Source organism: Malania oleifera, chromosome 11 (genome assembly GCF_029873635.1).
Source record: "Malania oleifera isolate guangnan ecotype guangnan chromosome 11, ASM2987363v1, whole genome shotgun sequence".
Taxonomy (NCBI): Eukaryota; Viridiplantae; Streptophyta; class Magnoliopsida; order Santalales; family Ximeniaceae; genus Malania; species Malania oleifera.
Window position 1 is genome coordinate 65707836 of NC_080427.1, and position 72089 is coordinate 65779924.

Genomic DNA, 72089 nt, shown 5'->3' on the forward strand with positions numbered 1-72089 from the left:
TGTTACCTAATTTCAAAATTAGTTTTTCTTCCATTTTTCAATTAAGTCCTATTTTGCAATTATTGTTTTGGTTCATTTCAAAATCGTCTTTCTATTTTAAACCCACTTTAATCTTCATTTTAAAACCAAGTTTCTTCTATTGATCCCCCCGGTAATTACTTTATATTAAGTCCTAAAATCCCAAAAAAAAGAAATTTAATTTGAGTCCTTAATGTTAGTCTTGAAAAATAATTTATTTGATTCTATAGTTTTCAAAATTTAGTCCATTCACTAGAATTAGGTTTCTCAATTTTTGAGTCCATAAATTATTAAGTTGAATCCTTCAAAATCTTAAGTCAAAATTTTAGTTTGTTAAAAGTTTTGAGTTTAGCCCTTTAAATGCCAGAATGAGTGTTAATTTTAAAACCAAAGAGGTCTTAAGGTCACATTTTGTTAACCGGATGCTTCATGGGGTCAAGTTGGTCAACCCAAATTTTATTTCAAGTCAAAATTGAGGATACATTTTATTAAAATAGGGGAGTGGGAAATGTGCAGAAGCTTACAGTAGAAAATCAAAACTAGCGTGCAAAGAAATAAAAATGCAAAGTAAAGTTATTACAAGAAAAGTGTACAAACTACTATTGCAGAAAAGAAAGCCGGGGGTAATACATCACCATACAAAAAATAATACAAAAAACCAAAAAAATTACAGGAACACAAAAAGAAAATTCCAAGCCCTTCATTCTCCAACCGCTACCTGGACCTTCCACTTTCACCTGCGCACAGAAGGGAGAGTTGGCACGGTTAGTTAGCAGCTAAAATCCAAAAAATAAAAGAAAATGAAAAATGAAATCATGTGGAGAGAATAAGATTATTTCCTGGCAATTTGTTGGTGGAGAATTCTGTTGAGAGAATGCCACGTTGAAAATTTGGCGCCAAAAAACACCCACTTACTCCCTATAAATGGGAAGTCTCACTATAGCAAATGGAGGGAGAGAATCAAAAAGCAGTAGCACCCTGCCTAAATTGAGAGAGAAGAGAGTTAGAGGGGGAAGGTCCTTTCGAAATAGAGAGTTAGGGGGGGGTTCTGCTAAATTGAGAGGAGAGAAAAGCTCCACACTATATAGTGTGGAGGGAAGAGAAAAACTCTGAATCATTGAGGGTCAGTGGCGTGAGAGCAGAGTTGCTGAATTATAGACTTCAGAAGGAGAATTAGAGAGCCAAGCGCACATAGAGTCCAGAAAAAAAGAAAGAAGAAGTAAAAAGAGGAAGGTAAACTCTTGTGTAATTCAATTCATATAATTATATGTGAGTTTTAGTGCAGGTATGTGTAGGTATAACCCCTTTTAGGATTTAGGTTCACACTCGAACCTGAATTCCAACTGAGCATGAGATAAACCCGAACCAAAACTTAGGTTCGGATCACTACATCCGAGCTAAACCCAGACCCATTTAAGCCGTACTCGAATTCCCTTTCGGATTCCCTCCAACATTCCCAAACCCGTAAACCCTTTTTAACTTAACCCAAAGGCCACTAGTTTCTTTTAAAAACTCCAAGCCCATTTACTTCTAAAAGAGAACTGGCCCATTTTACAGAACCAAGCATGCCCCAACTCCTTTCTTAAAATGTCAAAGCCCAACGCTCTTTCAAAAATGACCCAACCTACTCTGTTTTAAAAAATGAACGCAAACCTCTTTCAAAATTAACCCAGCCTACTCTATTTAAGAAAAAAAAAAATGAACCTCGGCCCATTTTAAAGTCCAACCCAGCACACTCTGTTTTAAAAAAATGAGCCCACTGACTCGTTTTAAAATCTGACCCAGCCTACTCTGTTTTAAAAAAATGAACCTAGGCCCGTTTTAAAATCTAACCAAGCCCAGTTTGCTATTTTTTTTTTTTAATGACCAGCCTATTCTGTTTTTTAAAAAAAAAAAACCAGCCCATTTTAAATTTTTAGAAACAACCCATTTTTCAATTCCAAGTCGTTTAAAGAAAAAAAAATGCTACTCTGAGCCCATTCTAAAAATGACCCAAGGCCGACACATGCCCAAAACCTGACTCGGACCCACCTGAGTCAACACACACTCCACGGGTTGACTCGAGTGAGTTCATCGAGCACCCACACTCTGAGTTGAGATTAATCCACTTGTCTTCAACCTCTCCCTTGCATGGAAATCCCAACTCCGAAACAACTACGAAACAATACAAGAAACCAGAACCACAACATTCCAATCACACAGACGACACAAATCATATAGCGGCCAAATTTCCAAAAAAAAAAAAGGTACAGAAAACAAATGGGGGAAAGTGTGCACTTAGCTTCAGGAAGTCTTAAAGGGACCTTCATCGGGCTTCGCACAAATCTACATTACTTCGAACATTCTCGAATGTTCAGTTGATTTTTCATCTTGAAGGCAAACCAGAGATGGTACCGATACGAAAAAAGAATTGAAAGGAGTCGGAGTGTTGTGAAATTTCTAAGAGCTTGGGAGACAGGTGAGGCTAAGCTTTCCTGTTCAAAGGAAAGTTATAGGGAGTCCTCGGATAAGGGAAAAGGAGAGCTGAGGTTTCTATTGCTCATTCAATTCCAAAGGAAAACGGAGAGAAAGAGAGCTATGTAGGAGGGAAAAAAAAAAGAAAAAAAAAAGTGAAAAAGATGAGTTGGGATAGGGGTTAGGGTTTCAAGATCTAACTTTTGTTTACAGAAAGAGGAGCTCCCATCGGTAAAGATCTCCGACGACATGTCATGGCTCTCGTACAAAAATTGGCAAAGACATCGAGCGGTAATTCAGATCTCACAGATTGTGTCAGAGACGCTACGAACGGGGTTTAATCAGGACGTGTGGTGGATCATGATGGTGGAAACGACACTATAGGGTGTGCAAGCTTCAACGCCAATATCGCACCATCAATTACCACTTGGGAAAAGTTAATATGGCGGTTGATGCTTTGAGGTGAAAATCAGTAGGTTCATCAGTATTTGTAGTGGTGATGCAGCATCCAATCTAGATGGATTTAGAAAGGCTCAGTGTGGAACTTGTAAAGAGCAATCATCCGAAATTTATTACCAATATGGTATTACAACTGACCCTACAAGAAAGAATTAAAGCGCCTTAGAGGAATGATGCAGAGTTAGTTGAGCTTATAGATAAAGTGCAAGATAATTTGGAGGCTGATTCAGTATTTCAGATGATGGAGCTTGAGGATCCGTACCAAGCTGTGTGTACCTGTCGTCCCTAAGATTAAGAAAGTCATTTTTGAGGAAGCGCATTGATCCCTATATACTGTACACCTTGGTAGCACTAAAATGTATAGGGATCTTCGAGAGTCTTTTTGGTGGAGCAGTATGAAAAGAGAGATCGCTGAGTTTGTAGCGCAGTGTTTGACATGCCAACAAGTGAAAGCTGAGAATTAGAGACCATTGGGAACATTGCAGCCACTTCACATCCCTTAGTGGAAGTGGGAACATATAGCGATGGATTTTATCATCGGATTACCGCCGACGTTGCATAGACAAGACAGTATTTAGGTGGTTGTAGATCGACTAACGAAGAGTACCCATTTCCTTCCTATCAGAGTTAATTACTCCTTGAGGCATACTGGCAGAGTTGTACATTCAGGAAATAGTTAGACCCCATGGCATGCCAGTGTCCATTGAATCAGACCAAGACCCACGGTTTCCATCTCAGTTTTGGAGGAGTTTGCAGAAGGCCATGGGTTCTTAGTTGACGTTCAGCACAGCATTTCATCCTTAGACAGATGGCCAGATAGAGAGGACGATACAGATACTGGAGGATATGCTACGAGCTTGTGTGCTAGATTTTGAAGGCAGTTGGATACAGTTCATGTCACTAGTCGAGTTTGCTTATACTAACAATTATCAGACCAGCATTGGGATGACACCATATGAGGCATTATATGGCAGGAGGTGCCTATCCTTGTTATTTTAGGAAGAGATTGGGGAAAGATAGATTTTGGGGCCAGAACTAGTACAACAAACTCAACATAAAGTCGGACTCATCAGAGATAGGATCAGAACAGCACAGAGTCGGCAAAAGAGTTATGTAGATACTCACCGATAAGAGTTAGAGTTTGATGCAGGGAATCATGTGTTTGTGAAGGTGGCACCACTGAAAGGAGTTATGAGAATTGGAAGAAAGGGTAAACTAAGCCCTAGGTATATTGCACCATTTGAGATTCTTGAAAGAGTGGGTCCAATTGCCTATAGGTGGCGTTACCACCAGTCTTATCTAGAATTCAAGATGTATTTCATGTTTCTTTATTGAGGAAATACATCCAAGATCCCTCCCATGTGATCAATTATGAGGCACTGGAGCTTGATGATGCCTTATCTTATGAAGTGATGCCAATGCAGATTTTAGACTGGAAGGAACAAGAACTACGTACAAAAAGGATTCCATTGGTAAAAGTGTTATGGCATAATCATGCAATTGAGGAAGTTTTGTGGGAATTAGAGGAGCAGATGCGCCAGAAATATCCACATCTCTTTAGTGAAGTTTAGAGCTGAGCCAATCAGGGTAAAAGTGAATATCAAAGTATTATGTTGGTTTGTATAGTGTGATGTAGGATAGATAGTATTTTTTGTTTTAAGATAAGAATGGTTTTGGGAGAGTTTTATTTGGATAGTATTTTTGGTTTTAAGATAAGAATGGCTTTGGGAGAGTTATATTTGGGTTATTGTAACCTCCTAGGACCGTTAATGTAACCACGGTATTCTTCCGTTATAAGTGAGGATAATTAATAAAATTGGAATGTTTTTTGTAAGGATGAAAAGATGATGAATAGCAATTTCGAGGATGAAATTTTATAAGGAGGGTAGAATGTAGAGACCCAAAAAATTTAATTAATGAAAGTAATAAAAGAAAAGAAATGAAAGAGAAGGAAAAAAGGAAAAGGGGGATCAGCAGGGGTTCGTCGACGAATGTCCCTATAGGTCTCGTCGATGAAGTACACATGTCTCGTCGACAAGAAGATACCCAAAGTGAGGGAATTTTAGAGAATTTCTGGTTCATCGATGAACCAACCTCCTCGTCGATAAAGTGCCTTCGTGCATCGTCGACGAATCACTTTAACTCGTCGACGGACCCTGGCCGATAAAAAGGAAAGCCCTTATTTTTTTAGTGTGATTTCTCTCTCTTTCACTCTCTCTCTCTCTCTAACCTATGGTTTTCAGACTCTCTCTCTCTTTGATTTTCACTCCGTCTAAACTCTTTTTGACGATCAAAAGTCACCACGGGGTTCATGAGAAGATTCTCTACAACTTAGCTGGAGCGGATTATTGGTTTGGAATTCTTAGTCACCACTCCAAAATCAGGGTAAGTAAGTTATTTTAGGGTTTAATAGGCTATTTGAAGTATTCGGAACCTAGAAAGTGCTAAATGAGAATTGTTTTGGGAATTGAGTTGATTAATTTGGGGAAATGTGAATTTCAGGCTTTTGAGCTGTGAACGCTGTGGAGCGTAGGATCTAGGGTATTAGTGGACCTCTCAGTAAGTCAGGTAAGGGGAATAAATTATAGTAGTATTTTAGAAATTTATGGTTTGAATAAATATGTGAAAATGGTGATATGATATTTTAACTGTATATATTATGATATAAATAATAGACGAAACTATGTGGCATATGAGTTATATTGAGAACATGTTTGAAACTGGGTTGTGTGAACTGCATGGTGAATTATGAGAATATGAGACAAACATATATTGAAATTTTTTTGTGCAGAAAAGAATATAAGAGAAACCCATTGATGTTTATACACTAAAATGTAATGATAAGAGAATTGTTTCATTGAGAAACAATGGAAAAGTGATATATTGAAGAGTATTTTCTGAGAAATGATGAAATATGTAACATGGATATGTTTACTAGAAAAATGATGGAACATGATATATATGTATAGAAATTATTTTTATGATAAATGTGGCAATATGAAATAACGATATGTTTTATATTGAGAACTGTTGAAATATGTGAAATAAGAACCTATTGCAAATACTGAATTGGGAATATTGAAATGTGAATATGCAAATGTGAATATTACAATGTGAATACTGCAATGTGAATATTGAAATGAGAATACGAAAATTTGAATGTTGGAATGTGAATACTAAAATGTGAACATTGCAATGCGAATACTGTAATGTGAATACTGAAATGTGAGTGTTGAAATGGGAATACTAGAATGTGAATGTGTAAATGTGAAAATAAGAACCTGATGGATGGATTGTGATAGAAAGCATAGTACCGATGCTAGCGCAGATGATAAGTGCAACCACATGGTCTTGTGGAGAGTGTGGCATGGTAGTCAAATGAGCTAGTAAGAAGGGTAGTTTTGCCCCTGAAGTCCGGTTCAGGGTTAGGCAGGTCATTCGTACTACAGACGGGTATATGGATTGTTTATTTTGATCTAACTGAGTAGGCCAACAGCGGTTTAGATCCAGCCTTCAGACCGCACAACCTCGACCATGGTGTGGAGAATATCCTCAGGGTAGCCATGAGTTACAGACGTGCATGTATTGGTTATCGAGGACACTCATGAGCTACATAATGAAATGGTAATGAGAAAATAAAGAGCATGAGTTTAATAACATAAATAATTAGGGTGAAGTAAAACTCTCCGCTTGAGGGCTTACTGAGTAAAGTGAGTGCCCTGATAAGTATCAATTGTAGCTGCACCCGAACTATTCGAGCAAGGTTACAAACGATACCAGAGCAAAGGGGAGATACATGTATTGGCGTGTAATCTCCCTATGCTTGGGAACTTTCGCTAGTAAATATGGGTTGCATGTGAATGAGTTTGAAAAATTAAATTAGAGCTTATAAAAGCTTGTGTTTTTTATCTATATAATATTTAGTATAAATGGTATATTTTTCTTATATGGTATTATCACTGAAATGAGAACATTATGATATAACAAAACTCTTACTGCCACACACTTTAATAATTTAATCCGTCTTACTAAGAGTTGTCTCACCCAAATATCTAATATTTCAAGAAATCATGATAGACCAAGAGATAGAGCTCTGAGATAGAGGGGAGCCTCGCCCTAATAGATAGGGTGAGTGTTTTGAGCTAGGGATGTATGTTACCCCTAGGGTGTTTTGTTCTTTTAGAAATGGGTCAGACCTGTATATATATATATATATATATATATATATATATATATATATATATATATATATATATATGTATATTACTCTAGGTATTTGTATTCTGGATGATTTGTAATTATTTACTTCCGCTGTTAGGGTTTTTTATATAAGTTTGACTGATTACTTGGTACCCGTTTCGGGTCGAGTTATGCTAATACGGTATCAGAGATTCTGACGTGGCCGATGTTTGAGTATTATTGATTTAATATATATTTAAATAAATGGTATAAAAATTGGGGCATCACACCCGGTGCCTTCACATCAAAGTAGAATTCTAAAACATGGCTAGGAGTAGTTACAGATGCTTGTAACTGGGGCAAATTCCATGATGAGCTTCACTATAGCCAGTTCCAAAGCCTTCACATCAGAGTAGAGGTGGAAAGCTTGGCCGAGATCAATGACAAATATAACTAGGGCAAATGACAGGTTGAATTTCTAGCAAACAAATTCAGGGACCCTCAAATGGGACTGCAATTTAAAAAGTGACCTAGCTTAGGTCAGAGTTGGATTGTTGATTACGGGCACGTTGGAAGGAGAAAGTTCATGCATCAACATGTATTTCATGCATCACATGAAAAAGGAAAAAATACAAACTACATACACATCATCTCATGCAACATGCATATATACCTACATTTTTGCATCACAAGTAGCAACATGCATACATATAGTAATAAAGCACCATTCATTCATACTCGTCCTATTGAATAATTTTTTTGAATAATCCTTTTGCATCCTCGATTGAGTCATTCTTGTCTTAATAATATTTAAAACTGGGGCAGCTAACCCCGGGCACCAAATGACCACCAAGAAACTAGGGTAGCTAACCCTAGGAACACAATAATTGACTTTGGGGTAGCTGACCCCAGGCACAGAATGACATGCTTTGAAACTGGGGCAACTGACCCTAGGCATAAAAATACCATACTTTGAAACTAGGGCAACAGACCCTAAGCACAAAATGACATGTTTTGAAACTGGGGTAGCTAACCCCAAACACAGAATGACCACTTTGAGACGGGGGCACAGGTCTTTGAACCTCAAAATATGTCTCCAATATTCAGATAATTTTTTCAAAGAATTTTCCTCATTTTCTATGGTATCAAAGTCTATGTATCCAGTACGAGTCATGCAAAGATACTATGGTACTCGGGTCAACGAACCCAGTACGAGTCATGCACGGATACTATGGTACTCGAGTCATCGAACCCAATACGAGTCATGCACATACCCAGTAGAAACTGGGGCATAGGTCTTTGAACCCCAAAATATGTCTCCAACCTTGAGATGATTTTTTCTAGAATTTTCCTCATTTACTATGGTACTCAAGTCCCCATGCCTAGTATGAGTTCCCTATTTGCTATGGTACTCTAGTCCCCACGCCCGATACGAGTTTCCAAATTTGCTATGGTATTCGGGTCCCCTTACCCAATATGAGTTTCCCAATTTACTATGGTACAAGGGTCACCATGCCCGGTACGAGTTCTCGTCATTTACTATGGTACTCGGGTCCCAATGCCAAGTACAAGTTCCCTATTTGCTATGGTACTCGAGTCACCATGCTTATTACGAGTTCCCTATTTGCTATGGTATTTGGGTCCCCGTGCTCGATACAAGTTTCCCAATTTACTATGGTAATAGGGTCACCATACCCAATACGAGTTCCCTATTTGCTATGGTACTCGGGTTACCATGCCTAGTACGAGTTCCCTATTTTTTATGGTACTTGGGTCCCCATGCCCAGTATGAGTTCCCTATTTACTATGGTACTTGGGTCCCCATGCCCAGTATAAGTTCCCAATTTTCTATGGTACTTAGGTCCCCATGCCCAGTACGCGTTCCCTATTTTCTATGGTACTCAAGTCCCCATGCCCGGTATGCGTTCCCCAATTTTCTATGGTACTCAAATCACCATGCTGAGTACGAGTTCCATATTTTCCATGGTACTTAGGTCCCCACGCCCAGTATGAGTTCCCTATTTGCTATGGTACTCAGGTCCCCATGCCCAGTAGAAGTTCCCTATTTGCTATGGTACTCGGGTCCCCATACCCAATACGAGTTCCCAATTTGCTATTGTACTCGGGTCCCCATGTCCAGGACGAGTTCCTTATTTGCTATGGTACTCAGGTCCCCATGCCCAGTACTAGTTCCCTATTTGCTATGGTACTCGGGTCCCCATGCCCAGTACAAGTTCCCTATTTTCTATGGTACTCAGGTCCCTATGCCCAATACGAGTTCCCTATTTGGTATGTGAAAAACTAAGTTGTAGTCCCAAGAGGAGGGGTGAATTGGGTTATTAAAATTTTCTTTTAATTCTTTTTAAGAATCTTAACCTCTTATTAATTTAGCAATCACACAACAAAAACTTAATTAAATAATCAATCCACAAACCAATATTCAATCAATCAAATAACCAATCAACCACAAAATACCAAATCAAGATATGATATGCAACTCTTTGGCGTATTTCAACTTTTGCAAGAACTCAAGATATTTGCTTGTAGCCCTGTGTATTTGAATGAATTTTACTTGCCCTTTCAACTAAGATTTTCACAAACGATTAAACAACGTACTCGCTTTTGGGTTTCCGCAAAATTTTAATCAAACGTACTTTCTTAAGTTAAAAGTCTTCTTAATCTTGGTTATTGATTTTTCAGCAACCTACACTTAGCATACACACCACACAATATATATATATATATATATATATATATATATATATATATATATATATATATATATATATTTATATATATGCTAAAAATAAAGAGAAGTGTAAGAGTGAGACCAAAATTTTAATGAGCTTCGGCTTATCCCCAGCCTACGTCCTTGTCTTAGGCCAATACCACCTAAAGATTCCACTATAGCACCCCTTTTCGGGAAAAGTAAACCTTTACAAGTCCCTCTTTAAGGGTAGAGATCCTTATCCAAGTAATACTCCACGCTTGGTTACAACGTCCCAATAACCCTGAACCGTCAAGAAACAAGAAACAGGAAGAAGAGATTTGTGTACAAGAATCACTCTCAGATAAAGTAGGTTAGTACAAGTATAAGCATAAAGTATACTTCAATGTAAAACTCAATATAATGAAATTGAAGCTCAATGTAAATCTATCAGCGGTTTGATCTTTGAAAGATTTAGACTTAAAGCTCAATTTTGGTGTGAGAGGTTCAGCAAAAACTCAGTTGAAAGATTAGCAAGATGTGAGCAAGATGGCCTTTGAGAATTGAGAAAACTTGAGAGTGTGTTGATTGCTGAAAATATTTCTTGGTAATGAAAATATCTGCCTTGGGGGCTATATATATAGTTTAATAAGTTAATTCTTTGTTCCCCAAGTTTACTTGGAGTGTTTCTACAGTTTGCACAAAGTTTGGAGCCCAAGAAACCAATTTTTGAAACTTTCCCGTTTGTAATTTTTAAAAGACTTTCGAATGGCAGTTGCCTATCTCATAGGGTCAGGCGTCTGTCTCAGTTTAATTTTGAAAGTCAGTGTACTAGATGGCCCCTATCAAAACATAGGTAGTCACCTCAGTTGACAAGGCAAGCGCCTGTCTAGCTTTGTTGAGGCACCAGTTACCATTCTGTCTTCCTATCTTGAAAAATATAAAAGGGTCAGTTGCCTATGGGTTTTATATCAAGCGCCTCAGCATTTTAAAAAATTTGTTTTTCAAGATTTTTATTTTAAAAACTCTTTTCTCTTAGGACCTTTATAATATATAACTTTAGAAATTATATTTCAAGGTCTTTTAAAAAATGGTTTCAAGGTCTTTGATTATCCCTAAAGAGTTTCGATGCATTTATATTGATTTTTTCTTGAAGTAATTAGAAAAGACTCTCATAAGACTCTAAATCTTTCAATTCTTGAAGTCTTCATGTATGTCCTTCATTTAAGTCCATCTTGTCTTGAGCTTCAACAATCTTTGAGCTTCCATGTTATTTGTCAAACTTTGAGCTTTGTAACACTTTGATCTGAGCTTTTCTTGAATCACTTGTTTGTATGTTTTCATTGTACACTTGTGATTACTTGATCTTAAGCTTTACTTAAACTTAAACTTGAGCTCTAAATACTTGTTACCTGAAGATTAATACTCACAACTCAAACATGTTAAATAACATTTTATTTGTCATCATCAAAACAATATTAGTAAGCCATGTTAGGCCAACAATATCCCTCTTTTTGATGATGACGAATAAGGAGCAAAAAATGAGTAAACCTTAAAAATACTCCCCTTTACAATTAAGCATCAACTTAACAATATTTGCATTATTAAGATCAATTTCAATATTAATTTCAATATCATGCTCAATTTTTGCCCAAAACTTCTCACCCTTTTAACATTAATAAAAAAAAGTAATATATCAAGAAAAATATATAAATACCAAGGCAATGAGCAACCATAAGCAAAAGTATAGATCTAGTGAAGGCTCGAAACAGAAGCTTCGCATTTATCATGCATATAAAAGATTAATAATAAGTCCCAAAATAGCATGATAAAATATAAAAGATTGTATATCAGAATTTTCAAAAATCTCCATAAATCATGATTTCATAGCTTAAAATATCTAACTCCCCTTGAATGAAGTATATTTCATATTCACTAAATTCAGACTTTCATTCGTGAATTATAAACTATGTATTCATGAAGGTGTCAAGATTACCAATCATGCTTTTAAATTTGTCATGTCATGCTCAAATATCAATTAATTTCATGTAAGTGCTCATGGATACCAATATCAAGAATAATATCAATATCATATTAATATCATCACTGTCATAACATGCTCATGTTTAGCAAGTTATTTCAATTTTGTGACTCAATCTCTCTCTTTTGATTTATCATCTTATCAATCTTCAAATGACTTTCTAAATTGGCTTTTTGAAGCAAATAAACTCGAAAATTTATCCTTAAGTATTTATAACAATTCAACTAAGGTTATGCTTTTTCATCCCTTATGATATGCATAATTAATATAGACTTTCAGTTTATGAATTAGATCTTCAAGGTCTCTAATATAGTAGACATATCTATTAATATTTTATGAGTTAAGCATGTCTATTGTCAGTGCATAATTATAATTATCACTTTATCCCTTTTAGGATTAGCTAACTTAAACTCTATAGGTTGTTGAGTCATCACAAACCCATTTCATTTTAATACAACTTTAGCTTTCTCAATTCCTAATAAGAGAATCCCTATACTTAAGATCTTATGGGGTCCTTGGTTTATGAAGTAGACTTTCATCTTGGTACCCATACTTTCTTGGGTCCAGATGATTTAACAAGAGAGGTTTCTTTTATTCTCCAAACTTGTTTAGTTTTCACCCCCTTTCTCTTTAATGGACATTCAAACTTTATATGTCCCTTCTTCTTATATAGGAAGCATGTGGTGTGAGTGTAAGCATTTGACGAGGTGCTAGAATTATCTTTGGAGGCTTTTGCAAAGTACACCATACATATCACGTACATAACTCACACATACTCACATGCATAGACATGCTTGCGTGCATATAACTCACACACACACTGACATGCATGGACATGCATACATTTTCATGTGAGACGTTATCACATGCATGGTCATGTATATTGCCATGTTCGAACATATCTATTCACATGTATATCATATATGTATTCACTCAAATTCATGCACATTAATATCCATCATGTACATTCATACATATAATACCCACTATCATTACCTACTCGCATGCATCTATTTCCATACATTATAATGCATACCTCCCCCTTGCACCCTCAATCATGTCCACATGCTATTGAGCTCACACACACTACCCCATAGTTAACATAGGGGAGAGAGAGAGAGAGAGAGAGAGAGAGAGAGAGAGAGATGGTTTTAAAAATATAGAGATTGAGGGGAAGGAGACCAAGAAAGCTACAAAGTTGGCTGAGCCCCTCTCGAGCTTCCCTTTTTTTTTGGGGGGGCATTACAGGTCTTTTCAAGGAAAGAATAAATAAATAAAACTATATATATATATATATATATATAATAAAAAAAAAAAAAAGGAGACAGGGGGAGGTGGCCGGCTAACCGATGGTGGTAAAGGAAACAAGGGTGGTTGGGGTGATGTGAATGGTGTAAGCCCAAGAGGGGGTGAATTGGATATTTAAAAATTTTAAGTGACTTTTTCCCTAATTTCAAAACCTTTAATCAGTATATCGCAACTTAAGGTCTATCTAAGCAATTACTAATTCCACAGATATTGAGATAAGCGAATATTTAAATCATACACATCATTTTAAAAATATACATGCAAATGCTAGAAAGTAAAGAGTATAGGTAGGAGAATAAAACATTTATTTTTATCGAGGTACAGCTTAAAATCAGCCTACATCCCCACCTCAAACTAACCAGTAAGAGGATTCCACTATTTGCTCACTTAACCGGGTGGAGCAATGTCGTTTACAATACTCCTTACAAGGCGGAGTCTCCTCAACTCAATTATGGGGCTGAGCCACAACCAGTTCTCCTTACGAGGTAAAGTCACCTTAGCTCAATTCACAAAGCTGAGCCAAACTGAATTCTCCTTACAAGGCAGAGTCGCCTCAGTTCAATTCACCAAACTGAGCCAAAGTGAATTCTCCTTATGAGGCAGAGTCTCCTCAACTCAATTACGGAGCTAAACCACAACCAATTCTCTTTACGAGGCGAAGTCCCTTCAGCTCACCTAACTGAGTTAGAGTCAAACAGATACACCTTACAGGATAGTGTATTCTTCTTCAGGCCACACCTGAAATACAAAGATAATAATTTTTACAAACAAAATGCATCTACAAAAGTAGAGATGTACAATATGAAACGCTAAAATGCACTCTAATATGATATGAGTTTAAGTTCAGAAGAATATGGGTTTTTCTCAATAATATATTGCACTCTTTGAAATAGATGTGTATGATAAAGCTTCAAAGATTTAACCCCAATAAAATTTTTGCCAAAAAGTTTTTCAATAAAAGTGTAGGAGAGCCTAGGGTTTGCTTTCAAAGGGATTTTTGCACAAATTAAAATATATGATATTCGATTTATAAATAGAGTATGCAATAGATACTTCAAAGATCTTAAACCGTCAATAAATTTCCCAAATAATGGTATTTGTTGGAATTGGTGTGATCCCAATAGCGAGTGAATTGGATTTTAAAAATATTTTGGTTAAATTAAACATTTACGCCGATTCACCACATAATATCTCATTTAATATAATAACGTGTATGAAAAATGATTAAGATGTTAGTGTGAACATACACGTGCAGCATATCTCATTTAAACAAAAGTGAGCATGCAAACAATTATAACCATAAATAAACAAGCATACACATGCTAAATTTAAAGGGCATAAATTAAATGAGAAAATGAGAGAGCGACACGATATTTGTTATCGAGTTTCGGTCAAACTAGCCTACGTCCCCGCCTTGGATGTACACCAGCTCAATTATAAGGTTGAGCCCAACTTGTCTCACTTATGAGGGTTGAGACTCTCTAGTTCAATTTCGGGTTGAACCCAACCGATACAATAAAAATTAGTTTTGTACATATTTAAACGCTTTTAAATGCAAGCATGGATGTACAGCTTAAAAGCTCAATTACATACACTCTCTAATGATATGCATTATACTCAGTAGAGGAAGGATGTTGATCTAAATAATTATTGCACATGTAAACATATGAAAATATCAAAATGATCATTATGTTCTCCAACAAAGATTTTTGCTAATAAAAATGCTTGAAGAATTTGGAGTTTAGGCTAAAGGAAAATACTTGTGCAATTAAGGATTTCTTCCAAAAATGTTTATCAAGAAAAAAAAAATAGCTTGAAGAAATCTTAAGGCTACGCTCAAAAATGATTTTCAAGATAAAACCTAAGTGAGAGTAGAAGCTATGGATTAACAATATGAATGCCCAAAAAGATAAGTGCTCTCTTTCAAAAATTATTTTCCAAAAATAGAGAGTGAAAGAGAGTAGGAGAGATTAAAATATTTTATCCTAAAGAAAAAGATTTTTCATTAAAAATGGTTTGGGGGACTTTAATTAAAAAAATAATTTTAGAGGATTTGGGAATTAATCAAAGTTACTAATCTAAGTTATGAAGGGGGTATTTACATTTTTTCAACAAAATATGACCGTTGGGGACAAATTAGAAATTTTGGAAATATATTAATTAAGTTTTAATCTTAATTACCTCGGTAAAAAATTGGCAACCTGAGAGGTTTGATCTTCTGGTTCATAGGATCGGTCACCCGAACAAACACACAGAGAAAAATTAGGATTTTGAGTTCAGGTGCCCAAGGATGAGTTTGGGTGGTTGGGCAAGGCGATTTTCCAAACACTTGAGCTTTGGTCGCCCAGTGAACGATTCAGTCTGCCAAACTTCATAATTCAGTCGCCCGAGGTGATTTTGAACTACAGGTTCAGGCGCCCAGGGACAATGAAAAAAGTGACTTTAGGAGTTCGGTCACCTGATGACGTTTAGTTCAAAACTGGGACGGTCTCCTGAGCCTTAGTCAACGAATTGACCTCCGGCTAGTTCAGTTGCCCGAACTATTTTAAGATTCTAAGTTTGGTCGCCCGAATCCTGATTTTTTACCTTAAATCATTTAAACCTTTTGTATGATTTTGGCTTTTACGAAAAGGTTTGTCTTCCAAAATTTTAAGTAACCTAAGGTCAATCTATGGCCAACTAAGTTAAACCAAAAAATATGACGTCGGTCGACCGACCCTAAGGTCACTCTACGGTCCTATGGCTCCCTATGGTCAATCTATGGTCTTGTCTGAGAAAATAACCATATCATGCAGATACATGCATTATTACAGACCAAATAATAAAAAAATGCAATTACAATAAGAAATAAATGTCTTCTTCGTCTTTTTGCTCTTCTGACTTCATGGAATGCGCTTGATCATATAGGTTTTAAGTCCTGCAAGCTTCCATCGTCGTTTCCTTATGTGTGTGTTAAATTAATGGACTTGTTCACATGCTAAATACACACATAAGAAACATGTGCTTTGTCAGCATCAAAATAAGAATCAAACTCAAAACGTCAACAATCTTCCCCTTTTTGATGATGACAAACGCACTAAAGCAAAATGGGTACAGCCTGAAAAGGCTCCCCCTAACAATATGCACAATGTAAAAATAGACAATACAGCTCAAGCATATTCAATAAAGAAGACATTACAATTTAATCATGCATTTAAATTTTTGCATTAAAGCACAAGTTCAGATATTTTACCCTTATATTTTTTCCCAAAAAAAAAAAAAAATCTCTCGTTTGGTCATAAACATTTTGCTTATAAAAATTCTCCCCCTTTTGATATCAACAAAAAGGGCTAAGTTAAGTAAAATAATTTTGAGTATTTGAAATAGATTTAGCAAAGAGAACTCCCCCTTTTTTGAAAAAAATTTCAATTTGTTCAGAAAATACTCTCCATTTATGGTTTTGGCATTTATTTTTCATATAACACAATGTAACTAGTTATTAAAAAGAATGTCATGATAAACATGGTCAAACTAGAAGTATACTCAAACCAATTCATGTTGAAGACAACATAAGACCCGCAAAAGATTGGAATTTAAAAACAAGCGGCATACGATTACAAGTGTTGGTTTAAGCATAAGAGTGGTCTAACTAGTTCATATGCATTTCATGAACAATCAATAAACTAGTTATGCAATACAACACCCTTAAGACAATTTCATGACATAAAATTTTTAAGACAGGATAGCACAAGTCATAAAGCATAAAGCATACAAGCAAGAAACACGATATATTCTATATAAGTTCAATTCTCGCTTTTAAAGATATATATATATATCCCCTTATGGTTTTCAATAAAACTGGGGGCGATGCTTGCTGAAAAAAGAAACTTTAATTGAAAGATCAAGCAAGCAAGGTTTTTCTAGTTTGTCATTTTAAGTTTAATCTATAATATAACCAGAAAAACCAACTATATAGATCCCACAATGATTTAGACAAATTAACCTAGATCATATGGAAAAACCAAAGACACTATGGAAAATTAAAAATATTTTCATTTATGATATTCAATAAAAACATTACAGTAAAGCACATGCCATAATGAACTAACACAGATCTAAGCCAAAAATTTGGTGAGCATAACAAGATAGAATTTTAGTTAAAGATGCTCCCCCTAATCAATTTGAATATGTGCTTCGATTCGGTTAATTACTTATACTGAAACTAATTGTGAGTTCAAACAGTATAAGTACTATTTTCATTCTTAACCAATTTTACTAAATATATTTTAAACGATTTGTGTCCCACGAGTAAAATTTTTCCTAGAACACACATGCACTAAAGATAAAACACTAAGTCATGCATGGTGTTTATGCATACGAGGAACAAACCATATCAAAGATAATTCAATGAAGACAGGATATGATGTTCATGGTACCTAAAAAGGTTTCGGACTCAAAAAGTAGAAATAATAATAGTGTGAGCCCATAGGGCAGGTGAGTTATAATCCTTATCTTAAGGATGGAGCTTATGCTCCTCGATATAGTCTCAAGCATACATAAGTACATTAACGTTCAAGAATGGATTTCATTTAAGCCCACTCAACACATGTTCATCCTTCATAACAAAACTTTTACAAGAGATTTTATGCGTTAAGCTCTTATTCATTTTTCTTAAAAGAATTGCTTAAACACCCCCTGTATATTTGCGTGCAAACATATTTGCATTATAGCTCAAGGATGATAATTATTTAAAAACATTCCTTATATTTCATCCTTTCTAAGGATTTCAATATGCAGCAAATAATAATCATCCAGTATACACGCATGACATATTGCATTTGAGTTTAATGCAAGATAACCAATCATGGCTATGCACAAAAATAATGCAGTAGGGGATCAAAAGACGAATGACACAACTCAAAATAAAATGAGTGTGCGCAAAGTGAAAAACTCCCCCTAAGTCATGCAAATATCCTAGTTTATGGACCATCATCAAAGTATGAGAAGTTCACATACAAGAATGATGTTTTACCATTTGTGTAACGACCTGCCTATTTTTCTATATAAAATTTTGTTTCAACATAACCACATACATAATAACTCTGATATCCTGCTAAACTGACATAGTCATGATCAACTCGGACCCATGGGTACTAAGGATATACCTGTCATACATCTCTGATACCTAAGTAATGGAAAACATAAAGTATATACATGTCAAACGACAACGGGCACAATACCAGAATTCTACTAAACCTGTCATATATATACAAACATCCACAAAAGGACCAAAAAGTATCCTAGGGTCATAACTCAAAAACCATCCTAACCCTAACTCAACTACCTACCCTTCTGACAGGGTAGTTCGGTCAACCTCTACTGCTGCGAAGTTATATCCGTCCTTCTATCTAGATTTCCTAAAATGTTTGTAATGCTGGGGTAAGACACCTCTCAGTAAGGGAGATAAACTAATATCGGTGTGTGGCATGAGTATTATCATGCTTAAATATGAACTGTACATAATATGTATATCTGATAAAAACTGGTTTGTAAAACTCTGAGCAAAATATGATTCATCATATCATAATAAACATCATAATAAATATCATACTAATTTCTATAATTATGTAAAAATCTTCTATAGTTGTACAATATTGACATATTACCCAGGATGGATAGTTAGCTGATGTCATGTCTTACCCCCCACATGACAAGGTTGTGGGCCCGAAGGCGGGACCTAGCAATGGCTAGTTGACCACGTTAAGTCAACATAAGTATGTAAATATAATGGGCTTGTCCCACCTGTTCTAGACTACCAGGGGAACATCTATACTATACTGAAGCCACATTGACTGCCATGTCCCACATTCTATCTGAGATGTGTGGTAGCACTAACATAAACTTGAACTTATATGTATAGCTACGATACCGTGCTCTGAAATTCTAAACTAAACCATCCTGATCCTGATAACATATAGTACAGTTCATATTTCCGATACATAACTGTTTTGTATTTCTGAGTAATATCTGACATGATCATATTTTCATGGATTCTAGCATATCATACATAATTATGGCATTTACGCCGATCGTAAATCACGGCATCTACGCTGGCTATATCATAACATATAAATCACAGCATCTACGCCGGCCATGTCATAGCATATAAATCACGACATCTATGTCGGCCATATCATTACTTACTAAACATGAATTTTCTGCACTGTTTAACATAATATTTTAGACCATAGTTTCTGTACTGCTTTCATGGTTTTTCTGAAAACTATTAGAACATGCTTATTCTGGAAAATCATAATATTCTGGTATAACATAATTTTTCATGGAAACCTATACTCATGCCACACAAATATGAATAATATTCTAAACATAAAATCTGATCTGGAATCATATTTTCTGATAAAATGCATTAAATCTATTTTCCTGTTCAACAGTAGTATTTTCAAACCCTGTACTGTACATATATAATTTCTTAAAATAAATTTTATATATTCATAAACAATTTCATGAAAAATACTGACTTAATTTATCCCCTTACCTGACTTGCTAAAAAGCTCAAAAATCTAAACAAACCTACTCTTGTGTGTGTTCCCAACTCAACACCCAGAAATTCACATTTCCCAAAAAATCAACATATACCAGTATAACACCTTCCAACACATTCCCCTCAATCTAGAAATACCCAATAACTTATAAATTTAAAATAACCAACTTACCCAAATTTTGGGATGGTGCCCAAATACTCCAAATCAAAATTCTAATCCGACGATATTATAGAGAATCTTTCCAAGAGTAATGTGATGGCTTTCGATCGTCAAACTAGAAAGAATCTAAGCCAAAATCCTAGAGAGAAGTCAGAGAAACGAATTTTAGAGAGAGAGAGAGAGAGAGAGAGAGAGAGAGAGAGAGAGAGAGAGAGAGAGAGAGAGAGGGTTTTGCATGCAGGTTTTCTTGCTAGAAATGTGATTTGAGTATATTTATATAGTGTTGTCCATGTGGCCTCGTTGACGAGCTGCGTCTCCTCGTTGACGATTCCAAGAAACAAGTTCATTGATGAAGACTATGGGTTCGTCGACGAGTTTGCATGCCCTCAACCTTGCTCTCGATTTCTTTTCATCGACAAGACACGTGTCCTCGTCGACATTCCCAAAAAGGCCACTCGTCGACGAATATTCTACGTTCGTCAACGAGACCCTACTGAGCCCCCTTGGAAAAATCAGTTTCTCTCTTTTCCTTTATTATTTAATTGCTATAATTCTTCGGGTCTCTACAATTTGGGTCCGAGTGAAAGTGCATAACCCAAAAATTTAGACCAAATGGTGTCCATGAACTTGTCCATCCTAGGACAACATAATGTGTACATGTTTTAATTTATAGCTTTTTGGATTTGACATGTACTAACCTATTTAATTATCTATAAACCTAAGAGATAAACATTAAAACTGTGCATGTTTTTCAGTTTAGCATATAACATTTAAAATTCAACATGCACCGGCAAACGGTTCAGCATGCACCTATAACTAAGGATGAAAAAATAATATTCTTTTATGATTCACTCATATTTTCAAAAATATTTTAGCTTGCATTAAATTATTATCCTAATACATGGTTTTATTTTTGGGAAAAGTTCTACTGAAATTTTGGCATCATTCCATCTGTAAATTGAACATTTCCCATTTTTCCATGTACCTAAAACGTGATATATTCACGCAATCAAATTATAATTCAGCTCAAGCACGCGAGAACTTATATCCACTACCAGCGTGCAATTCATATCACTGCATCCGCTATGCAGGAAGCATTCAATACAGGCATACATTTTAGTAGACAATCAATACAAACTATCCATTTGATAATATAAGAAATGGATAGTGGCATTCAACTCAAGAGATTAAAATTAACTATCCATCAAAAGATATAATCATTCAATACAATACGGATAGTAAGCATTCAGTGCAAATTAGATGATATATTCCATCCATAATATTATCATTTAGTAAGGATGGAAATTAGCATTTAGCTTATACAGATCCTCCAAAAAATATAAGCGCGGATTAAAAATATTCGTTAAATGAATTTTAAAGAACTCCCCCTCAATTAAATAACCTAAACATTTTTATCTTATGCTTTTAATTTTTATAATTTTATGCTTAGCACTAATCTATAATATCTAACAGGGGATAAGCTACAGATGCATTAGAAAATGATTAATCTTTTAAGCTCCATGATAAGTTTAGGGTTATATGATATGTATAATACTATGATAAAACCCCTAAACCTCAATCTGTGTAATGGACAAATATGTTATTATTCAAGAATTTTAAACTTTAAACATAAACATAGCATTAAGAATCTTTTAACAATTAAAAACATTTTGTCCATTCGAAGGGGATAGCCAATATAAAGATATATTAACCAATCATGATGATATGTATATATTAAGCTTAGATTGGATATATCAATTAAAACTCACGTATTTGCTAGATTTTTATAGGATTCCCAGTAAAACAATAGTGTATATTAAGATTTAGAAATTTAAGTATTATACACTATTTAGGCATTTAAAGCATTCTAACCCTATTTACAACAGTTTCTAAAATCTTATGAGTATTAATGAAATTTCTTTTTGAGCAACCCATAAGACAACAGGCTAGCATTACAAAATGTATCATGATTCATAAAAGATTTAACAATACAAATACCATACAAATCATGGCATAAATCATCTGAAAAAGTAGAAGGAGGAAGATATATACGTTTCCATTTTACTTCTTCTTAAACATTTAAGTTCATATTGGCTTACTCCTCTCCCTCAGTTTTCCTATTCCTCTAATATTCCCAAAATCCTTAGCACTACTATAAAACACAATTCTTTTAGAGATATTAGTAGCTAAGGCACCATATAAATATATTCATGACATTCAAATGATATGCATTAAAATAATGTCATACAAATTCAAATCATTTTCAGGTTTGGGAAACTTTGCATATTAAAAATATTTTTAATGGGATATGAAACTTTGACAAACCCTTTCCAAATCCACCAATCATTTGATTTTACAAAAATATTTTCAAATTTAACACAGTAAAACCTATGCAATAAATAGTGGAGGATTTGCAAGGGCTTGAACCTCAAAACAGGGATACACCGAAATATAAGTCGTTGCAATCTTTATGCAAATAGCGGTTAAGCTTATTGCAACCGGGCTCTGATACCAATTGTTGGAATTGGTGTGATCCCAATAGGGGACTGAATTGAGTTTTAAAAATATTTTGGTTAAATTAAACATTTACGCCAATTTACCACATATCATACCTCATTCAATATAATAACGTGTATGAAAAATGATTAAGCTATAAGTGTGAACATACACGTGCAACATATCTCATTTAAATAAAAGTGTGCATACAAATAATTATAACCATAAATGAACAAGCATACACATGCTGAATTTAAAAGGCATAAATAAAATGAGATAAGGAGAGAGCGACACACAATATTTGTTATCGAGATTCAACCAAACCAGCCTACGTCCCCACCTTGGGCATACCCCCCCTCCCCAAGGATTTCACTATCCCTACTCGCTTAAATGGGCGGAGTAGAAGCCGTTTACATCCTTTCCTTAAGGGGTAAGGTAAACCCCAGCTCAATTACAAAGCGGAGCCCAACTTGTCTTACTTATGGGGCTGAGACTCCCCAGTTTAATTTCGGGCTAAACCCAACCGATACAATAAAAATTATTTTCGTACACATCAAAATGTTTTTAAATACAAGCATGGATGTAGACATTAAAAGCTCAAATACATGCACTCTCTAATGATATGCATTATGCTCAGTAGAGGAAGGGTGTTGATCTAAATAATTATTGCACACATAAACATATGAAAATATCAAAATGATTATTATGTTCTCCAACGAAGATTTTTGCTAATAAAAATGTTTGGAGAATTTGGAATTTAGGCTCAAGGAAAATATTTGTGCAATAAAGAATTTCTTCTAAAAAATTTTATCAAGAAAAAAAATAACAGGAAGAAATCTTAAGGCTACTCCCAAAAATGATTTTCAAGATAAAACCTAAATGAGAGTAAAAGTTATGGATTAACAATATGAATGCCCAAAAAAGATAAGTGCTCTCTTTCAAAAAAAAAAATTTCAAAAATAAAGAGTGAAAAAGAGCAGGAGAGATTAAAACATTTTGCCCCAAAGAAAAAGATTTTGCATTAAAAATGGTTTAGGGGATTTTGATTAACAAAATAATTTGAGAAGATTTAGGAGTTAATCAAAGTTACTAATCTAAGTAATGAAAAGGGTATTTATAGTTTTTCAATAAAATATGACCATTGGGGACAAATTATGAATTTTGGAAATGTTTAAATTAAGTTTTAACCTTAATTACCCTGGTAAAAAATTGGCAACCTGAGAGGCACGGTCACCCGGTTCATAGGGCCAGTCACCCGAATAGACACATAGAGAAAAGTTTAGGATTTTGAGTTCGAGTGCCCAAGGATGAGTTCAGGTGGCTAGGCCAAGGTGATTTTCCAAACATACGAGGTTCGTCCTCTCGATGAATGGTTCGGTTTGCCAAACTTCATAATTCGTTCATCCAGAGTGATTTTGAACTACAGGTTCGGGCGCTCGGGCACAGTGAAAAAAGTGACTTTAGGAGTTCGGTCACCCGGTGATGTTTAGTTCAAAACTAGGATGGTCGCCCAAGCCTTAGTCAACGAATTGACCTCCAGCTAGTTTAGTTTAATGAGTTCATAGTGTGCATACCATAATGCATGTGTGGAAATATTATTTTGGATGATGGACAGAATACATGCATGTCGTGCATGTAGCATGTGCAGAGGTCTTTGCATGTATATACATATTTTCATGAGTGTAGGTGGAAGTTATGCATGTTTACGTGAAAACCTATGTTTGAGTGTTCATGTAAGTGATTTTAATAGCATGTATAAGGATGAATGAAGATGAGAATGTTAAGCATGTGGAATAGATGTGATATAACATGCAATGATAACATGCATGGGCTTGAGGCAACGTTAGGATGCAAAAGGTATATATGCAGATATATAGGAATGTATATGAAGGGTTGAGTGTAGGATAATATCATGGGTTGTGTGTGTTGAAATGTGTATGCTACGTGAGCATGTATGAAGTTGGGTGCAGATGCTTTGTTCTGAATGGGAGGTTTTAGAATGTGTAATTAGTCGACGAGTGTGTGTTGAGTGACTTATTAGTGAGCATGTTAGTGGGTTTGTGTGTATGTTTGTATGTTACCATTATTATATGACTTTGCCTATAATAAGTTTAGAGTGTGTTTGTGAGTATGTTACCATTATTATATGACTTTGCCTATAATAAGTTTAGGTAGAATGTTTGATAAGCGTTAACGATAACTTTAATATAAATAAATTTATATTATTTGTTGGTTATTTTTGTGGTCTAGCTATCTTTAGAAAATCCAAAAATGTGAAATTTTCAAATATATATATATTATTTTAATTTGGAAATTTTTCTTCAAAAATGTTAGTACATAATTTTCTTGAATGTTTGTCTTATTCTTTGTCCAAATATGTATCCTTGGTTTTCCAAAATCTAATCTCAGCTTATGATGAGATAAGAGGAAAATTTTATCATAGTGTTTTATTTCCCTTATTTTTTAGGCATGGCGAAAATTTCTAATTCCCAAAAACAAATGATCGAGGGAGATATAGTCTCAACCAACAGGATTAGATAGAATATCTAATTAAATACTTGTTTTTAAGATTAGTGATTTGAAGTATCCACCTATAAAAAAATTGTTTTTAAAACTATAAATTATTTTCAAAAGCAGGTTGTTTTTTTTTTTGGATTTAAAAGTGCTGATGATGAAATTTTTAGAAGTTTTTCAATCAAACTTATGTATCTTCCAAATCATTTTCAAATTGATAACACAATCCGATATTTCTTTCAAAACTCATTTTTAAACACATTTTCTTCAACATCAATACTACAGCTTGATATATCTTTCAAAAGCATGTTATCAAATCAGTAATGCAACTTGATAATTTCAAACCAACTCTTTTCATCATTATCTTTTTTTTAAAAATTAAGGTTATGAGATGAACCTTTTTTAAAGCAATGCTCTGAACTTTTAAAAGGCACATTAGAATGTCCTTCAATAGTGTTGCAGCCAAAAGTTGAACGACTTTCATGATCCCTGATCACGACCACCTGAAAAGAGATAAATAAGCAAGGCTTGGAGGACCCTAGGTGTACTCCAGGGGATTTCTCCGATGCCTAAGTCAGGGATTAGCTTGAGAGATTTTTTGTGCAACAGTAAAGTAAAGTTTAGAATGAGATATCCTAACCTCTTCTTCGAGTCCCCTATTTATAGTGAAAGAGTTTGAAACGAGAGTGATACACTGTTGACCTAATTGGTCATATCCCGTTTTGACAAAGACAAATACCTTGATATTGATTTTTGCCCTAAGCTTGTATGCAGGTTCACTCTACGCATAAAATTGAAAAGAATCCTATCTCGTGGTAGCGTATGGTGACCCCAAGGAAGAATGAAGACTATTGTGTTCATTTGTAATTAAAATTTTTATATATTCTTCATTCTAGATTGTAACATAATATGGTCTGTAATAACTGCATTATGCATGATAGGCCTATATGCTTAGGTGGCCTTAGATTGACCCTTAGATTCCTACACATTAAGTGCACAGGACCCCTCCTAAACACACATGTCATCAGGGGTAAATTTAAATTAAAGTATGAACCTTAGCTCAAAATTGTATAGGCTTCGGGTGACCGAACCAGGCAAGGTAAATTGCCTCGATCGACCAAACGGAGGCTGGTCAAATAGTTGACCTGACTTCGGGCAATCGAACCCAAATGAACTAAGTGTTCATAGTCGACCGAACTCAAATCCTAACTTTTTCCAACGTCCTCGAGCACCCGAACTTCATGTTCATTTTCACCTTAGGCGACCGAACTAAGCTGTTCGGTAGACCAAACTTAAGGACGAGCAACTGAACCTCTTGGACAGTTTGGAAAATCGTCTTGTTTAGCCACTCGAACCATTTTTCAGGCACTCGAAATTCAAAAATTACTTTTCTTCATGTGTCTATTTGGGCGACCGAACCTATGGCTCAATCGATCGAAACTCTTGAATGGGCCTAATTTTTACGTAAGCCTTATAGTGCACCTATGAGGAAGAGTGACTTAGTTACTGTGGAGGACAGTAGTAGGGGTAGGGGTAGACCTAAAATAACTTGGGAGGAAATAGTGAATAAGGATTTAATATCCTTGAATCTTTCAAAAGAAATGGTCTATGATCGCATAAATTGGCGAAAAAGGATTCATATTGCCGACCCGATTTAGTAAGACTAAGGCTTGGTTTTGTTGTTGTTGTTGTTCATTTGGGGTTAAACAGGGTTAATTTTATTAAACTCACTTAAAACAATTCTAATATTTCCCTTGGTGTACCCAACAGTTATAATTTTGACCATGTCTATATATATGAGTTCATTTGCTCAATTAAGGTGGGATTAACATTTGGATTAGCCTAAAAATCTTCTGAATTTTTGAGAGCATATTTTTCAAATACAAAGCCCATATACTCTCTCTTTACTATTCCCTTGATAAATCAAGCTTCTTAAGAGTGCTCTTGAGTGATCCTACATACATTCCACTTGCTTAAACTCTCTTTGTTCTAGTTGATTGATTATTTTTGATTGAGAGTTTTAGTCAAGGTTTTTCCCCCGGTTTAACTAATAATCATTGTGTGGGGAAACCTTTGTAACTAATAAGTCTTTGCATCATTATTGCAAGACTCAATAAGCTTGTGTTTTTTATTGTGCAGAATCTTTTTCACGGGCATATTTTTTTTAATATCTCTTGTGCTTAAAGTATTTGAAAAACATTTTGAGATACTTGATTTGGAGTGTGCTTTAAACTTCCTTTGATTTATTGTTTGTTGAATATCATATCTTGAATTAAAGGTTGAACTCTTACAAATACATACACTTACATATTTTTGAGAGTTTACACATTGGATCTCTCCTGAGTATAAATACTATCATCTGTGAGTGCATATTTATCTAGACTATATTGTAGTACATATTTGTTTGTGTAGAAGCACTTGAATTTGTACGCAAAATTTCATATTCATTTATTGTATTCCAGGCGCAACCTGAGGGGGTTTGATCTAACCCGTAAGGATCGGTAAGGCCTTTTCCGCCCCGCAAGGAGAGTGTGTAAAGGTTGAGGTCGGCCCTGTTTTAATTTGATCTAGTTGTAAACGGTGTCACTCCACCCGTTAAATGAGCCGAAGTGGAATCATTGTGCTTGTGAGCCAAGTCGGGGACGTAGGCAGTATTGGCCGAACCTCGATAACATATTTGGTGTCACCTCTACTTTCCTTGCTTTATATTCTGTTTTGTTCTTGATTTAATTTCCTTACTGAATATACTACATATCTAGTTAACACGTTATTATTTTTGGTTGAGAGATACTAAAATTACTTTGTGTGTGCTGAAAATTAATAAATATATCATTTCTGCAATTTTATACATATTTAGACTACCCCTAGGTTATGTAATACTATTGCTGGATTAGTTGAACCTAGGAAGAAATTTTTAAATCTCCAATTCACCCCTCCCCCCTCTTGGGATTGTACCAAAGTCAACATACACCATTTATTGGTGAGTTATGGCATGGGCGTGAACCACTCCTATTATTACCCCGTTGGCATGGATCGCTTTGGTCATTATAAGGCGGGCATCAATTGCTCCAGCGTGGCAGTTGACTTGGGCGGTAACTCCCCTTAGTAATGCAGCATTCTGGTCTCTTCTAGGTAGGTGATATATTTTAGGTATATCAGTTGCGCCCCCTTTAATTTCGAATTTTGAAATTCGTTTCCAAAATTCGAAAGTTATTGCTAGGCTTAGTGGAGCCTAGTTGTGTCTAATCTAAGTGATGACCCAATCCGAAATAATAATGCGTGTTTTATTTTATTTTATTTATTATATTTTATTTTACCCTGTTCATTGCTTCTTTATCTACAGCTTACCGAGCCCGGTTTGGGGCGGGCTTCGGCTCACCCAAGCCGATCCAACTGCGCTTTTGGCTTTGCTAAGAAGTTTTTCGTTGGGCCTTTGTGCCGAGCAGCTCTTTGTGGAGGCATTTTTGTCAAGCAGCTCATCGTGGGGCATTTTTCCGAACAAGTCATCGTAGGGCATTTGTGTCGAGCAGTTCATCGTGGGGCATTTGCACCAAGCAGCTCATCATGGGGCATTTGTGTCGAGCAGGTTTTCATGGGCATTTGTGCCGAGCAGCTCTTCATAGGACATTTGTGTCGAGTAGCTCTTCATGGGGCATTTGTGCCGAGCAGCTCTTTTGGGTCAGTCTTCTTTGTCTAATGAGTCGTACTCATCTTTTGGGCATCTTTGGGCCTCATGAGCATTGCTCATCAATTGGGCTAGTCTTCTTTGCCTAATGAGCCATGCTCATCTTTTGGGCATCTGCAGGTCTCATGAGCATTGCTCATCAGTTGGGTCAGTGTTCTTTGTCTAATGAATCGTGTTTATCTTTTGGGCATCTTCTGGCCTCATAAGTGTTGCTCATTTGTTGGGCCGGTCTTCTTTGCCTAATGAGTCGTACTTATCTTTTGGGTTGTTTATCTACTATAGAGAACTTTACTGTGATTTTCAAATGATAAGACAAGTTGCTCCCATTATTCATTATTTAATCAACATAAAAAATTAGGTTCTTACTAAAAGAAACTAGTTTGAAGGAGAAAAGTCCATACCTTGAGAATCAGGCAAAGATAACTGCCTCAACACTTCAATACATCCGTGCATCTCTCCTTCCGCAAGGCCTAGCAACATTGTCCTCTCCAATTAAAATACCAGCCTCATATTTTGAAGATGTTAAAGTGTGATAATCATACTAGATTTGAAACAAACTTATTACAAACCATGGACATCTTGCCTTGCCAAATAAGATTGGATTTGGTAAGAGGCTTGACAAGCATTCTTGCATCAGAAGAATGGTTTTGTTCTCACAAACTAACTTGATCAAAGGAACCTCTCTGGGAGGGACGCTCCCCATGGGCCAATTCCACACTCACCGCAATTCTCCCTCATTAAATTCCGTTGTGATGCTAGTCAAAACAATGACAAATAGCACATATTTCCCACAGATGACGCCAACTATTGCAGCCAAAAATTGAACAACCTTCATGATCTCTGATCATGACCACCTGAAAAGAGATAAATAAGCAAGGTTTGGAGGAACCGAGGTGTACTATGGGGGATCTCTCTGATGCCTAAGTCAAGGATTGGCTTGAAATGTTCTTTATGCAATAGTAAAATAGAGTTTAGAATGAGATACCTTAACCTCTTCTTCGAATCCCAATTTATAGTGAAGAAGTTTGACCCGAGGGTGATACATCATTTATTGGTGAGTTATAACATTGGCGTGAATCGCTCTTGTTATTATCCTGTTGGCGTGGATCGCTCTGACCATTATAAGGCGGGCGTCAATTGCTACGACGTGGCAGTTGACTTGGGCGGTAACTCCCCTCATTAATGTTGTGCTTTAGTCTCCTCTAGGTAGGTGATATATTTTGGATATATCAAATAGTAATGATACTACTAGAGTATCATAAGGGATATATTCATTCTACTTCTTTCATTTTCTTTTCTTAATTGTTCTTTAAAGGCACACAACATATAATTGAAGTAACCATTCTTTTAAAGAGATTACTCAGGGGTTGAGTGGTTAGTCAACCATCTTCTCTACGCACAAATGTACTCTTGAACATAATCTCTAATTTTTGTAGACTTAGTCAGTGTTCGGGATCATGAATTTGGGGCCTTGAATTTTAATTCGTATAAATTTAAATAAAATTCAATACAATTTTGTATTACATTTTTAACTAAATCTACACAAATCAAAATCCAAGACCTCAAATACACTTCCCATAATAGGGTTAGGATTTGTTCAAAAATAAAATTGTGACTCCTCTTTTTTGGCGCATCATGCTAAAATCTCAATATTCATCGACACCCCAGTCAGAATTTGACATCAACAAGATCCAACATGCATGTAATCAACTCCATGAAAATATAATTAAAAGTTTAAAATTTTCAAGTATGATGCTTCAAATTTAAATCTTAAAAGGAATAAGAATAGATTTGATCAAAATGGGAGATGATTTAAAGTTATCCAAGTTTAAACAAAAGGTATGACTTTGGAACTTGCACTTAAAAGATTAGTATTATTTTATATTAAAAATTTATTTAAATTTATATAAAATTAAAATTATAACTTTCCAAAAATAAGATAAGATGAGAGAAATACAAGTCATGCATATCGTGTTGACTTTAAAAGCGATCATCTCACCTCAAAATTATTGCTTCTATCCTTCCGAAAAAGTTGTCATTCTTCCTCATGGTGGATTTGGTTTTCACCTTTCTGCTTTCTCCCAAACTTCTCCAACCATGGTCTATTCCATTTTCATTAACCCATCTTTCTTTTCTTTTCTTTTCTTTTCTTTTCTTTTTTCCCACTCTCATTCTCGGTGTCTCTCTCTCTCTCACCACACATTCACATGATTTTTTGACCAATTAAACATGTTCCCACTCTTTGGGCCAAAGGGTTGGAGATCCACTAACCACTAACCAATTATACAGATAGCTAGCCTTCTTGTTCTTCATATCATCAAAGAAGAAATTGAGTTACAATTGCTTTGCTGTTTAATTAATCCATTTCAGCTGTTTGTAGTACCTGCACTGATCCCTCATTCTTGCTGAGTCATTTTCCAAGAGACTATTTATTTGTTTACTTATTTACTTTTTGCTTGGCATTGCCCATAGAAACTTGATGGGATCTCAATTTAAATGAAGACTACTCCAGCTTTCCAAGTTGGCCGCCTGTCCTTAACAGCTATAGCAGTACTTTCTTCATCAAAAACTAAAACCAAAGTTGTTTTTTTGAGCCAAACAAACCCAAAGTGCTTGAAATGAAAAATCAAATTCAAGAACTTTCTTAATGATAATAGACCCGTATTTCATGTGTCAAGTTGTATTTTAAATTTTTTCTAATAACTGGATCACATGCTTTACCAGTTAGACAAAAGTTTGTATGTATCTAGAATAACAAAATCCAAGGTTTGAATTTGGACATTCCTCAATCCAAAGTAAACTTTCCATCATCCTAATTTATTAATGCAAACTGGGTTAATCCATGACATACCCGCCTTGCCTGCTCAACTGACGACATTAAATTATAGCTTTCTGATAATTTTGTTTGAAAAGAAAATCTTCCACCAATATATATATATATATACCCTGTGATTAATCAATCAACGACAAGCACTAAGTGCAAAATCCACAAACCCCCTTTACCACTACATACCACAAAGTGAATGCAAGTAAAATATTCTCTATTTTCTGAGGTAAAAGTTGCAAAACAATCCCCATTAAGATCATGAACAATTACCAACTCAATCTGCATTAAATGATTCCTCGAACTCAATCAATCGAACAAAATTAACTTTGTAAGATCTATGGCTGGTCATGCGAGGGGAAAAAAACACACGAGGCATCTGTGTTATACTTTACCTCTTCAAGGAAATTAGTTGCCCAAATGATGAGCAAATCAATATTCCACTCTATTTCCCTTCCCAGTAAAAGGGTTCTCCCTAAAACCAAAAAGGCCATTAAATTTACCAATCGAAGTCCAGGTGCTCCATAAAAGTCATAACCACTCAACAAAAGTTAGTTATTTATATTTTTAAAATATATATATATATAGCTTTATACTCGTCACTCCTAGTCCCACTCCCACCCAATGCTTAACAATCTAGTTAGCATTTCTACACGACTACAATGCAAAAGGGTTACCAAGTAATCTTCTAAAATTTGTAGGTAATATGTCATGTACCAATCCCCTAAGAAAAAACTAACTCAATTTTTTGTGGCACTTTCAATTTCATAATGCAACTCAAAAACCATTTAAGAATGATGAAAATAAGACAGCTTTATGAACAAATCCTAACAACCTAAACCCACGAGGCCTTCTGGGTCCTAGCTTTTTATTCTAGAACATTTTAATGAACAATAAGAAATGGAATCTGAACATTTGATAATATAGGCTAATTGTAAAAGCTATCTCATTATCATGATTATATGATGAAAGGAGGGGATTGGAAAGGCTGAGGTTGGTCTTAACATGACAACATCCTACTACATTGACGCACGCACGCACACACACAGACCATATAATTAATACATTTCATTAGGGTTGTGTTTGGAGCATGGACCTGAATTTGCCGTTAAATCAAACTGAATATGATTGTCATGTATTTTGCCGAAATCTACACAAATCCAAATCCAAAATCAGAAATTAAAATTCTCAAACACAGCTAAATATATATATATATATATGAAGCATACATAGATTTCTGCAATCGTACAAAGTATCTTGATAAGAATCAAACAACTGCCATGAATAATCATGCTACTTTTCATTTAAGGCAAGCAATGTACAACAGTAGAAGTCAAATGGATGAGTATTGACAACTGATGAATTGTTGGGGTGCATGGTGTAATTAATACAGTGACCATGCCATGAATAATCATGCTACTTTTCATTGAAGGCAAGCAATGTACAACAGTAGAAGTCAAATGGGCAAGTATTGATAACTGATGAATTGTTGAGATATATGATGTAATTACAGTGATCAATAGTCGAAGAAACATGAGTCTAACTCGGTTCGAAGGGCCCAATCCAACTCAAACGTGGGATGAACTCCATACTTTCCGGTTTATTATTATAAAAAAAAAAATACTTTCAATTTCTTATTCAAAAAAAAAAAAAAAGGGTTCTGATACATTTAATTCCTTACAAATGAGAAAGGTGACCTCAGATAGCTGTTACCAGATAGCTATGACTAACAAAAGAATTGAAAGAATGTCAATCTAAACCTACACTCCAATAAATAATCAAAAACTGCCCATTTTTTGTCAAGTGCAGAGAAAAAATCTGAATGTGTAAATTGCAGGAAAAAGTTTGAACAAGAATTGAGCAAGTTTAGAACAAGAGCGGGTCAAGAGCAGCTTACAAGCTAGGTTCATCAAAAATGATCCACAAGGTTTTGATAAAAGCAAAGAAAATCCACTTTCTAGAAATTTCCAACTTCAGATGGACATACTCACAAGCTAGTTCATTTCATAGCATATGATTATCTTCAGTGCACTACCAAAGGGAAGTCAACACTCCTTTTGGTTGAGAAGTGTTCTCACTGCTAGTTGACAGACTGTAAGACCACAGAAAATTAAGGACAGAGAGGGAGAGATGAGAGAACAAAAAAGAAAAGTCACCTTTCTTAGAAATTGAGAGAAACCAGTTTTAAAAAAAAAAATGGCCCTGTGAGTGTTATTGTAGACTATTGACTGTTATTTTCTTTGCCTAGGTTTCTCTCTGCAACAAAGTAGAGAGACTAATTTTTCTCCACTTATTTCCTATAAGTTTCTTTTCTCCTCTCCATTTTTTTCCTATCAAATGGAGTGGACAAGAGAAGAAAGGGCCCTATTTTATGAATTTAAGAGTGTTAAATGTACAAAGAGATCATCTACAGCCAACAAAAAGGAGTTAAACAAATGAAGTGACCCTCAATCACTACCTGTTGGAGCAATATCACATGGCCTCCTTAAATTTGGTTCTTCACAATCTTAACGCTGCTGTAGAAACGCTTGAGGTCTTTCATAGCCTTTTCCTCAATCTGAATTGAACGAATTGATGAGGGTGCCTCAGCCTCTGGTTTGAACCAGTGGTTTAGTCCACCAGACTCTGAGGGCGATCCCTGACCAGTAACGACTGAGAATCCAGCTGTTCTTGTCTTTGGACTGTGGGATAGACTCTGCTGTTTTTTTCCCTGCTTTGAGACAAATAAAATATAAACACATGGAAAGATTTAAGTCAGCGACATGCAATTTCACAGCTCTTCACACTAAATAGAGATCAACTTTAAAGATGCATAACACAAACCCAAAGGGGAAGCTTAATAAGGCAATGTAAAGATACAAATGCAAAAACAAAGTTGAGCATGTCTGTGGTAACCATCAAAACCAAGAAACACCACATGTGAAATTTGCATAAGGACAATGTGATGTTTAATCAAACCCAAAAGCATTAGCTTAACATATCCTACTTCTTAGGCAACCCTGCTTTAGAACAAATTCACCTATGAAAACTGTATGCATTATTTCTAATAGAGAGCAAAGTATATTGTCAACCCTAAAAGTTTGTCAAGTTCCAAGGTGAATTTTCATTTTTTTCTGTCTCTAGATTTTTTAACTTCTTTCAATGTCCTCTTTAACATTTTAATTAATTTCAATGTTTCCCTTCACCAATAATTGGTTTAATAAAACATGTAATATCATCAACTTGTCCTCAATTTGTGAGACAAACTAACTTTTTGATCCTGCATTTGCCCACAATTTTTTTCACTTCATGAGATAAATGTACTATTTGGATAGAGAATAAGCCCAGATTCTAAGCTACTTTTATAAAATCCAAATTGCAATTTTTCATAAATGTCATAGATGATAATTATATATGGCAAAAGTAAAGTAACTTTATCTCACTTTATGAGATAAATGTATGGTTAGAGAATAAGCCAAGATTCTAAGCTACTTATATAAAATCCAAACTGCAATTTTTCATAAATGTCATAGATGATAAATATATATATATGGCAAAGTAAAGTAATTTTATCTTGCAAATTGAGAAGATATTTTTATTTCTATCTTTTATTAATGAAGGTCTACAGTGGAGGGAACATTGAAGCAAATTATAAAGCTTAAGAGCTTCATTGAAACAATTAAAAGTCTAGGGAGCACCTTGGAGCTTGGCCAAAACCCCTTCTTTAATCAAAAAAGAAGATTTTTATTAAGAAGAAAAAGTACAAGGAGTATTTTAAAAGATACAAGAAAACTTAGACACAGTAGGAGTATTTTGCCCTTCCTAACATACTTATAGAGGATTAAATTGGCAGAGAGAGAGAGAGAGAGAGAGGAAAATTGCACACCTGCTGCAATTGGATGTCCCTGAGTGATGGCCGAGAATGGAAGGGTGGAGTCCCAGAAGAAGCCCAAGGAGGTGTACATCGTTCTCCATCAGGCACCTGTGATGCATGAGCTGATGCAACAGGTATTGGATTTGAAGGCAAAAATGAACTCAATCGAATTTTCCCATCACTTCTACCATCAATAAGACCCTCCACCTCATCTTTGTTCCCCACTAACTGATTCACCTTAGTTTTGCTCTGCTCATCTTGTATATCACGAAGAGAAGTTGATCCCTTTGAAATTTTTCTCCCACCCCATGCTGGGCCTTCATTTTTAGGTATTGCTGGTGGGGGAGACACATCTTTGGGAGCATCATCAAGAGCACCACTCAAGAACATGGAAAGCCCACCTTTCTTGTTCTTCTTCTTGGACAATGTAGGCAAAGAACTCTTACTTCTTGGTGTCTCTAACATGTCTTTCTTTGGAACACAAAAAGAGGACTCCTTGGTAACTTGATTGGCCACAGCTGTTTCAAATCCAGTATCTCCCTCCTATCACACATTACAAATGTCACAACTTAAACAATCCAAGAAATTTCATAACTTGATATCATTTAAAAATTTTCAGAAATGTTAAAAAAAGAAAAAAAAAAATTGAAAATCACTAAGTTGTTTGAAAATCTAGATACATTTTAGGAAAGAGGATTTTGTGTTTGTTTTGGGTGGGGGTATAGAAGAAATAGTAATTACAAAACTGACTCGATCTAAACACAAAAGTTTCAAATTCCATTTTCATGGATCAACTCTATAGTACCATAAGTCAAAGTCAAATAATTAGTATGAACATGCAAAATAGTAAAATTCAGGCAAAAGACCAAATCGATTTCCTAAGACAGTCATTTCCAACCCTAATCTTTGTTCAATTACCCTTTTCCACAGTTTCATTATATGACTCATAAATTTAATTCCACGATAGTTATTAGAATTTTGAATATTTCATCAATTTTTTACCTTTCAAAAAGATTAATGGAAAAGTTTAGAGTAAAGAAGAAGGGCCTGCATATGGTTTTTTTTTTTTTTATTATTGACTTATAAAAAGCATATGATAAGATAACAAGGGATGTTCTATGATGTTTCAGAAGAAAAAAAAAAAGGCATAGGTAGTAGGAATACTAATGTCACTAAGGATGTGTGCAATGGAGTAATGACAAGCGTTAGGACCGCAGGTGGAGAGTCTAAGGAATTTCCAATCACAATAAATGTATATCAAGAATCTACTTTGATCCGTTATCTATTTTGCACTAGTAATGGATGAATTTACTAGGAGTACCCAAAATGAGGTTCCATGGTGTATGTTGTTTGCAGATGATACTGTCTTAATTGATGGAAGTAGGGGTGGAATGGAATCTAAATTCAAATTACAAAGAGAAATTTTAGAATCTAGAGGTTTTAGAATAAGTAGAACTAAGACAATAGATGAAATGTAGTTTCAATCATAGTAAAAGAAAATATTGAAACTTGATGGCCAAGAAATTAATAGCACTAGTAGATTTCGATACCTTGGATCTATTAAGCAAATTAAAGAAGAAATTGGAGAAGATGTAAAGCATAGAGTTAAAGCAAGTAGGGTAAAATGGAGAAGCGCTTCGGGCATGTTGTGTGATCAGAAAATACCCTTTAAATTGAAAAGAGAAGCTCTATAAGACGACTGCAAGACTAACTATGGTGTATGGATCAAAATGTTGGACAACTAAGAAACAACATATCCAAAAAGTATAAGTTCCGAAATGAGAATGATAACGTGGATGAGTTGAAATAATGTTAAGAGATAAATTAAGGAATGAACATATTTGAGGTAAATTAGGCATAGCTCTTGTGAAACATAAGGAAGGGGCAGCTCAGATGATTTGAGCATCTGCAACATGGGAAAATAGTGCACCAATGATGAGTAGGCTAGTTAATGTGCAGGGCAGTAGAAGGAGTATGGGTAGACCTAAAATAACTTGGAATTAGATATTTAATAAGGATTTAATAACCCTGAATTTGTTGAAGGAAATTTCCCATGATCATGTAAATTGGCAGAAAAAAGGATTCATGTAACTAACCCCACCTAGTGAAACTTAAGGCTTGGTTTGTTGCATTCAAAATAGCAAAATTCAATCTCTAGAATGGAACCAACATTGGATTGAATTTCTAAAATACTTGAATAAATGTCACATCTTGATTTAGGACATCATCCAAATTGTCAAGTTGTTACAACATGAATTCCAAAAATGTGATTCAAGAACTCCCTAAAACCTCCTTTTCTTTTCAGGATATTCCTCCTTGATTCAAACCTATGAAGGAGCAACCTGGGGAAACAATTGGCGTGTATGCGAATTGATACTTGTGTATAGTGAACCCTGGGCATCATGCAAGAGGAGGCATACTCATGACATATCCAAAACTACTCCTTTCTCCAGGATATGTCTAATGAAGCACTGGTAAGTTGAGGATGACAAAAGCACCTCATAACGGCAAGCACATCATACTCCGGTCATCCTTGCCTATAGGATAAGTCATGGAGGCCTCAGCTTGGTGGACAGAACTAAGGCCCATTGATAATGGAAATGCTCACCCTCATGACAAATTACAGGCAGAACCTGCTGTGAATGCTCGCAGTCATGACAGGTTACAGGTATGGACCTAGGTGACTGATCTAAATGTGGATACGACACTTCAGAGGAGATGCAGGCCCTGCGGCACCTGCCATGACAGGATCATAGCGCTGCTGTCACTCAGATTGGCCACTATTCCTGCAAAAAGATGGTTCCCAACCACCCACTGCAATGTAGGTTCCTCTATAAATTTCACAGGATAACACAACAAATATAGAAGCACAAAAGAATCACACCCTAAGTATCTGCCATCTGGGGATCATTTAGTTTCCCTTCTAAACCCTTGGCTGTCCTAAATAGAGCGTCTTCTGGAACATCTGAGCCCTCAATTAAAAGGGACTGACAACAAAACTTGTAGCTACAAACACAATTGAGCTAACATCCCACTCACTATAATGCCAAATCCCTCTAAAATCTTCAGATCAAGAGTTAAAATGTGAAACTTTGAACAACTGCTAATTACAACTAGTTAAAAACCCAATTAAATAGTGCATTCTGTTTGATACTTAAAAGAGTTAGGTTATTTTGGAAGCTACCTTATCCTTGGAAAGTCGAGAAATTTCCATGTCCAAGAAATCCTTCACAGAATTTGGTTCTCCACCATTCCCATAATTACCAGATCCTGCTTCTACTTGAGCAGCCTTCTGTTTGCTCTTTCTTCTCTGCTTTTTAGATACCTCTACCTTCCTGCTCCCTTTTCCATCAGGCGATACTGATGATGATGCTTTCAACTGTGCTGTGTCAACTGGAACACCAAGCTCAGCAAGCAAGCTCTCAACACCTAATTTTGTCTGAAGCTTTGCAATCTGCTGGCCATCAAGAAGATGGCCACTTGACTGCTTTGCTTCAAGCATCTCAATCTGCTGCAACTTTTTCCGCAAAGCTCGAACTTGTTTGCAAACATCTTGATTGTCATCATCCATTGGTTGCAGAAAGCAATCTAATCTCTGGAGTCTTTCTTTCTTGGAGGTCATTTTCTTAACATGATTGTCACGAGTCCTTAGGAACTCATTGTCGCTATCATCTTCTTCACTGTTAATAATGGCTGGAAAAGTAGCTGTTGGAGTTGGGAGACGACGATAGCTCCATGGTTCAGATGATTTCAAATCCAACAATTTCTCAAGACTAGCTAGAATATCTGGAGAGGCACTTGCAATAGCATGCGCTGAGACTGTAAAAATATAGTCAAGGTTGCGAATAGCAATCTCCTGCATAAAAGATGTTGAGAAATCTTGAGTAACTGCAATCTGCCAATCTATACCAAGTTGGCAATAATAAATGGGTATTTGCACTGCAAAAGAGATTCAAGAGGCATATTGTTACTAGATAAATATTTACAGCTATGATAATTCAACTAAAAATTGGTTTATCATCCAATGCATGGCATACATCTTCTTGGCAAAGAAAGATAGCTATGAGCCAGATGGCACAGAAAATACTTCACAAGTTAAATGGTGACAAATATCTAAATTGGTGTTCTTCACTTGACGACTGCAGCAGAGACAATTTTTAGGAAGTCACACAGCCAAAATTTTGCCTCGCACACTATCGATAATAACAGAGACAGAGCAAGACAATAAGCAACATATGTCCATGTCGTCAACTTGTCATGTCAGGCTTCATTTTTCAAGAACTTTGGCTACAGGCATGCAACATTTGCAAGGGTGCATTCAGTGCACAAAACATGCCGTCACCAATTTCAAGTCCAAAGATTACAATTCCTTTTAATACTCAGTAATCATTGTATAAAATGATATAAGCATATATATATTATTTTCCATGTAAATACAAACACACACACCTGGCTTATCAATGTTGCAAGTGGAATATAGGCCCAAGAAACTACTATAAACAATTTTAAAATAGCATTTTTAAACATAAATCACTCTTTTTCTTTTATCAGCAAGAGTTGAACTCTTGATCTTCCTTGCCCCACCACAACCCTTTACCACTTGAACTGAACCTTTGGGCATCTTAAGAACATAGATCTGGGAAGTAAGTAATGCATTTGTGCTTTTTTCTATATCAATACAATCGATACTATTGTAGAAAGGGAATAGCCATTTGTCTTTCTCTATCAACTGTCTTTATTAAAACAGTGTTGATGATCTTTCTTTCAGATTTAGAGGCCCTAAGTATATAAGGGAAAATATATTTTTTTCCTTTTTTTCTCATTTTTTTTTTTTTTTTTTTTTTTGCGCAGTGGGGTGGAGGGTAGAAGAGGGAGGGCTCTTTGGTTTTGTGCAGTGCATGCAATCCTTTGGATGCTATAGCTTGAAAGGAATGCAAGGATATTTAAAGATTTGTCGGCATCTTGTTCGCACCTTGGCATAGGATTAATTTTCTTTTGCTTCTTTTAGGGCACTCTTTCAGAATTGGAGGATATCACAACAAAGAGATTGGAAGGCAGTGTTGTTGTAATTAGCTTTTTAAGAAGGATATCTTATCCTCCATTTTCTGCACTTTTTTTAATTTATTAGTGGAGTATTGTTAGTTTTTCTATTAAAAAAAAAAACTATCACTTAAACCGTTTCAGATTGTTATGAGTGCTGTGTGCTTGCACTTCATCTTAGGTTCACCACCCCTAGTTTCAATATTTTCAATACAAAAAGTAAGTTCCACTACACATTTATAAAACATTCATTACAATCAATATATTTTGTTACCTTGTTACAATAAGAATAGCAGGGTGAGGTAGTGCAAAGAGTATGGAAAAATAAATTATGATTGTTGTGTGCATGTGTCGTGTGCTTTTCTTTTCTTTTCATTTTTTTCAGGGGGAGGGTGGAGGTTTTTCCAGGGGTTTGTGACAGCTGTTTGCGAACACATTTATATTTAAGATGGAAAAAGCAAAAGTTCAATAAAGCACCACAAAAAAGAAGCAGAATAAATGTTGTCATGTAGAACTTGTGACTTGAAAAAAAAATTAACAATACCTCACAAAGAAGTCAGGAGCTGGATTTAGACTGACAACAGTGAAAAATTCTAAGACTATTTCAAGAAAATGTATGTGTCAAACTAATTATTAGTGACAATACCTCACAATGCTTCCTCAGATCATTCGCTCCCAGTGAATCTGCAATTTCAAGCAGCTGTAAAGCATTTCGTGGCTCCACCAGCCATTCTGCTGCCACTTTTTCACAAAGACTTTTTAAGCTCGGTGTGGACCTATTCCCAGCATTGTCCTGTAGAACAGTAGGTGCACTTTTATTGGATTCCACATCGTTAAACATAAAATCCTCATCCAACTCTTCTAATTCATCCCTAGCCTCTAACTTCAGCTTCTGAGGGTGCTTGGCAACATCAGAAGGATAGACAGGATGATGGAGTGAGCTAACAATCAACATATGCGTTTCACCCACTGAAACTGAAGTAGCCTTCTTTACACCATGTAGCCGAGTTGCAACAGGAGGCTTATCCTTACCTTTCTTCCCATCCCACATATAAACATCTCCTGTATTTGTAATGGCAGCAGTCCAGTACTTTCCTGCAGAAATACTCACCATATGTCTTCCACACAAAGAATATAGCTGCCAAAAAGAATAAACAATACAGCGTAAGTGCTGAGCCACATTCAGTTGAGTGGGGAGAAATTTTGCTCCCACTATAGTCTTTAAAAAATTAAGGGGTCCTTTGAACAGCAAAATTTATGTGAACAAATGAAATGTAACTTATCAAAGATATGTTTTCTTTCCAAGGGTGTAAGAGGAAATTTTCTATACAACTAGACTTGATGAAAATCTCAACAATTTCGGAGTGTGGTTTGTAGTGAGAAAGAAATATTGGGATCATATATTTATATCTGAAAAAATTAATGCTGTCATTCTTTTAGTGCCCCTCACTGACTAAAGTTCCTGCCTGGCCACAACTGACCGCATTGACATTTTCCTAGTCAAATCAAATATTACCTGCTGGCAGATGAGATCAGGATCAGAGGAAACCCAGTAAAATAATGCACCATCATCTGTGAGAGCCACACTATACACCATCCCAGCAGCAATAGCAACCACGTGGAGCCGCTCCATGCGGTGAAACTTTAACGGTATGCTCCCACTTTTCTTCACATTTCTAGCAATGACTACACGTCTTGGAGTAACAAGCCTGTGACCCCAAGTGAAAACCTGCCAGCCACGGTGAACCAGTACACCAAGTCATTAAATAACAATAAAAGTATCAGTGATAATAATGCACATACAAACAAACAAATCTTCTAAAGTTACCTCTCCATCACCACCTAAAACAAGTGTATGATATTTTGCAGCTGAAACTCCTGTGAAGACCTTTCCTTTCAAGTATTCAACCACTCTTGGGGTGTAATTTGAAGCTGAGTTAGATGTCCCATAACCAAGCTGGCCCTCCCTGTTGCAGCCCCATGTAAAAACTTCACCGGATTCAGAAACCACAGCAGTGTGTTTGTTTGCTGCAGCAACAGCAACAATCTTTGATCGAAGGGAACTCACTCTACGAGGTGTAGGTTGGGTATCCACTGAAGTGTAGCCAAGCTGACCCTCTACATCATTTTAAAAAAAAAACAGTGAGAACTCCATTTCAAATTTTGATTTAAGACAAAAAATTAATCAACATCAAGTTAAAACCCAACACATTTAACCTCTATTGGATCCCCAGGTGAAAACTTCTCCACCCTCTGTTGCAATAACAGTGTGATGTTTGGCTGCTGCAATTGCCTTGACATGGCGGGATCCTAAACCAGAAGTCACAAGCCGTGGAGTGATAACTGCAGCTTGACCACTACAGAGGAAAAAATAAGAAGTGTCTAATTGATTATTCACAATTACTTCACAGAAGCTACACAACTAATAGAAGGAAATAGTTGGCAATGCAGTGCACAGCACAACTATAAGGAATACTTCTATCTCAAATGAACAAACAGGGATTGCGCTACTCTGTTTCTTACACACGGCGCTTAAAACCACTATAAAGAATTTTTCACTTCTATTTGAGAGGAAGTGGTCAAAGTTGTAGGTTAAAAAGTAAAAAACAAAAACAAAACAAAATGAAACACACAAAAGAAAGCGTAAATGCACCCACACTTCTTGATCAACTTAATACATTACACACATCATTGTTTGTGTAAACAAATATTTATGAATTTGTGTGCAAGGAATAAATTTCATTTCTTTTGAAAATTGAACCTAATTAACATCAAAAAGAGAATCTCTAGATCTGAAATTTTCCAAAATTTATAATACGGAAGCAAAAATGCATGTGGAAAAAAAAATGCTTTATCCTAATCTTTCAATTAGATTATTCATAATTTTGTACCTGTGGATATCAAAGTCAGGATGTCCAAGGCGGCCACCCCTTCCAAATCCCCAGGCATAGACTTCTCCCTGGGTACCAACTGCCACACTATGAAACTTTGCAGCAGAAACCAATTTGATAAAAGATCCATGAAGCGAATCAACTTTGCACGGTAACTTCTGCATGTGAGCATTTCCAGTACCAAGTTGATAGTTCACACCACTTCCCCAACTAAACAACTCCGTTGCCGCTGAACAATCAAAAAAAAACAGTGAAGTTAATAAGTTGATAATTCACACCACTTCCCCAACTGAACAACCCCATTGCCACTGAACAATCACAAAAAAAAAAAGGTGAAGTCAAAAAGTTATTGATGCAGGACAGTTGGTCATCCTTAAAACAAGTACATTATATTTGAAAAAACCCATATGACCCTCAAATATCACAAGTCAGAACACTGCACTGACTACCTGAATTCTGACCATTCCCCACAACCTGCAACACTGGCCCAGAGAGGAGATCGATGGGTGATCGAGATTTAGAATCCTCCAGTGAAATAGAAGCACCTGACTGAAGAAGGATACTTGCCACAGCGAGATGACCAAAATGCAAAGCCCTATGAAGGCTACTCCACCCTGATTCTCCATCCTGATACAGAATTTAAATGGTCTCACACAGAGATTAAACACAGTTTCATCATGATCATGCATTGGGATAAAAAGTTTCCCATGTCACACAAAATTTATGTTTCGCAACAGGGTTAAAACGATTCAATCTAGCTAACACAAAACAATATGCATTGATCAGTTCAATAAAATTGTGGACAGATGAGATGGACAGCCGATATCCTTTTATCTTGATGTTTTCTACAAGCTCATTAAGAACCATCAGAAAGTTTTCCCAACAAAGTAATATTATAAATCCTAAAACTGAGGCAACTTTCAATGATCAACAGTTATTGTGTTATCTCAGCTACCACTTTACAAATATTGGGGAATTACCATGCCACATGTTCCAGACAAGAGGCAAGGAATAGAAAACATATGGACATACCAAAATGTCAACTTCCCAAAATACATAGAAGATTCAAGAACAAAGCCATGCCCCCTGAATTCCACCCAAAGGGAGATCATGCCTCCCTCCAGCAAAGAAAAGGGAGCTGACGTACATGACCAATATGGCAGAAGAATGGGAAGGCAAGAAAAGAGTAAATCGCTAAAGAAGACTGCTTAACTGTCTTCTGGGCAACACTTGCCCAAAGTTGGGGCTCACTAATTATGGCCCACACAACTCACAATAGATTAAAAGACTCAATGTAGATGTTACAACTCCAATTCCCTCCCATGTCTCGAAACATTAACATTTATAGTTTAAAACAAGAAGTCGTTAACTAGTTATAGAAACCAGCAGTTAGAAGACAATATCTTCTAGATTTAGTACCATGACAAATACCTTTGAAAGCTACACCACTGATGACTCATCTTTCAACTAGTAGTACTCAAACCTGCAGCGCAGTTGTCTTGTAAAAAAAACTGCAGTGCCATGTTAACCCAAGCCCCAGGCTTGGGGAATGAGTTCTTGAAATCTATCAACTTGGACTACACAAAAATGTGGAGGCAGGCCTATGTACACACTTAGGTAATTGGTGATGCCACATATCAGCGAAATCCAAGTTATTGGGCCTTTTTTTTTTTTTTTTGGTATCCACAAGTAAAGAATGTAATATGCTTGGAGGGGAAAAAAAATGTGCCAAATAATTTCCGAATTGATCAAGGAGGGGGAAAGTATCTAAATATTAATTAACCATATTAAAGAAATGATACTTGCACATGATAATAAATATAATCAACTGATCAAACTTTCATGATCTTAAGTGTTGATTATCATCCTTCCACATAGTCTGGCCAATGTGTACGGTTATCTCACAAAAAATTTTAAATCAAGGTTGCTGAGTAGCAACACCAAGAGCAATTTATTCAAGGGTAAAATATGCATACTGCAAAGTGGTACAAGTGATTATGCATAAAGCTATTAGTCCTCCTTTGTGAGCTAAGATACCAGCCATCATTGGACCCCATAGTCCAAGACCAACCCACCACATGAAAAGCATTCAGAATGTGACTGAAGGTAACTTAACAACTTGTTAAAACAAAAAAGTACTTACATATTTCACTAGGCTGAACTGGTGGATTTTCTAGAAACATAATTTATCATATTTTTTCCAAGATTTCTCTGATTAATCTACATAATTGCATAAATCATATGTAACATTTAATGACAAACAATAGCAAGCTTCTCTCAATAACTCTCTTGGTGGTTTGTTTTCCTCAACTTCATGATTTTTACAAAACTAATGGCCTACATAACTATAATAGTTATTTAAAGGCAACAGACATTGACCTCATTAAGCAGGAAAAAAGTGATGTGAGGCATGGTAATGAAGGTCAATATCTGATGCATGGTTTTAAATAAAGGCCGCGACCGTTACGTAACGCCGTTACGTAAAGGTTTTTTGGGTTACCGATACTGTTACACACCGCGAAATCAGTGGGAAGAAAAATCATGGCCGTAGCGGCCGTTACGTAACCGCTACAAGACTGTTACACCAAAAAAATATTTTATTTTTTACTTTTTCTTCTCACTTTTTCTCTCTCTTTCATATATCATTCTCAATATACCAAGTGGCAAGAGGGGGAAAAGATTATAATGAGGATGACAATGATACAAAATTTGCTTTTTCTTTAAATACTCACAATAGATGCATTAATTAACAATTTCAAAATACTAACTTGTAAGGAATTTTTTTATAATAATATTAGTAATGTGATATTTATGTTCTTTATTATTCAACTTCAACCTTCTTTCTTTTCTAGCTATTTTATATTTATATTATTCGTATGTCTTATATGTCTAATAGACTAATGGAGTGTATAATGTATTTTATTTTATTAATTCATTTAGCACACATAAGAATTTATCACAGATAAGAACAATGAGAAGTATAAATACGCGCGCACACGTAATTTTCTATCAATGATGGTTTAAAACAAATGTAAACTTGTTGCCCTTACCAAATAACTTAGTTACTCGAACTAAAGGGTCCAAAATACACTAAAACCCTTTCTAAGAATGGCCAAAAGCTTAAAACATGCAAGTACGTTAATATGCACAAGGTTGTGTGTGCTTCAAAAAAATTCACGGCCGTTACACCCGCTTCCCGTTATGTAACATCCGCTACTCCTGCTTCCCGTTACACCTGTTACCGTTACGTTACACTACCCGCTACCGCGATTTAAAACCATGATCTGATGCATGCAAATGACTCGGGCTAAAATGTAAAACGTAAAGTTTAAAAATTTAATCCTGCGAAAAAATAATATGATCATATACTTTATCCAAAAAGAACATAATCAAACAACGAAGTATTTGGTTCTTAAAAATAAATAAATAAATTTTGTTATATGTTAAATTTCATAAAATTCTCTGACAAATGTACATATAGTTCACAGTTTTAAAAAATAATATAATGGTGAATTTACATCAGAAAATATTATCATTTTTTTTTCATTCATTGCCCCTACTGACTAGTTCCCGACTCTGCTGCTGCTGAGAGAGGAAATAGAATCCAGGATTGACAGTTACAACACAACATCTGGTGATCACGTTGGTGATTATGTGTGTGTGTGTGTGTGTGTGTGTGTGTGTGTGAGAGAGAGAGAGAGAGGGAGAGAGATGTTTGATAATGGGATGAAGGACGTAGAAATTACTATTTTATGATAGTTTACTTTCCAGGGAGAAACACTGCAGTCCTATAAACAGTAAAGACAAAGATGAAATAATAGCAGGAAATTGTACATGAGTGGCAAATGTTAAAACACTTAATAACATCCACTTCACATTTGGGTTCATCATATATGTTTGGAACTCTTCATGTCTTAAATCCTTTGTCTCCTTGTATTTCCCACTCCTATTTTAATGTTTTCCTGAATCATTGGAGAAATTCTCTAGGGCTGTGTGTGCAAATTCATATTCTACTACCCCCGATAAGGCACCTGTCATTCTCCATACCCAAACTGATACGTGCAATCCACACAACATTCTCCATGTATAAAGGCAAGAATGAAGCTTCCCCCACTCTCTTTCTAAAAACTGAATCCATTATCAATAAAATTTGATGCCTAATGACCAATAATTTTGCAAGAACCCACCCTACAGTAGTCCCCACATTCAATCAGATATAACACCCAAATTGGCGAATGCCTAAATAGCCAGCCAAGCTATTCATCTCTCTTTCCACGCATACATAACTGGTTGAGTAATGAGTTGCTGCTGTTTATAACACCTTTTAATGGTATTTCATGCAATTCCGCAGTTGTTCACATATTCCATGGAAATTAACACATCAAATACATATTTCATGAGCATTGGCTGAGCAATGTAGAGTCTTCACTTCATGCTTCAGAAAATCGATTAAGAATTAAATAACTTGTGGTTGTTTTAAGTGTTCCAACCACATTATAAAATTGATTAAGAGCTAAATGTTAGCCACAATAAAAAAATTGTTCAGAGTTCAGGATCTCATATTTGCATCTCTTCCTAGAACTTACTTTTAATCCTCAATACTTCTATTTATTTTCCCTACCTCTGTCAAATTATTTAAGTAGAAATAAAGAGCCCAGAAGTTCTCAAAGGAGAATGCTACAGCATGCAAGCAACAGCTGTGTTACTTTGTAATTTTTATTGTATGTTCTCTTTTTATTCTTACCCTATGTTTGGAGAGGCCTTGGATTTGGATTTGTATTAGATTTAGATAAGATGTAATATAAAAATTGTATTGAACTTTGTCCAAATCCATCCATATCCAAATCCAAGGCTCAAAATTCATACTCCCAAATGCAACGTTAGGGAACTTTTATTGCCATCATATCTTTAGGATTCTAGGATATCTTTTATTTTGGAAATTAGTGTGTTAGTTTATTTAGATTTTTAAAATCATATATTTTTTTCCCAAGCATGGCAAGCCTATAAAAAGCCCCTATCTACTAGTTTTAGGCAGAGTTATATTACAAGTATCTTTTGTTGGACACTAGTCCTGCATCAAGTGGAATTGAAGCAGACTCTGATCCAAGTAGGCTGTCACTGTTATTTGAGGGTTCACAATTTCAAATCAAATCACCATGGCTGTTAGTGTTTGACAGGATTGTCAGCACATTTCTACTTAAAACTCATACAGTTTGCAAGTAACTTAAATTGGCATGCACTGCTACAACCTCCACATCCACCTCCACCACTGTTGCTAACAAATAGCCTGTTATTCATAAACCAACCACCATCTGCATGTATCACCACTGTCAGCAGAAGATCCCCACACCCTCAACGATCCCTCTGCTCTGTTAGCTAACTGGGGAAAAAAAAAAAAGCAGTGCTGCGGCAACAGAGTAATTGTCGCTGCAAGTTACTAATCATAGAAGCATAACTTGAAAAATTAAATAAATAAAACTGCAAGAACTAATCTCCAAAGGCCTAAACCACAACCAAGCCCTAACCAAAATCACCATCTCCATGTAGCACCACTGTTAGCACGACGACTCCATACCCTCAGCAATCCCCATGCTTTTAGAAGCATAACCAGAAATAAATAATAAAATAAAATAAACAGCAAGCCCTAATCGCCATTGGTCTAAACCACAACCGAGCCTATCCTACATAACCTCTGCTCGTAATCTTTTTCAGTCCATCAACCAAACCACCCTACTTTTGCAGATCAGATCAAAAGTCCTTTGTGCTGTCAGCAGGACTCTTAATCAGAATCCATAGAAATCCTCCTCAGGGTCATCCTATCTTTGTCAGAATGACAACAGTTTCATGGGCCACTGTTGCAGCTGCAAGACTTGCCAGAGCAAATTTCCTTGTAAAGCATCATCCTCTCCGTGTTGGTCATAAAACCTTGCTGCTTGTCATTCATCAGCCAAGCTACCACAGCCAGATTCAGCTTTGCTCAAAAGGAGGAGTTAAAAAACTGGGCCAGTCAAACCACACCAGACCATGAACTAAACTGAGCCGAAAGAAGCTAGTAAAAAAAAAAAGGAGAAAAGGGGTGATTAACTTGGCCTCTTCAATAGAAAAGGAAAAGTTCAATTCTAGAATAAGCAAGCTTGGCGTTATGCTTTACACTCTTATATCAATCATGATCCTAATTATTGTGATTAGGGAGAGGCCTTCCTTTGAGTTCATTAAAGAACAAGCTTTCCAGAAAGAAGAGGTGAATGAGGATGCTACTATTGAGCTTGAAGAGCCACCGGAAGAAATAATGGGTGCCTCAACATTAAAGCCTGAGCCCCAACCAATTATATTTATCATTCCAAGTAAATTTGTCAGCTGCACTACAATGGTTCTTCCATCATAAAATTTCATTGTTTTGAATCCAGAAAATTGCATTGGTCCCCATCAAGTCTGCAGTCTTTACTCTTAATCCTTCAGATATATAAATTCTAGGTCAAATTCTTTCCAACAACAACAAAGGGAGAATGGTGCAGCATGCAAGCAAGAGCTAATCTACTTTTCCAATTTTTTATTGTATTTTAGTTTTTTATTTAGAAAAAATTTATTGGGATCGTATATTTTAGATTCTAGGGATAATTTTATTTAGGAAATTAATATTTTAGTTTATTTAGATTTCTAAAATTAGTTGTCTCATTCCCCAAGCTGTGGAAGCCTATAAAAGGCTTAACAGTTTTAGGTAGGATTGAATTACAATTATTTTGTGTTTGACATTAGTCCTGGATCATAGGAAAGAACAAAATACAACTTGTTCAGAAATTACTGCTCCCGATGTTCTGGTTTTATACTGGCTGAACAGATTACTTTTGCCTCAAAGCGGGAACCAACCCCTGCTGGTCGAGGAGATCACACTCAGCAAGATTCTTCAATTTCTGTTAACTTTGCTTGGGTTTTCTGTTTGTGCTAATTGCTCCTGCATCAGTGATCCTTTAAGATCAGTGATCAATTTCCTTTCCTAAGTTAAAATTGATCCAGAGTTCAGGTTATCCCAATTCCCTGTTTTAGGTATTTGCAGTTACATCTAAAGAAAACACAAATAACAAATATATCCTCCTCATTCAAACACAACTGTAACAGAAATAAGACCAAGACTTCAACAACGTAACAAAGCACAAGGGGAAAATAAAAATAGATAAAATTTAAATACCATATTAATGTAACAACCAAGCTATGCATGGTAAATCAAATCCCATGTGAGGGGGAAAAGATACATAGAGATATAAAGTAGAAAGTGACAGTATAACTTCATGAAAGCGAACTATGACCAAACTCATCCACCAGCCATCATATATAGTGCAAGTGTGCATGCATTTGTAAACACTAAAATGAAATAAAGGATCAGATAACACACACCCTTGCATCAGGGTCTGCACCAGCAGCAAGGAGTCTCCTAACGATGGGGACATGATTTCTCCATGTTGCAATATGAAGAGGAGTCAAGCCAAACATATTTCTTGAGTTGATATTGCCCCCATTCTTCTTCAGCAGCACCAAAGCTGACTCTACATCAGCCAAGGATCCCTCTCGCACAACAAGCCACAAATCTTTCTGTGATCCCCCAGATAAATTTTTCCTAGCGGTTGTTTTCAGATTCTGCTTTTGGCCTTGATAAAGTAGACCCTCCATTAAAATTTGTGTGATCACAAATAATCTTAATAACTATTTAACTTTCACAAAATTGCAACTTCAATATACTGAGGGATGGCTTCTACAATCAAGGATAAATATGCCTCCTCATAATGTCAGGAGCCAGATTCCCCAACATCTTCTTAAGAAGTAGGCCATGACCATTGAAAGGCAATCCACTCAGGCCCTTGAACAATATTCTGTCTAATTCATATTTGGATCTGCTATCCAGTTTCAGCATTGAGAAAAGGAAAAGATAACCATTTTAAAAGAAAAATTCAGAACCATTAACCGCTACACCATCCATGCTGTCTTTGTAGGAAAACACGAACCAATTATGGCAGCAAATCTGTCATCACAGTTCATAATCTAAAGAGATATTGCAAATAAATCAATACTTTAGTCGATAAGATTTTTCTTCAAATAAAAATCAATACTTGAAAATGGAGCCAAACACAAAATAAACATATCAACTTGAACTGAAGTTTATGTAATGTCAACTTTCATTTAAACACTGATAATAAGAAATAGATAACTGCATAAAAGTTCATCATAGTGACTACACTCAGAACGAAGAGATGAAACATGTGTCATAAAAATGACTCAGTAAATTAGAAACATATATCTCTAATTCTAGTAAAGTGCATTACAACCAAAAAAAAAAAACTCTGGAAAATATGATAAAGTGTTAAACGAATATATGCAGTGTAAACAAAAGACATTCTCAACAATATGGAAGTCAAAATATGCTTTGTATAATTGCAACTGTATCTGTGGCATGATATTTTATAATGAGGAACAGTGAAGGAATATGCAAAAGTGAGGCTTTTCGAATGAGCACCGTCGGTAACTACATTGTTATAATTGAGTCTAAAGTTTCTTTTGCATCACATAGATAAGAAATTTAAAGCAACCTACAAAAATATTATTTGCTTTTCAAATTTGAAGAAATTTCTTTTTCCTCTTATTCCCCAATTTAAATTGTTGAAAATGGTCCCCCATTATATTGTTAGTGTCTTCAATTCACACAGTTTGAAGGGTAGTAAAGTGACTCATTTAATTTTTTGGGTGAAACTCTACCTTTTCCCAATGTCTATAGGAATGTGCAACTCTCTGCTGATAAACTAACACTTTTACATCCATTGGGGGGTGGGGGGAGGGGAGAAAAGAAACTGCAACATAAATATTCACATATTGGATACTTTGAGTTTACATTAAGATTTAAACACTAACGTGAATTGCACATAATTTTATTACAATTGATCTTAAAACCAAAGCTCAAAGAAAATAAAACACTCAAATAACCAACAAAAATCAGTAATTGTGCATGTACCAATATACCAAACACTTGCAATAACAATAACAATCTCATATTGGCTCGAAAATCCGATCCATACAAAGAAAGGCATTAATGCACACATGTGCTAAATTTCATGCATTCCCGAGACGACTTCCGTTTGCACTCCCAGTCAAATCAGACGACAAAGACACTAAAACCGAAAATTGGCATAACACTTCCACATTCTACCCAATTTTAAGAATTGATGACTTTCGGGCTCAATTGGGGATTATCGCCGCACCGATTAGGAAAGAAACGATAAATGTCAAAGCACAGATTGAAAATCACAGGAACCCAATCGAAAATCCACCCAAATGGATCACACCAATCGCCCGAAATCACAAATTTCAACCAAAAAAGCAGCCAGAAATACCCGCCCAAAATGGTAGCTTTAAACCACGCCAAAGCATGTAAAAAAACACCACCCATTTCAAAAAAAAAAAAAAACAGTACAAAAAAAGAATGAAAAACGCACAAGAAATGAACAAACCCGAGTGCAGAGAATTGTGGTAGAACCAACATCGAACATCAAATGTAACATAGGATTGAGTGGGAATGAGGACATCACCTGAGGCTTCAGGAACAGAGGAACCCAAAAATCATGAACAGTGAGAAGGAGAAATCCAATTAAAATCTGCTTTTTTCTATGTTATTCTCGTTATATGGTGCTGGTTTCTCGTGGGCAGAGAGAATCGAACCAGAGAATATACCTGCAGACACAAAGCCGTAGAAGGGAGTTTTAGAAATCGAGCAGTTCAACGACAGGCAGTTTCGGAATGGCAAAAATATTGCGTGACGCAAATGCCCTCGTACTTTCATCGGATTGACGTGCGCCGGACTCCCTTCTGTTTGGAAATGGGGGTTCCTCTGGGATCGACCCCCATTTCCAAACGGCTGTTGTCTATGCCTGACACGTGGTATGCTATCATGTCGCCACGTGTCCTAAAAATGATCGAGCAAATATTAGAATTAAATTTTTATTTTGCACTTAGATACTCCTGTCCAATTAAATAATGCCACATAGACCATATGACTCACAATATCATAACATTATTTTATTAAAATGACATAGACATTAAAGATATTTCTTATTTGGTTCTTGAAAGTTATTTTACAAGATTCAATTGTCTGGTTAACATATGGCAAGCTTATGTACATTTTTTTTATTTAAAAATATAAAAAATCAATTATAAGGGTTGTTTGGCATTATTGAAATCTTACGTCAAAATATTATTTATTTTAATACAATTTTAATGAGGAGAATATCAAAATTTTAATCATATTGAACACACCTAGACCTCTAAAATAAACGAAAGGGTTAAAGTTTTAAAAAAAATTTAAAAAAAAAACACCTTTTTTTTTTAAAAAGCCGGAAGTCACCCACATAGCGGCTCCATCCCAAATTTATTAATAACTCTCGCTTATGGTGGAAGAATATTGTGAAAACAAAAGAACACTTGGAACTTATATAATAACCAATAAAACACTCTCGTGCATCAGACCAAACAAAAAAAGAAAACAAACTTATACAAATACCAAAAGCAAACCAACTAAACATACATCATATAAGTCGCACTCATCTGATCCAATCTATACAAACTTTTGGTAACTTTAGGAAGTTAACTACTATTTGTAAACAAAATATTCCTCCTCATGGCATCTTGTCGAGTCAAAGGATCTGCGACTTTATTTCCTTCTCTATACAAATGATTTATAAAAAAATCTACTCCCTCCAATAAACTAATAAGCTACTCCCAAAAATCCCATAAATACCATAAAAACATTTATTGGATCTTATCCAATTTACTACAATATTCGAATCACATTCAATGTCAATACTGGTATGACCCAATTGTTTGCAAAGTTTTGTTCCTTCCATCACTGCTCTCAATTCAGTTTCATTATTAGAATAAGAACCAAAATATTTTGAAAAACCAAAAATAAAAGAACTTGTACAGTCTTTAAGGATATCACCATCACCCGCCGGCCCTAGGTTCTCCAAGCTGCTCCAATCCAAATTTAATTTCAATCTCCTTTGTCTTGGTTTTAACCATCTCACACCTTGCATAACTTTATTTTTTCTATTCATAATCTACACTTCCATATTCTGCAATATCCGAATATCAGCATCATTTAAATAAGTCATAACTGTCATGTTCTTACTCAAAACTCTCACCCAATTCTTAATGGACAGCCACACATCTGTACTACTCTCTAATTTTTCCTTTATTCTAACCACACATCTCCTTCTCCACAACCCTCAAACTACTAAATAAGGAATCAAACTCATCAATGTTCCCAATTGAGAGTATCGAGAAGTCCTATTAAACCACATTTGGACTCTTTCTTTCCAACTTTGGTGCCTAAGGAAAGGTACACCTACCTCTACTGAAACCTTCCTTCATATATTAGCAGTAAGATCTTCTTTATTCAAAACATGCTCTACATCTTCTAATTGTCTCATCTCACAACAATCATATGCCGAAACAAGTGATGCCCCCACACCTCTCACCTTTTCATCAACACTTAAGCACTCAAAAGCAGCCTTCCACATACAGATAACAATTTTCTTCGGCAATCATTTGTTCCAAACCCACTTTGTTTAATCAAACTTTGGAACTTTAACCCTAATAACATCTCATGCCGACTTTGTATTAAAGCAACCATTCTTTTCTGGGAGCCATAACAGGATGTCCGAAGAGTTTCTAAGTTTTCCAATTCTTTCCATCACTTCTTTCATTTTATTAAAACCTAAAATCCTTTGCAAAATTTTCACATCCCACGCATTATTAATAAGCAAATCTTTTAATCCGATATGTGAGTGTGCACCATCTGAAAATTCTAAAAATAAAGGTCTCGAATTCAAAAACTTATCATATCACAATTTTACATCTCTTTCTCTAACCTTCCACTTAGATTTACTTAACAACTCAGGCATATATTGTAGAATTTTCCTCCAAAAAGAAGAATTTGATCCATGTAGCCTACAAAGTGCAATATGTCCTCCTTTAACATATTTAACTTTAAAAATTTAACTCATAAAGAATTTTATGTTAATAACTGCCAACCAAACTTCATAAACAATGACCGTTGCACTTCTGAAATGTCACTTACTCCCATGCCCCCTTCCTCCATAGGAACACACAATTTCTTCCAAGCCCTCCATTTCATTTTTTTCTTTCTCATCCTTAAATTCCCAGAAAAAAGATGCAAACATACCTTGTATCTTTTTTATCACCAGTTTTGAGACATTTAAAACAGCTAACAGATGCAGTGACATGCTTGAAAGCACATGTCTCAACAAAACTAGATGACCTCCTTGAGACAACAGTCTACTTTTCTAGCCCTCAATTTTCTTATTAATTTTGTGAATTAAAGGATCAAAATGACAGCTCTTTAATTTACCATCCACGATCAGCACTCTCAAATACGTAAAAAGAAATTTACCTTCAATAAAACCAATCTCTTGTAGAATTTCTCCCTTCCTCTGAGTACTCAACTTTTTTGAGAAAAAAATAGCTAATTTATCTTTATTCATCCTTTCACCAGCCCAGCTTTCATACTCCTTGATCATCTCCATTAATTGTCTAACAATTTTTTTACTAGCATTAGCAAATATAATAACATCATCCCTTATGATAATAGAGTCAATAAATAATTAATAGCATATATAGGGGTTTTGGTGTTCGGTTTGGATACATCCCTCTTATAATTTTTTTCTTTAATATTCATATAGATCGACATGTGTTATAAAAATTATAACAGAATTTCAACTATCCTCCCCATTTTCTCGACTCCCAATTCCCTTGAGAAGCTTTTTTGAGTAATCTTTAAGCTCACATGTAGATTTTCATTTTACATCTAATCTAACGATTTGAATTTATATAACTTTAAGTTTTAAGTCTAGAGTTTAAGTTCAATATGCTAAATTTTTTTGAAATTGTGTCCTTAGGATCTAAATATCTTTGTAAATTTTCCTTATATGAAAGATTTGAAATTTTAAGTAAAACTTCATACTTCTGTAGCAATAGAAATTGTACATCAACAATTCTCTTTGTTTTCTCGAATTCATGTAAATTAATATTTTTATAACAATGTTTTTAATTTGCATTTAGTGATATAAATTTTGATTCGTAAATTTGAACAAATCTAAATTTTTAATATCTAAATTTTAAACTTCTAATCATTGTGCTTGTGTTAGAGCAAAGAATGAAAAATGGTCCTCATTGCATGGGAAATTAATTGCAAATACTAAATAATTAATAAAATAATTAGTAAAAATCATTATCTTGTTGAGAATTTTGGGCAAGTCATTGAAACTCTACAATGATGTAAAACATGTTTAATTTACAATGGACAAGTCAAACTTCGATAAAAAAATGTGTTTAATTTTTAAAATAAACAGAAGTGTAATAAACTCACAATATCATTGTCGAAATGCCCTCTCTTGAATAAAGTTGCATTAGTTAATAAATCATATTTCTACTATTAATTAAGAGAAGTGAAAGTAGTTTTCAATCAAATTTTTTTTTCTTCATTATTCTTAAAATACCTTCGGCCCAATAAGTTATCATTTATATGCAAAGATTTACAAAACTATTGATACATAAATAATTAAAGAATTATTTTAATTTCATTTTTTCTAAAATATTTTTTCCCTCCGATAATATCCATTAACACCCTCATTATTTCTCATTATTTGCATATTTTTTACTCTTTTCAATGTACATAGTTTGTGCACATGGCTATTAAAAGAAAAATCAAAACAAATGGGCTTGTGAGATTTTTACTTGCAGAATCACAAACCAAAAAGAGCCTTCTCGAGATTGGAAGAAATGAAGGAACTAAAATAAGTAATGTTGTAGTGCCCTAAACCCGGTGGGGCCCTTGTGTGGCATGAGTAAATATCAGTTCAGTATAGAATTTACCTAACTTTCAAATCATGATTTACAATATATATATATATATATATATATATATATATATATATATATATATATAGAAAGATGTTTTACAGAATTTACAGAATCATGATTTATAGTATACACACAGAAAGATGTTTTACAGCATTTACAGAATACCATGATATACAGATTACAGAACCATAACATTCAAATATTACAGTTTACCCAGATATTACAGTTTATACAGATCAGTTATTATAATGTTATGGTTAATTCAGTTGAAACAGAATCATGGTAAAATAATACTATATATATATATAATAGTATTATACAGTATCAAAGCCTGATGGACCAGATCAGATTTCAAAGCACGGTACTGTAGCTATTTCAGTTCAGAGTGCAACCACATATCTCAGATAGTGTGTGGATTTTATGAGTAGTCGATCATGCTTTGGGAGAGATTGCAGGCTCCCCAGTAGTCCGGGTTGAGGTGGCCAATTTGATAACAGAGGTTTCGGTTGACTTATCCTGGTAGGCCAACCAGTGTTAAGTCCTGCCTACGGGCTGCACAACCCTGTCATGAGGGGTCAAATCATGACTTACAGTTATCTATCCAAGGAAGTTTACACTATATATACAGAAAACAGTGAATATATCTATAGATACTAAAAGTATGATTAAATAGAAAGTTCAGAAACAGTTGTATTTTAAGCCACATAGTGAGTTATATTGTATTTTATTTTACATGTTATCTCAGTTTCAGTTGATTAAAAGTATATTATTCATGTAAACTTAGTTGCCACACACTGGTAATAGCATATTTCGTCTTAGTGAGAGTTGTCTCATTCCAGTAATTTAACACATTTCAGGTAATCCAACTAGACGAGCAGATTAGGCTTGGAGATAGAGGGGATCTTGTACTGCCCTATCTGTAGTGAGTGTTGAGAGATGTATTTTTGTATGGATTCTAGATGATCTAATGGAGAATACTGAAGAGATGTGTATATATATGTTTTGGGAAAATAATGAATTCTGGTATTGTAATTATGGTTATATGATTTTTTGTTTTTAACTGCATAGGTGTGTTATCTTATGAACAGGTATTCCTCGGTGCCCACTTTGGGACCGAGATGTTATAGTAGATTTTCAGAGTAGTATGATTTTGCAGTATATGTTTTTTTTTTTTTTAATGGTATGAATTTTTGGGTCGTTACAAATACACTCTCACACTTGATTGATTATTGACATTACCTAGAGTGTTATTTCACACATTTGCACTGAGATTATAATTCTTATCTTTTGGAAGTGCATTGATTATTGCTTGTGTGTATCGGTACAAATCTGCTTGTATTAGAAGTATCTTTATTTGTACGCAATTTTATATTGATTATTGTATTCCGGCGCGGCCTGCAGTGGGAATTCTCCGCCCCGTAAAGAGAGTGTGTAAAGGTTGAGGTCAGCCCTGCTTTAATTTGACCTGGTTGTATTTCGGTGCTGCTCCACCCGCTAAATGAGCCGTAGTGGAATCCTCAGACTTGTGAGTTGAGGCGAGGACGTAGGCAGTATTGGCCAAACCCCAATAACATATCGTGTGGGTACTTTATTCCGCAATTTATTTATTGCACATGTATGTTATTTTCATTAGACTGTGAATGTTGCACATGATTTAATTTCTGTATACTATATTTATCCGCGCATTTGGGATTGCATAGAGAGACCTTAGGTTGTGTTATACTACTGCTGGACATTGAACCTAGGACTAAATTTTTAATACCCAATTCACCTCCTCCTCTTGGGAATACACAAATTCCAACATATAAGAAAAACTATAAGTGATAATATGACCTTTATAGAGTATGTCATTTATAAAATGTTCATCTTTAAGTAAAAAAAAAAAAAGATAAATCATTTATAAGATGTTTATCTTTGTAAAAAATTGTGATAATATAAGCATTTTTTGGCTTAAAAAATCATGAATGTCGACACTAAAAAATAATAATATAACAAATTTTATAATTTCACTTGTTTTGACATTAAATAAATAAAATGTTTGTGTTTAAGTATAAAATTGTATTGAATGAGTTTTGGTAATCAAAGTAGCTTCTCTTTAACTTCCAATTTTCTTTTTCTTTTTTAGGCTTTCATTTTTCTTTCATTTTTTATTTCCAAGATATCCTGGCCTTTGCCTATATAACATAATCTCTACTTGATTAAAATAATGAGCCTTTTGAAAACACACAAAATAAATTCTAGCACGAGGGATACTAAAAAAGAAATATAAAATATGTTGGTCTTTTTTACTTTGAATTATGCGTAAGGGTTACCCTTAAGCACTGGATTTCAACAAAAGATATGCAAATGTTTGTAGACCAAGTTGAAGAGTACCTAGGATCAAAGTCTACAAGGACATCGACCACATTAGCGGGGAAGAATATTATGAGTCAAGCTTGTTCAAGGTATTATGCTTGCATGCAATCATTTGTATTGTGTGCATGGGATAAGTTATCATCATGTAAATACTGCTATAATTTTTATGCTTTGAGCAAGCATAAGACCTAGTGCAAAAGGGGAGCATGACTTCTCAGACAATTTGATGTTTCTTAGTGTCCTTTGAGCTAAAATAGCATATAAAACCCTTTAGGGGAAAGTGAGTATTCATTAGTCTTATAGAAGTCATAAGCATTTATTAAACGTGTTTAATTTACTAGCCTTCCTTGCTACAAAATTTTTTCTTATAGAGTTAATGAATTATATTGCTTCAAAATTTGCCACTTGCTTCCTACTTGTTTTCATGAATTGCTTACTATTTTTACTTACTTTACATTCAACTACTATGAATGTGTTACAGGGGTAAACCGCGATAATCTTTCGCTGACTAGTTAAGCAAGAGTGCTTTAGATAATGCTAAATGATTCTTTACAAGGTGTGAATTACTCAACCTGTGATAGAATAGGTCAATCATTTAGGTTACATGACATATTCTAATGGGCTAAAATGATCACATTTGACCCCAAACTATATATATGGCCTCCATGCCTAAAAGAAATAAAAGAGAACATTGTTGTCATACTTGCTAATCTCATTACCCTTAGTCTCTCTTAAAACTCTTGATTTGCTCATCTTTATTCAAAAGAGAAAATATCAAAACTCTTTTGAATAATCTAATACCATTACTGGAGTGTTTTTTTTTTTTTTTTTTTTGTAATCAAAGCTACTCTTCATTACTAAATCAATCCTCATGAGGAATTTCCTTGTTTGTATTCAAGTAATGGTCTCTTCAAAGCAAAAGGTTGTATTTTCTATTCTTGTCAACATTAAAGTAAGAAGCGTTTTGGTATTATATATATATGGCCTCCATGCCTAAAAGAAATAAAAGAGAACATTGTTATCATACTTGCTAATCTCATTATCCTTAGTCTCTTTTAAAACTCTTGATTTGTTCATCTTTATTCAAAAGAGAAAATATCAAAACTCTAGTGCATCATCTAATACTATTACTAGAGATTTTTTGTAATCAAAGCTACTCTTCATTACTAAATCAATCCTTATGAGGAATTGCCTTGTTTGTAATTAAGTAATTGATCTCTTCAAAGCAAGAGGTTGTATTTTCTATTCTTATTGACATTAAAGTAAGAAGTGTTTTGGTGTTACTACTTCCATGAAAGTAAGGAGACTATAAGTTCACTTGGTGGTAGTCAAATCTCAATATAATTGAAGTATTCAGAGACCAAACCAAAAAATAATAATTGCATTTCTCCTCCACTATCTATACTTGCTTTCAAATTTATGTCTATTGCTTGTGTTTGTCTTATTTTCTTTAAATTCCTAAGGAAACACTTAATTTATATTAAATCTAATTCATCCCCTATTGGATTTCCTTTGAGATAATAGTTTTTATATTAAATCTAATTCATCCCCTATTGGATTTCCTTTGAGATAATAGTTGATTTTATGCTTCGCAATCAAAATAGATTTATAAAAAGTGCAACAATTTTAAACTTTCTAGGTTTGGTATATAGATGTTTCCGAAGCCGACGTGCAAACCATATAAGATGGATTGCTACCCAAAGAAGAAATCAAAGAAGCTAGAGTCCTAGATTTTAAGAGTTAAAAGCTTAAAAGACAAAAAAATATATATATATTTTGATAAGATGAATCAATTCATTTTTTTTTTATTTCTTAATTTCCTTGGCTTTCATTTTTCTTACATTTTTTATTTCCAAGATATCTTGGCCTTTGCCTATGTAACATAATCTCCACTTGATTAAAATAATGAGCCTTTTAAAAACACACAAAGTAAATTATGGCATGAGGGATACTAAAAAAGAGATATAAAAAATGTTGGTTTTTTTACTTTGAATTATGCTTAAGGGTCACCCTTAAGCACTGGATTTCAGAGAAAGACATGCAACTGTCCGTGGACCAAGATGAAGAGTACCTTGCATCAAAGTCTACAAGGACATCGACCACATTAGTGGGGAAGAATATCACGAGTCAAGCTTGTTCAAGGCATTATGCTTGCCTATGATCATTTGTCTTGTGTGCATGGGATAAGTTACCATCATGTAAATACTACTATAAGTTTTATGCTTTGAGCTAGCATAAGACCAAGTGCAAAAGGCGAGCATGACTTCTTAGGAAATTTGATGTTTCTTAGTGTCCTTTGAGCTAAAATAACATATAAAACTTTTAGGGGAAAGTGAGTATTCATTAGTCTGATAGAAGTCATAAGCATTTGTTTAACATGTTTAGCTTGTTACATTGCTTTAATATTTACCGCTTGCTTACTGCTTGTTTTCATGAACTACTTACTGCTTCCGCTTACTTTACATTCAACTACTGTGGATGTATTATAGTAGTAGTAAACCACGATAATCTTTGGCTGACTAGTTAAGTAAAAGTGCTTTAGATAATGCTACATGACTCTTTATAAGGTGTGAAATACTCAGCCCGTGATAGGATGGGTCAATCATTTAGGTTACTTGACATATTCTCTAAAATGATCACATTTGACTTCAAACTATATATATATATACCCTCCATGCCTCAAAGAAATAAAAGAGAATATTGTTATCATACTTGCTAATCTCATTACTCTCAATCTCTATCAAAACTCTTGATTTGCTCATCTTTATTCAAAAAGAGAAAATATCAAAACTCTTTTGAATAATCTAATACTATTACTAGAGGTTTTTTTTTTTTTGTAATCAAAGCTACTCTTCATTACTAATTCAATCCTCATGAGGAATTTCCTTGTTTGTATTCAAGTAATTGGTCTCTTCAAAGCAAAAGGTTGTATTTTCTATTATTGTCAACATTAAAGTAAGAAGTGTTTTGGTGTTATTATTTCCATGAAAGTAAGGAGACTATAAGTTCACTTGGTGGTAGTCAAATCTCAAGATAATTGAAGCCTTGAGAGATTGGACTGAAGCTTTGGATAAACAAACTACAAAAAAAAAAAAAAGGAAGATTGCATTTCTCTTCTCCACTATCTATGCTTGATGCTATGGCATCAAAATAATAGAAAAATTAATGAAGGGCAAAAATTAAGGTTTTGTAATTAACCACCAATTATACTCATTAAAAACCAAGGAGAAACCTCCATCATTGAAATAAATAGCAAATAAATGTTGAATTTAATAGAGGTATTCCACCAACACTATAAAAGGGTCACTCTGGAAGGAGGTAAGCATCTCATTCTCACTATTCTCATCCATTCTTCCTTGTTTAGGTAATTTAAGCCACCCTTGATTCCTGACTTAAGCATCAGAGCGATCTCCTGAATACACCTTGAGTCCTCCAAACTTTTTTTGTTTGACTCTTTTTAGGTGGTTGAGCTTGAAGATCAATCCTTGTGTCTTATTCAATTTTTGGCATAAAAAGTTGGCGTCATCTGTGGGAACCGAGAGGTTTTCCATATTTGACCATGGCCAGGTCACATAACTCCAAATTAGAACCTGCTATAGGATATCAATCGTCCCACTTGATTCGCTCTACTCTGGCAGAAAACTCGTTACAAAGCATGCCTTTAAGTGAATTTCTAGATTTCCAAAGGAGGGTGGAAGACATGTTCACTATGATCCTACACCAGAAAAAGGATCATATAGAGCATGATCCAACGACTACCCAAATGGAAGCAGCACCCAACAGGAAGGCAGTGGTTCCACAATAAGTCATAAAGGTTTCAGACCCAACAGAAAGGCATAGAATGCAAATACTGTGGGCATCTATAAGCAGCGGTCCCAAGAGCGGGAGGAAAAGTTCAAAAAAATTGACCAATTAGAAAAAACTAGTAAAGGAGGTATGCAACTATCCCTCTACAAGGGAGTCATCAACCAAATCTTCATACCCTCCTTTTACCAAGGAGGTAATGGAAATTACTTTGCCAAGGAAGTTTAAGATGTTAAGCATTGAAGAGTATAATGGGTTGTCTGATCCTCTAGATCACCTTGACACCTTTAGAGTGCTAATGCAATTATAAGGTGCGCTTGACACAATCATATGCAGAGCATTTGTAGCCACCCTAAAGGGGAGTGCCAAGGCATGGTATCGAGCTTTAAAGCCTGACTCCATTAGGCTATTTTCCGAGTTAGAGCAGTAGTTTATAGGACATTTCGTTAGCAATTGGAGAATGTCAAAAACTTTGACTATTCAAAGGGAGAAGGAGACACTAAGGAGTTCATGCGCCATTTTGTCAATGCCACTTTAGAGATTCAAAACTTGGATCACGGGGTAGTAGTACCAGCTTTGATGATAGCTCTTCAAGTGGGGGATTTCCTAAATTGTTAGGGAAAAAACTCCCAACCAATATGGGAGAGCTGATGGCATGAACCCAAAAATACATCAATTTGGAAAAGGTGACACCACAAGGAGGAGGAGGACTGATTTGAAAATAAAGGGCTCGAGAGACATGGATGAAGCAACTAAGAGGGGAAAGAGGCAAGAGAATAACAAACAATCTAACAGTCAAATGAGGTAGGACTCACACCTAAGTTCTAATCCTACACTCCCTTGAATGTCTCTCGAGCTCATGTGTTGATGCATATCAGGGAGAAAAACTATGTCTCCTAACCAGGGCCCATTCAGACTCCATCATACAAAATGAGCACCTCAAAATTCTATAGGTTCCATAGAGATCAAGGGCATGACACAAAAGAATGTGTACATTTAAAATATTAAATTGAAGCCCTAATAAGGTGGGGGAACTTGTAAAAATTTATAAAAAGGAGTGGTCCCCAAGCCGAAGCTCCTAATCGGCAAAAATCTAAGGTCGTGTAAAATGAGGAATGAGTTATGGGGAAATTGCTATGATTTTTCAGAGGACCAGCTAGTGGAGGAGATAGTGGAGAAGCAAAGAAAAGATATGCAAAACAAGTTTTCCTAGTTAAGGATCTCGAACAAAATCGAAAAAAGTTGAGGCAAGATGAGATTTTCACTTTCATAGAAAAGATATGAAAGATGTTCAACAACAACATGATGATGCACTGGTAGTATTAGTACTCGTTTCCAACTATCGGGTAAGAAGGGTATAGATAGATAATAGAAGTTCAACCAATATAATTTTTTGATCTGTTTTGTAAGAAATGAAGATGGGAAGGGAACATTTAAAGCCTATTTCAACACCTTTAGTTGGATTTGGAGGGGACGTGGTCCATCCCTCAGGCACAATCACGCTTCCACTAACAATGGGGACATCTCCATAGCAGGTCACCTTAATGATGAATTTTTTGGTGGTGGACTGTCCTTCCATTTTCAATATAATATTGGAACGTCCTGTTTTCAATGCAACTCGAGTTGTCACTTCTATATATCACCTAAAGGTCAAATTTTCCACCCTAAATGGAGTAGGGGAGATAAAGGGAGATCAGATGGCAGCTCATGATTGATACGTAATGGCCTTGAAGAGTAGAACCAAAGGACAAGAGGCCCTAACAATAGAGGATCTGGATGTGAGGTATGCCGGCCCACAAATCAACACACTAGAAGAGGAGTTAATTTGCATCCCTATAAAGGAAGGTAATAAAAAAAAAATATCTAGGTAGGAGCCCAGTTGTCAGATTCGTTAAAAATAGAATATATGAGATTACTGCATGAGTATGTAGACATCTTTTCCTGTTCTACTGATGATATGTTTAGGAATTGACCTCATAGTTATTCTAGGTGGACCCTAACCATCGCCTGGTAAAACAAAAGAAGAGGAACTTTGCTCTTAAACGAATCAAGGTAATTGACGAGGAGACAATGAAGCTATTTAAAAAGGTAATTTTATCAGGGAGGTCAATTACCCTGAATGGTCCAGCAACATGGTACTAGTAAAAAAGTCAAATGGCGAGTGACGGACCTATATTGATTTTACAGATTTAAATAAAGCTTACCCCAAAGATAGTTTTGCTCTTTCAAGAATTGATCAGTTAATAGACTCCACATCTAGTCACGAGCTTCTGAGTTTTATGGATGCATACTCAGGATATAATCATATCAGCATGCATCCCGAGGATGAAGAAACAACTGCTTTTGTCACTAAAAGAGGACTTTACTGCTATAGAGTACTATCGTTTGGCTTTAAAACGTGGAAGCAGCTTATCAGCGGCTAGTGAACAAGATTTTCAAAGATCACCTGGGAACTACTATGGAAGCTTACGTGGATGACATGCTCGCAAAGATTCTAAGATCTGATGACCATGGGAAAGATTTGAGAAGGACATTTGAATTACTTCATAAGTATGGAATTAAGTTGAATCCAACCAAATATGCATTCGCCATCTCAACAGGGAAGTTTTTTAGGGTTTATAGTGACCCACAGAGGGATAGAGGTGAATCTTAATAAAATCCAAGCCTTGATGGAGACACGTGCTCCATATACTAAGAAAAGGGTACAAGTTCTAACTGGAAGGATAACATCTCTAAGCATGTTTATTGCTTGTTCAGGGGATAAAATTTTTGTCATTATTTAAGGTACTCCGCAAGGCAGGAAAATTTAAATGGGGAGAAGAGCAGGATAAAGCCTTTACACAGTTAAAATAGTACCTCGCCTCACCACCATGTTGACCAAGGCAGTTGTCGAAGAAGACCTGTATTTGTACTTGGACTTTACGTATTGTGCAATAGGTTTAGTCTTGGTTTGGGAAGAAGGCTGACAACACAAAACAATATATTACACTAGAAAGGTGCTATGGGGGGCAGAGATCACCCACTCACCAGTGGAAAATGCTGCCTTTGCTGTCGTGTGCACAACTAGGAAGCTAAGGCCTTACTTCCAAGCACACCAGGTTACCATCTTGACCAACATGCCTTTAAGACAAACCCTCCAATGTCCAAAGTTGTCGAGAAGAATGATGAAGTGGTTAGTCGAATTGGCAGAATTTGACATCCATTATAAACCTAGGGCCACGATCGAAGCACAAGTTTTAGTTGACTTGATCATTGAGCAAACTTTTGAAAACCTAGAAAATACGAAAGTTTGAATGCTCCATATGGATGGATCCTTAAATGGAACAAGAGGTGGAGCAAGTTTGATTCTTAGAGCACTAGATGGGTCTGAGGTGCAATATGCACGGAGGTTGGAGTTCACAACAATGAATAATGATGTAGAGTATAAAGCTTTATTGGCAAGATTATGACTTTCAATGTCCCTTAAGGTGAAAAAACTCCAAGTTTGGAGTGACTCACTTGGTGGTAGAATAGGTGAAAGGTGATTTTGAAGCTAAAGACCCAAAGATGAAAAAATACCTAGCAAAAGTATTGGAGTATACCAAGGCATTCTCATAATTCAGCTTTAAGCAGATCCTCGAATTGAGAACGTCAAAGATGACGCACTCTTAAAACTAGCCTTGTATTCAAAGCTAGATTAGGAGAGTGCAATTTTTCTAGAACATATGGGAAACCCGACTTATGAAAAGGTCACTGTGCGGTAACAATAGAAAAAGAAGAAGAAGAAGAAGAAGAAGAAGAAGAGGACTAGAGAAATGCAATTACAAAATACCTATACCTCACACACTAGCAAATGCATTATCCCCCTTAACCAGCCCCTGTTCCTTTGCACAATGAGGCGGTCGACATATTGGGCCCTTTGCCTTAAGCAGTTGAGCAATGGAAGTTCCTAGTGGTTGCCATAGATTACTTTATAAAGTGGGTGGAAGCTAAAGCGTTATCCCACATCATAGAATGGAACATCACCAAGTTTTTCTAGATCTCCGTCATATGTAGGTATGGGATACCTTAGGCTATATTGACAAATCATGGGAGACAATTCGATAACAATTGTTTTAAGGCTTTTTGTTCCGATTTAGGCATAAGAATATTTTTTGCATCAGTGGCGTACCCGCAAAGTAATGAAAGGAGGAGAATATGAATCGTATGATCCTATACAGTTTGAAGACTCGCCTAGAATTGACACAAGGCCGGTGGGTGGAAGAGCTCCCCTTAATAATATAAGCATACCACACAACCCAAAGAACTGCCACTGGAGAGACTCCATTTTTTCTCACCTTTGGAACAGAAGCAATCATGCCAAGAAAGGTAAGAATCCCCTCATGGTGAAGGCAACACTTTGATGAAGAGGGAAACAATGAAGAACTCAAGGCAGAGTTAGATTTGTTGGAAAAGAAGCAGGACTAGGATCATATCAAGATGACAACATACCAATAGAGGGTGGCAAAATACTACAGTGCCCAACTGAAGGCTCGTGCCTTCAAACCAAGAGATTTAGTGTAAGTTGAGGTGTGATCCCAAGAGGGGGGTGAATTGGGTATTTAAAAAATTATACAAAAGCTCAATTAGTTTTTAATATGATTTTTACAAGTGATCTAACTATAATAACCATAGAATTATTAGAAAATAACTATCAATATGCTTAGTTATAAAATATTGTTTGCTTATAATTCCAACAAGTGATTAAACAACACAATGAATATAAAATTCATAGCAAATAAAAATCAATGTCAATATGCTCAAATATGAAAGAGATAAGGAAAAGAGTGACACCAAATTTTTATAAGGTTCGGCGATCCGTGCCTATGTCTTTGTCTCAAGTAACCCGCTGAGGATTTCACTATCCTTCCTTCAAATAGGCGGAGAAGCCTCTCTCTTTTAGTAGGCCAAGAAGCCTTTTACAAACCCTCCTTCAATAGGCGGAGTCACCTCTCTCCTTTCCTTAGGTGGAGTAGCCTCTCTCCTTTGCTAAGGTGAAGTAGCCTCTCTCCTTCACTAGGCAGAGTCACCTCTCTCCTACAATATGTGGAGAAACCTCTCAAGCAAAAATACCCTTTTGCTTGTCAACAATTCAATCCCAGAACTGTCAGAATACAAAAAGTATTCAAATAGAGTTGTACAATAATAACTCTTTGAATAGAGTAGATACGTACACAAATAAAACTCTAATACACTCATAAAAGAAGATTGCAATGAAGCTCAAAAGTTTAGTTAAGGTATTCTGGTTTTTGAAAAGAAATGAACTTGAAAAATGAACTCATAAAAACTTTCAGCTAAGAACGGTGTTAATCTCAATTGATATTCTATAATCAGTGTATAAGACCTGTTTAGGGTTAGCTATTTATATCAACCCTTGAATTATAGCTATTGGCATGTTTAATTGCTTGATAAATTGGAATATTTGGAGATTTTATTGTTGTTACGAAACTTATCGTGAACGCTTCGGTCGATTGAACTTTGTATTTGATTGCCCGAACCAATTAAATCTAGAATTTCCAAACTAGTAGTAGTCATTCTGTTGACTGAACCCTGAGGTTCGATCGCCTAAACCAATTGTGTCTGGAAATTAAAAATGTCAGTAGCCATTCGACTAACTGAACCCTGAGGTTTAGCCACCCGAACTTCCTGATGCCAGACTAGTGTTTTGACTATGCATTCGGTCAATTGAGCACTTTACCTTAGGTGCCCGAACTTCCTGAAATTAAAATTCCTTTATATTTTTCATTTCAAAAATGATTTTAGTCTTTCTAAATAACTTTTGACTTTTGTAAAAATATTTTTCAAGATATTTGAAAATAATTAAGGTCCAACTAAGTTACCTAAGAGCTTCGTCACATAATTCAACTAAGATGTACCTACATGAATCCTAATTTGAAATATACAAAAATAAATTATTCAAGTGTTCATGTCTTTAGGTTTGGTCTTCATACAAGCTTCATGACAATAGTTATCTTTCATTGTCTTATATGCTTCATGGCTTTCCACTTTGCATCGTTCATTGTACTTTAAGATCTTAATACTTGTATACACACTTAATGGCACAATTAGATGCCTTGGTTTGTCATTATCAAAACTGGATTCAGTCTTGTTAGTGATGACTCCTTGAAATGCACTATTTTAGGCCCCCATTTACCTTTTTTATACTTATTTATCTTGTATGTAACCCTTTTTAACATAGTTCGGAGTTATGCAAGGTTTATTCTTGTTTCAAGAAATACAGGTTAAAACCGAGGAGTTAGGCATTATGAGAAGCCAAGGGAGTACTTGGGATATTCAAAGCTCAAACCAGATGTTCAGCTAAGCTCCCGAAGCCTTAACACATCAAATGAGAAAGGATTATGTTCGACCATGTGGTGCGACCAGCAACACAAGGGGCGACCAAATCATAAGCTGCTGACTCCAAGGTTCGGACTGAAGAAGAAATGCTTCAAGGTTTGACCAAGTGACCCTCAAGGGAAACCAGGTCGAGACACTGAAGCTAACTAAGCCAGAGATACCGAGAGTCTTGACCAACAACTCAACCAGAGGGACCATGAAGGGCGACCAAACCGAGTTCCTGAGATTTCCTAAAGATCGAGATCCTGCAAGTCTCGACCATCAACTCGACCAACAAGACCCAATGGTGCGACTAGGTCGAAAGGATCTTAAGTTGAATTCTTGATTTCTCGAAAACCTCAACCAGGGCATGACCAAGGGAAAACAAGGGTGCAACTTGGTCGACAGCGACAATTTTCTGCGCGAGATTTGCTGCAAACTTTCCTATTTTGAAATTCAAACCTTGTACGCCCTAATGGGTATAAATAGTAGCTTCAAAGATCTTCTTAGGGTTCCTTTTTGGTCTGTCTTAGGTTAGTGATAGACTTAAGACATCATTGAGAGCCACTTAGAGTAGATTTTAGAATAGATTTTAATACTTGTTCTGGTTTGTGCATGAATTATTCGAAGGCCTGTGACAACCAGCGAAACTCTTGTGCTTTCTGCGTAGATTAGATAATTGTTCAGTTGTAGCTCCAGTCGTTAGTGACAGAAAATTTGAATACAAAGGAATGATATTTTACTTGCTTTCATCTTTACTGGTTTCATTTACTTGCTTTCCTTTACTGCTTTTCTTAACATGCTTGGATTGTGATGAAGTCTTAGGGATAGGATAGCACTACTATCAATTTAGTCAGATATACGTAGTAGGCTATGGATACTAAAAAGGTTTTGTGTGGTCGCTGAGATAGGGTATACCCTGGTTCCCGATCGTGCACCAGAAGATTGATGCACCCTTGCTACCCTATGCCCTCGAACGGTTCCTTTCACCATCTAGCCTAATACGGATAGTTGATCAAACGTAGTTTACGCACATGACATGCTAAGTTGGATTCATAATTGAGCACTAATTTGTAGGAGTAGAGTTAATATAAACTTTACATGCTTTTCAGTAGGATTGTTAGAAAACCTAATCAAAGTCTCTTCTTTTTACTTTCTTTTACACAAAGTTTTAGTAAACTAGATTGTAAGTGGTTCATAACTGCATTTGAGTCCCTGTGGATTGATACTTGACTTTCTCACTTTCTATAGAACTTAGGATTAGTTAGGTTTTATAAATTGTATTTTTGGTAGTTGAGAACCCAAGTTTTAGCGATCCTACCAAATTTTGACGTCATTGCCGGGGACTAGGTTACGATTATTAGCCAACTTCTAGTTTGGAGTATTATTGCTTTGTTTTTCTTTCATTTTTGTTTTTCTTTTACATATTGAAGTCTTGAATATGTGTGCTTTAAGTGTGTATGCTAGGTGTACGTTCTATGGATCCTAAACTAGTGCCTATAGACCCAAAGATTGATAGATCCTAGAGGTCCATTAAGAAACCCACCTCTAATCCCGAGTTTGCTGAGTCATCCAAACCCAAAATGATGGCCAAACGTAATCCAATTCCTGCTGTTCAAAATCTAGAACCCCAAGCTCCCCACCAACCTGTGGTAGTAGAGCAACCACTTAGGCCTCTTAGGGACTACGTTGTACCCAACACCTACACCTTGCCATCTTGCATCCGATATCCGGATGTCCAGGAGGCACAATTTGAGATAAAGAGTTCTATCATCTTGATGCTTCCCAATTTTTATGGAAATTCAAACGAAAATCCTTATAAGCATCTGGATGAATTTCTCGAGATATGTTCCACCATCCGCATCCATAATTTTGATGATGATGCCCTCAGCTAAAGGTTTTTCCCATTCTCTCTGAAGGATAAGTCCAAATATTGGTTGATGTCCTTAGAGCTGAACTTGGTGACCAACTGGGCCACCATGTAGTGTGAGTTTTTGAAAAAGTACTTACCAATTGGGAATACTAACCATCTTAGGAGAGTCATTACTAGTTTCTCACAGTTAAATGGAAAACTATTTTTTGAGACGTAAGAGCGCTTTAGGGACCTATTACATAAATGCCCACACCATTAGGTCCCTAAATGGCAATTAGTTTAGACCTTCTACTAAGGATTAGCTGAACGAGATAAGTCAATGGTAGATGCTTCTTGTGGAGGTACTTTCCTTACCAAACATGAGAAAGAGGCCTAGGTTCTCTTCGAGAACCTAGCCGAGAATTCTCAGCAGTATGTTGTTGTTGCTCGTAGACCATTTGAACCCTCCACTTCCAAATCTAAGGGAGTCTACGAGTTAGCCACATGCCATGACCTTACACCCACACTGCACACCATAGTTCAAAAGCTAGATACATATGCAACATACCTGGTAAGCGGCATGATGAGCAACAGAGCTAAAGGCTTGGGGGAGCATCATCTTTAGCTCATAGAT

The 72089-nt window shown here is 35.6% G+C and overlaps 1 protein-coding gene and 1 non-coding gene across 6 annotated transcripts; both read right to left on the reverse strand.

The window, feature by feature from the left end:
- Positions 1-13452: 13452 nt before the first annotated feature.
- Positions 13453-52942, reverse strand: LOC131168537 (uncharacterized). 5 transcript variants are annotated; one of them, XR_009140324.1, is made up of 13 exons: positions 52743-52942; positions 50563-51204; positions 43620-43797; positions 43171-43399; positions 42497-42636; positions 42108-42397; positions 41796-42008; positions 40926-41417; positions 38424-39095; positions 35252-35782; positions 33845-34096; positions 32483-32536; positions 13453-13904 (listed from the first exon to the last, which is right to left on the reverse strand). XR_009140324.1 is itself a non-coding variant. In XM_058128039.1 (12 exons), the coding sequence occupies exons 2-11, from the start codon at positions 50833-50835 to the stop codon at positions 33872-33874; spliced, it is 3243 nt and encodes a 1080-aa protein (XP_057984022.1). In that variant the 5' UTR covers positions 50836-51204; positions 52743-52942; the 3' UTR covers positions 32311-32536; positions 33845-33871. The 5 variants fall into 5 exon arrangements, 4 of the variants coding, with proteins under 4 accessions (XP_057984022.1, XP_057984023.1, XP_057984024.1 ...); XM_058128039.1 differs by lacking the exon at positions 13453-13904 and having other exon boundaries at positions 32311-32536; XM_058128040.1 differs by lacking the exons at positions 13453-13904; positions 32483-32536 and adding an exon at positions 32922-33478.
- An 18689-nt stretch (positions 52943-71631) lies between these two features.
- LOC131143574 (small nucleolar RNA R71) lies at positions 71632-71737 on the reverse strand. The gene has a single exon (XR_009133559.1). It is a non-coding gene; the product is annotated as a small nucleolar RNA R71 (small nucleolar RNA).
- Positions 71738-72089: the final 352 nt, after the last annotated feature.

Excerpts from the sequence above, each read along its gene's own strand:
- LOC131168537 (XM_058128039.1), bottom strand. The coding sequence starts at position 50,835 with ATGGAGGGTCTACTTTATCAAGGCCAAAAGCAGAATCTGAAAACAACC. Across the intron at positions 42,009-42,107 it reads TTTTAGGTGGTGATGGAGAG|GTTTTCACTTGGGGTCACAG; the intron begins GTAACTTTAGAA and ends CGTGGCTGGCAG. Across the intron at positions 41,418-41,795 it reads CTGATCTCATCTGCCAGCAG|CTATATTCTTTGTGTGGAAG; the intron begins GTAATATTTGAT and ends TCTTTTTGGCAG.